This window comes from Chamaea fasciata, unplaced genomic scaffold (assembly GCF_029207755.1).
Source record: "Chamaea fasciata isolate MVZ Bird 193981 ecotype frontalis unplaced genomic scaffold, bChaFas1.0.hap1 SCAF_5, whole genome shotgun sequence".
Taxonomy (NCBI): domain Eukaryota; kingdom Metazoa; phylum Chordata; class Aves; order Passeriformes; family Sylviidae; genus Chamaea; species Chamaea fasciata.
This window is the reverse complement of record NW_027094090.1, coordinates 61,620,242-61,691,816: the sequence shown is the minus strand read 5'-3', so window position 1 is coordinate 61,691,816 and position 71,575 is coordinate 61,620,242. Positions and strand designations below refer to the sequence as shown.

At 41.5% G+C, this 71,575-nt stretch overlaps 3 protein-coding genes and 1 long non-coding RNA gene across 12 annotated transcripts in view; 2 read left to right on the top strand and 2 right to left on the bottom strand.

Annotated features, from left to right (window-relative positions):
- CRY1 (cryptochrome circadian regulator 1) overlaps positions 1-34,364 on the bottom strand; it is a 39,720-nt gene extending 5,356 nt beyond the window's left edge. Inside the window, exons 1-9 of one of the 2 annotated variants that reach the window (XM_066183981.1) lie at positions 33,875-34,364; positions 11,189-11,297; positions 7,746-7,888; positions 6,184-6,368; positions 4,751-4,839; positions 4,045-4,185; positions 3,638-3,949; positions 1,006-1,157; positions 696-898 (exon numbers count right to left, since the gene is read on the bottom strand). In XM_066183981.1, coding sequence (XP_066040078.1) covers positions 696-898; positions 1,006-1,157; positions 3,638-3,949; positions 4,045-4,185; positions 4,751-4,839; positions 6,184-6,368; positions 7,746-7,888; positions 11,189-11,297; positions 33,875-34,032 — 1,492 coding nt within the window. In that variant the 5' untranslated portion in view covers positions 34,033-34,364. The remainder of the gene's footprint in view (positions 1-695; positions 899-1,005; positions 1,158-3,637; positions 3,950-4,044; positions 4,186-4,750; positions 4,840-6,183; positions 6,369-7,745; positions 7,889-11,188; positions 11,298-33,874) is intronic. The other variant, XM_066183980.1, reaches the window with a different exon arrangement.
- A 3,594-nt stretch (positions 34,365-37,958) lies between these two features.
- On the top strand, positions 37,959-45,727 carry MTERF2 (mitochondrial transcription termination factor 2). Of its 2 annotated transcripts, none has more exons than XM_066183983.1 (2): positions 37,959-38,015; positions 41,956-45,727. In XM_066183983.1, exon 2 carries the CDS (start codon positions 41,967-41,969, stop codon positions 43,161-43,163), a length of 1,197 nt encoding a protein of 398 aa, XP_066040080.1. In that variant the 5' UTR covers positions 37,959-38,015; positions 41,956-41,966; the 3' UTR covers positions 43,164-45,727. The 2 variants fall into 2 exon arrangements, with proteins under 2 accessions (XP_066040080.1, XP_066040079.1); XM_066183982.1 differs by lacking the exon at positions 37,959-38,015 and adding an exon at positions 38,114-38,455.
- A 1,063-nt stretch (positions 45,728-46,790) lies between these two features.
- On the bottom strand, positions 46,791-59,749 carry TMEM263 (transmembrane protein 263). Of its 7 annotated transcripts, XM_066183991.1 has the most exons (5): positions 59,655-59,749; positions 56,255-56,316; positions 54,341-54,553; positions 52,174-52,243; positions 46,791-48,358 (listed from the first exon to the last, which is right to left on the bottom strand). In XM_066183991.1, exons 4-5 carry the CDS (start codon positions 52,235-52,237, stop codon positions 48,072-48,074), a joined length of 351 nt encoding a protein of 116 aa, XP_066040088.1. In that variant the 5' UTR covers positions 52,238-52,243; positions 54,341-54,553; positions 56,255-56,316; positions 59,655-59,749; the 3' UTR covers positions 46,791-48,071. The 7 variants fall into 7 exon arrangements, with proteins under 7 accessions (XP_066040088.1, XP_066040083.1, XP_066040081.1 ...); XM_066183986.1 differs by lacking the exon at positions 54,341-54,553; XM_066183984.1 differs by lacking the exons at positions 54,341-54,553; positions 59,655-59,749 and adding an exon at positions 59,318-59,393.
- Positions 59,750-59,885: 136 nt separating this feature from the next.
- Positions 59,886-63,568, top strand: LOC136290278 (uncharacterized). Its single transcript, XR_010721073.1, has 3 exons — positions 59,886-60,034; positions 62,795-62,855; positions 63,360-63,568. It is a non-coding gene; the product is annotated as an uncharacterized lncRNA (long non-coding RNA).
- The last annotated feature ends 8,007 nt before the right edge of the window (positions 63,569-71,575 follow it).

The following is a 71,575-nucleotide window of genomic DNA, read 5'->3' as shown; positions in this document are numbered from 1 at the left end:
CTGTTTTCCTTGTGATAGCCAATTCTCCACCCTCACCTTGAGTGGCTTACTTTTATGACAGCAGAACACCTCTCCGTCGTGCCTGCTTCTGTTTCTTGCTAAATAATTTTAGTTCACATTTACTTAACTTAAATTTTTCTACATCATATTCCGGTTAACTTTTCCAATTGTCCTTAGTAACACATGTCTAATATGTTGAGTTTAAGTGCAACAAATGCTGATTCAATACCCAGTATCTGAACATACTGGCTGCTCACATCTTCCTGAGCAGTACAATGCACCTGGTTTACCTCTCAGAGCAAAGGGGAAGAATCTACCAGGGACTGGGTTGGTGCCTACTTCTGCAACAGCACTTGCATATGCAAATGCAGTATCACTGAAGTTACGAATCATACTAAATTTCTAATCACTGGTACTAAAACTTAACTGTACGAAAGTTTATCAGAATGCACAAAAGGCCCAGCTTAACAAAAGCATTTCCAAAGACCCATAGAAAAAAAAAATCCAGGCAATATTTGGAGAGGCATTCCCCTCAAACTCTTCCCTTTCTCAGTTATGTATTTACTTGGATACAAACCCCGGCCACCACCCTGAGCTTAGACCTGACTCACATTGCTATGAGACTAAATATTTTATTGCTAGAAGGTGAGAGAAGTTTAAAAGAAATAAATAAAGCAAATAATCTATAACCATACCCAGTCCTCTGTATCGTGAAAGCTGCTGGTAGATCTGTTTCATCCTCTCAATATTCAGACGGCTTGCCTCTGCATGGTTTACCATTGGTTTGGGATAATTAACACCTATAATACATTTTGCAGCCTTCTGGATGCTCTCTGGGGCATTCCAAGGATCATAGATGTATTTTGCAGGGAAACCTCTAAGTACTGGTAAATAACGTCTTTAAAAAAATAACAACAAGGTAAAAAGGTCATGTTAAGTATAAAGCTGCTTGATAGTTTAAGCAACTCATGAATCAATCATTGCCATTTCTGGATTGTGAGTTACCTGATATAATCCCCATTTGGGTCAGTTCTTCTGCCAAAACCCACCGGGCAGTAGCAGTGAAAAAACTGCTGAAAGAAGGAACTACAGGATAGCCACATCCAGCTTCCAGCGTTCACGCTCCAATCTGCATCAAGTAACAGCTCTTCAAAGACCTTAAGAAATCAGTGCAACAAGTTAGTCTGGGCATGGCACACGTTCAAGACACCTACCTTCGCAAGATTAGTTCCTGAGTTTCTGATTTAAGCTCTTTCTTACCTGGCAGCATTCACAGAATGCTCAGTATGGAACTGCAAATGCCTTAATGCCAAACTCAAGAACAAAAGAAAATCAAAACCAGGCTTTTATCCTGTAAACAAACTTGTAAACATCTCAGGAGGCTACACACTTTTAGATAAACACATCCTTGAAAAATAAATCCCCAAAGGACGGCTGAAGCCTCGTGGCTTCCAAGTGGCATCTGCTGTTTTCAGAAGAATTGCTTCATCACATCACAGTTGAGTAAGCTTTGCAAACTTCCAGGGAGCATACAAAGTACATTTTGAACTCAAATTGCTGGTCTGAATACCTCAACTTGCACAGCACTTTTCACTATGTGAGGAATCCCAAGAGTAGAATTCACGAGTTTCAGGGCAGCACAGACATGCAGAAGTTGTGCTCTTGAAGGCTAATAGTTAATCTAGCAAGTCACAGTTTTGAGAACACACTCGGATTCCTGGAGGCATTATGAACAACCAAGAACACTGAAGGATGGTGTGATAGATAACGAATTCTGGTCTGAAAACCAAAAAAACCCAAAACCAAAACAAAACAACCAAACAAAAACCACCAACAAACAAAAACCCAAACAAAAAACAAACAAACAAAAACTTCCAAACACTTTAATTCTAATTTGCTACCCCTATTATATTTAAAAAAAAAACTCTAAAACAACAAAACATGAGAAAGTTGGAGCCCAGTAGCTGTGAAACATTCAAGCTTCTAGCACCGATTATTTTTTCATCTTCAACACAGACAGTACTAACTTGTACAAAAGGAAGTTTATCTGCTCAGTCAGATCACTAGCAATGCAGGCTGACAAAAAACAGAGCAAAGCCTCATTCTGTGAAGGACAACGCTAAAGGACTTTTTATAAAAAGAGTGCACCTAGAAGTAGTTTTAAGAACAGATACTTATTTAATACATATTTTTGCAAGTTCTGGGTTTTTTTTTTCAAACTTACATAATTTCTAGATGTTCAAGAGCAACCAGGTTTCTTCGTGCTAACGCACTAAAAACTCAACATCATAGTACTGCCACCCAACTTTAACTAATATTACTCCTATTCAAGGTCTAAATAAGGTAATACCACTAAACAGTGATCTCTCTCCTTATTCTCAATAAAGCATTCATTCCACAGCATACACTGTGTGTTACAAAAGTATCTTTTACTAAATATCTGCAACTACTTGCAAAAAAATTTGCTTTGAAGAAATAGGATTTATGTTAAAATGCTTTCAAAAAACGTTTCAAATAGATAGTGACCCATAATGCAACAAGATCTTTAGACATGAAGTGTGTTAGCACACAGTTGTTCCACTAGATGCTGCCATGTAGTAAGACTTTGGAAATAACACCACGTAGAAGGCCAGATTAACTTCTGCTAGCTATGGAAACTTGAGTTGAACATCGTCCCACTGCACAAGTCTGGGGCTTTCATATACCTGTATTATTGCAAAAGTAAGAACAAACTGCCATGTATCTGTAATGTACAGAGTAATTTATCTGTAAAATACTGAGTTACCTATGTATGCACATATTCAATGTCTGTATTTGTGAACTGCAGAAGTAACCAAATTTTTTTTTAATTGAAAGGTGTTTATTTACAACTGATTTGTTAAGAAAGGAAATTTCCTATGATTATATACATACAGAAATATAAGGTTAAAACCCTGATGGCAATTAACTTTTTTTAGATTTCAAAAATAAAATTGTCTGATTCTCAATTTTTCATAGATTGTTATTGCTCAGTAAAAGTTATGCTACGCTTCTAAAAATGTAAAATTGATTCAAAGGCTTAATTAGTGAGAATAAATGATTCCATTTTTTTCTTCAAAAACCTGACATCTTAGATGTGAACTTCAGCACCTCATACTTGCATAAAATTAACTGCATTGAGCCTTCAGCCAGATCACGTTGCCTTTAGTCGCAATTCTAACACTGGGCAAAGTGACAGAAATCGCTGAAAGGACATTCTCAGCTTTTCGTTTCCTCTCTTTAATTCTCATAGTACTTCCCCTTTGCAGGGAAGCAGATGAAAGATATGAACAGGAATTGTTCACACACAGAATGATTGGAAAAAATAAAAATCTAAATTACAATTGTTCTCCATGTTTATTTGTCAAGATTTAGGAAGAATTCTCAAATTTAAAAGAATTTCAGACCTATTCTGACTGCAAGAAACACTCTTAACATTCCAATAAACGGGGACATTCAAGAGGTAAAACTTCAGCATGCCTGGTTTATCAGAACCAATTTAGTTTTGCCCACAACTTAAGGTTTAAAATTCAACTTACACCACACAGTAACAATTCTAGAATGACTATCTGAAACTTTAACAGGCACTTTTATGAAATTCAAGAATAAGAAACAGTACCTTCATTCCTTCTTCCCAGCTAATCCAAAGGTCACCTCGAGTCAAAAAGCATGCTACAGCATGCCGGGCTAAATGGTGAATCCAACCTTCCTGACGAAGTTGTGTCATAATTGCATCAATCCAAGGAAAACCTGTCCTGCCTTCTGCCCATTTGGCCAAAGCCTCAGGATTCTTATCCCATGGAATTTGAACACAGATAGGATTCCCCTCCATTTTATCAAACCGTGGATTGTTAGTCGCCGCTGTGTAGAAAAATTCACGCCATAACAGCTGGCCATAGAGGGAGAGGGGAGGGGAGCTGTTCTTTTTTACCTGAAGATCATCATTAAAGAAAAACATTTTATTAGGAGAAGTAGGGGAAAGCCATGGCATCAAACAATATGTATCTGACAACACAGAAGTCCTACCTTTTTGTACAGATCCGTTAACTTGAAATAAAAGAGCCGACAGGACAAACAGCCAAAGCGGAGGTAGGGACTAAGCCCCGTAGGGCTTGCCAGAAGGGAATTTGCATTCATTCGTGGTCTTTCAAAGTTTGCTACCCAAGCCTTAAAAAAAACAAAACAAAACCCACACAGCAAAATCAGACTAGAGGCTACATAGCAACTTAGAAAGGGACAATCACAAACTGTGTGTAAACGAATCCAAGCAGTGGACAGATGGTCAGGTCACCTATGATACACAGGCGCTCCTTTTGAATCAGCAGAACCTCTAGAAGATAATTCAACTCAATGCAGAAGGCATGGACTGTCTTCCAGAACTATCTGTGCCTTTCTTTTAATTACACTGGAAACCTAGACAACTGCAATACATTAGTTGTCAGAGGAATTTCCCTTCAAAGTTATAAAATGTATGCTTCAAATAAAATTATTTCAAAAATAAATTTAATATTTTTTAGTACAGAAGAGCAAAACAGACTGTCTCTAAAATTCATATTAAAGATAATCTATTATCATCTTAAAAAAAAAACCTACTGACTTATATCATTGAGGCCTTGCATTCAAGTTTGTAGGTTTGATTTTTTTTTAACACAATTTGCCCAAATTCCTTTAGGTTTCACAGCAAAGACTATGTTTCCCAGATATGTCAGACTTGCAGTGATCTGAAACATACCTTTCGTTCTAAATGTCTTTCTAATCGTGTGAGAGCTTCAGTTTCTCCCCCTGGCCATACTGCAGAAGGCAGACCATCTGTGTCAAAACCTGAAAGACAAATTGGAACATGGAAATTGCTTGTTTGCTTATACTGTGAGGCAACAAAATCACAGCATATTGATACTTGACAAATGCATCTCTACTACTGAGAAAAACCCTAAGTTGGACACGTGAAAAGGTGTGTTTTAAAACAGTATGCAACCAAGTCTTCTCAAAGTATATCCAGTACCTCTAACTTGCAGCAAAACTCAAGTTTTTCCTTTTACATTTATATTAATATACATTACAAATTTTAGATGCTGAATGCTCTTACTTCAGTCCCAATTCTTCTGGGGGTTTTTTTGCATGAGGTGACCCCTCTATCATTTTCCAAATCGGCAATATGCAGGCTATCCTGAAACCATAACTTTTTTTTTTCTAAAATTGCTACTAGCAAGGAACAATTGCTTTTGTAATTTACAGAATGCCTAAAAACTTTTCCACCAAGTGTGAGTGCCATCTTCAGAACATTCCTAGATATCACTGACCTTGACTTAAATTACAGAGATAGTTAATTCGATGATAAATGCGTACATGAGCCACAAAAAAAGATAAAAAGAAGGTAATCAGATTTTTTTTCACACCCTCCCACCTGCCCCAAAATTCCTCACCAGATGCATGGGAGAACATGTCTGCCTATAGTTTAACCACTGCATAGTGAGATCATTTCTTCTTATAAAGGCTTTAAAACACAAGGTCTCTTTTGTGAGAGCTCAAATGGACTAGACAGGACAGTCACATGTTAACCAAAATCCACCCAGACCCTTTAGTTAGCAATTTGGAGGTCATAGCACATCTGCTTATATTTTGGGATGTGTGGGGGAACAGGAAAGAGATGAGGAGATTTACAGGACAATAGCTGATACTATTCCTTAAAATCACATTTACAGAAACGTAAGACTTCTTTCCCCCCAGAACCTTCTAAAGTAATTAACTGTCTTATTACTGGTTTTTTTTGGTATATCAAGAAAAGAGGGGTTTTTTTTAAACTAGTTTGTTAAACGACAGATTTATCACCTGAAGCACAAAGATACAAAGTGTATTTAATACAAAATGAAGCATCAAAGACTATTAATTAGTACCTTAATGATTATTTGGTACCCTGGGAAATCGGCTATGCTGTATTACAAAATGCCAAACAGTACTTAGTATAGTTTGACCTGAGCTCTCATTTACCAGAAAACAACCAAAATTTACAGAGTTGATTATCTTTTTTGGTTCCTTTCGTATGCCATAATTGCATCAGGTTAACAATTAACCATTAGCGGGACCTCACTTGTTTTAAGTATTGTACTGTTAGTGGTAGATTACATCTTATTTGTTTCAAAATGTCAAAGCAATCTCAGAACATACCCAGCTCTTCAAGTGATGGCACGCCATATTTCTCATCGTGGTCATCAGAAACTGGAGTAGTACATTTTTTCATTACTTCTGGGGTAATAGTCTCCACAGGCATCTCCAGGGGTTCCATTCTACTGATTAGGGTCTGAAATCGCTTATACGTAAGAGGAGGCTGTCCTCCATTTAATTCTATTATTCTATATTAAAAAAAAAAAAAAAAAAAAAAAAAAAAGAAGAGAAGCATGCCAGACAATATTATTTAACAGTTTTTCTTATCAAATATACACACCTACACATATACACAAATATCTTCTTACCTCCCTCCATCTTACATAGAATCCCAAATATACATGGTAATCCAAACAGTTAGAACTTAAATATACCATCCTTCTTTCCCCACTAGGGAGACATAAAAATTAACTGTTTATAACTAAGTCAATTTTTTTCATTCCTGGGCTACAGAAATTCCCTCATGAACAAGGATATAATGAAGGCAGACAGTTCAAGGCAAAGAAGAGAACAGATCAGTAAAGCAGACAGAGATCCCAGCTCCATACAGAAGTATCCAAGTCACGTCCAAGGCCATGGTATTTACATTCAAAGAAATTCACTTTCACCTTCTGGCACTGAGAACAGTAGTCGATATTAAAACTGTCTCAATGTTGGGAGAAATTAACATGTAACTTATACACACTGACTGCTGTAAAAGCACAGTTTCATTTTTGAATTGCCATTTCAAATATATGTGATGTCTTGGAGAAAAAAGAAAACTTCAAAGAAAAGTTTAAAAAGTGATAGATGGAACCAAATGCTTATTTAGCGAGGTGTTTGAGTGGGAGGGGAAAAAATGAATTTTCAATTTGAGGTTAAAAAAAGTCAGCTATTGGTTTCAAAAAGTAAATACTTCCAATTTCACTGCCCTCCCATGTGTCTAACATTATCTTATACATCAGCTTATAACAGAATAAAATGGGCAGCTACCACAATGAATCACTTTAATGTAAGAGAAGACAAGTTATACTTGTAACTAGTTTGTGGATTATGCTTCTGTAATAGGGAATTAACACTAATCCACTAAATAGATCTGTGGAAAAATATAAACAAGACATTAACTAAGGCAACACAGGGATAGCAAAAAATCCCTAATTTCTTATTGAATAGATAATTGGTAGGAAACAGTTTTTCTCACAGCTTGTGTACAGAAAGTGAAATAAAGACAAACCAAACAACTAAACAAAACCAGATGTGATTTGGGAAAAGTTACAGGCATGTTTGAGTAACTAAATTATAAATGGCAGCTAATCAACATGAACATTAGTTTCAAAAGAACTCCAAATCAAAACTGCATTTCAGAAACGGTTACATATCATTTTTTGGAGTTTAAAAGTTCTACTCAGTATGTAATAAAATTTGGATGGATGGATAAAAGTGAAACATAAAACAAATGTGTAGTTTTCAAAACTATGAACTGTTTCGTGTGGAAGGCAGCCCACAATACATAAATAAATACTACATAAAATTCTAAGGGGCTTTTTTTCCTCCTTTTTTAAAATCCAAGGTAAATGGTAACTTACTTGTCTAGGTCATACAACGTATGCGAAATCCGAACAATGACCTCCACTCCAGCTTCACTAGCCAGCTTCTTGATAGCTGCATCTCTTTCCTTCCCAAATGGTTCAGAATCATATTCAATAGAAAGTTTTGCAATGTTCCATTCCTACAACACAAACCAAAAGTGTGGTCCTTTAGCAACTCCAACTGCATGACTGAGGCTCAGGGAAAGGAGAACTGGAAGGACAGGGGCAGAATGGACCTCCAGCTATTACCTGTGGATAGTTATCAGAGATACAGAAAGATCCAAAATACATTAGGCACCCAGAATTACAAAAATAAAGTCCAACTTTTTGGCATCTAAGTAGCTATCAGGCATAAAAAAGCCTGTCCTATTACTGTAAGCGCTCACTGTAATGGAACAATTTCCATGTAAATTTTGAAACCACATCTCTAACTTTAGGATCCACATAACTTAAGAGACTCAACAGAAGGGGAATATGACAAAGGCTGTCTTCTGAACATGGATCAGCAGCAGTACCTTGCTCAGCAGAAAAGCTTTTTAAATATGCCTGTCAGCTTTAGCAGCAGAACCGAAGTTTCAAGGGAGGGGGGTGGAAATACTGCCCCACCCTATCACCAAACACTTTCTTTACCTTTTCCAAATCCCTTCTCCTCACTCAGACAATCTCTAAATGTAAAGATTTGAAATTAACTTTTAAAAAAAGAAAAAAGGCTGTCCTCTACAAAGAGAATGCCTTATGCCTTGAAGTCTAATATTCTTTATGTCACAGATTCTGTTACCAAGGCCAACAGTCACAGGTGAGGAAAAGGAAAGGAACAAAGGGATCAATAATGGCTAAGGCTTCTGCAACAGCAGGAAATTGGAAAGGTGAAATAGGCACAAGATGATCCTAGAAAGTCATCATGCCAAACTCAAATACCTTTCTAATCCCTCAGAATCTTAATGACTTGATTTAATATACCGTAGTATTTCAGAGAATTAGATTTACACCAGAGACAAGGGCACTCAATGCTAAACACCTGGGGTGCTATTTCACTTCTGAACTACACCTCTCTCCTAGATGAAGCCCAGCCCTAAGCACAGATGATTCCAAGGAGTGCTTGCTCTTTGAAACAAGGCTGGGATCCCACCATCCTTAAGCCTGCCAAGACTAACCCGGCAGGCCTTGAATCCTCAAGAAACCTCCTACACCATCATGTAACATTTACTTCCCATTTCATAATGCTTCATAACATAAAACCACTGTCTGACGAATTGCAGCAGAAAATTTTCTAAACCCTTCTTTCCTCTGGCTTTTTGCAAAGAAGACCATAAAAAAAAATGTGTCCAAGACACAGAGTCACGTCCCTAAGAGAGTCAAGAAACTCTGAGACAACTGCTGTGCAATGTGAATACACCCAGAACACATCAGCATGAGCCAGGCAATTAGAAGAATCATGGACACAGATCATTTTGTACATACTCATACTGCTGAACCATTTCAGCAACACTGATGCATTAAAAAAATTAATGATTGTTTCAATTCTATTTTCCTTCACGAGCCAAGCCCAAAGAGCTAAAGATAGAAAGCAGACCAGGACAAATTGAAGAGGATGAGGCAAAAACAAGCCAAAACTTAAATGAATTGAAAGAGCTTAAAGGTGTTTGAGGTCTTTTGTAAGGATAAAGATAGATCAGCGTTCTGCCTTTTGAAGGAATTGTTCAGACTGAGAAAAGGAAAGCCCTACCAAGAAACAGCTGTGATATGTTCATTCCCAGGAAATCCACAGCTGCTGGCACCTGTGATAGGGCTCCTGACACCCTGATAGGGCCCTGCAGAACTGCCACTATCTCCTACCTTAGGAGTTAATGACTTGACTGAAGTTATTTTTCCAGACTTAACTGAACTTATCTTTTCCACGTGTTCGTTCTTCAGGGTCAGGATCACTGCTCACCTTCGAGACATTCAATAGGGATGATCTGAAAAGCTTTGTTCAGTTATAAGCCCTTCACTGTACTGCAAGTGTCTGATGTGCAACTACTGCTCTGGCAAAAGAAGTTGTGAGATATAATTACAAGACATAGATGCATGTTCCAGGCAGGCTTCAGCCAAAAGTGAAAAAATCCTCAAGAGCTTTCAGTAACTTGTTTGAGCATAGAAGATGTCCTGAAAAGCTCCTCAGTGAACCAATACATGATAAAGACACTAACTTGAGGGACCAGAAGATATAGACAGATGTGAATGTTCTTTTTTTGATTGCTGTACACTATTAGAAGTTATTTTAATTTTCTTCACAGCACTGAAATTAATATTCTAAAAATGTGGCAATCCAATGCTGCCAGGCATAGAAAGATCAGCCTAACAGCAAAATCTGAAAAAGGAGCTGTCAAAGTAGCCACTAAAGTATTTAAGAAGACTTGTCACAAATTCAGAAGGCAAGGAAGACCTTTGCTCCTGTTTAAATGCAATCAAACTAAGTTTGGCAGACATATACAACAAGCTTGAATATCTGAGGGGCTGCAAACAGCAGCTAATGGCACAGTACTCCTCCAGGAAATTCTTCACTGAGGGGAAACCAAGGAAAGACCAGTAGAAGTATCATCCAGTTAGCATTTCACAAAAGCACGATAATGAAGATGGAAATGTGAGTTTGGGTTGAGTTTTCAGATTAGTGTTGAAGACCTGGGAATAAAAATAATGAACATGACCTCTTTGGAAAAATGGGTATCTCCTTTTGCCACACCCCCCCCCCAGTCTTGCTTGTTTCAGTCACCTCAATTCAATCATTCTGAAAAACTCCTCAAATCAATTTGCCAAGTGCTCTTTTTTACTGTACTATTATAGTATTACTACCTTAAACACACTATTATCCATCGACAACATCTTACTATCAGTAACAATCACTTACAGCATTCATTTTTTCAGTAAGACCATTTCCCAAAAAAGCCTAAAATTTCTTTGACCAGAAATTGCTTTTTAGTTACACTGTGCTTTTAACAATCTTACTACTAGAAAAAAGCTTGTTAAATCCCCTTTCATGGCCAAAAAGCAACCAGTGGATGTTTAGCCTAAATAAAACATTGCTTTTACAGGTCAGGCTTTGAACATGGATTCATGTGCACAAATTTTATTTCAGTTCTACAAAGGAAACCTGTAAAGGAAAATGTTGTAATATACAGTACCTACACTTAGCAAACCATTTGAAATCAATTCTGTTTCTGGAAAGAAAGAAACAAAAGCCAGTAAAGTGGCAAAGCAACTCAGCTCAGTCAGTGGTATGTATATTAGAGAAGAAAAATTCAAAACTAACACAAATAACCTTAATGAGAAACTGCAAGGATAGATGAGTATTGGCATGAATAACTTACACTGAATGAAACAGTACAAGAAATATTCCTAGCTGCAATTAGTTTGTTGGTCATATTTGTGGATAGAAACAACAACTACAAGGCGGCATTTACCTTAAAAAGCCTGGGGAAAACATCTGCTGGCTGTCCACGAATAACAAACAAACGTGAATTCAGTTTCCGTAGATTGGCATCGAGATCCTCAAGACATTGAAGCAGGAATCTGGAAGAATTTAAAACGACATTTATTTTCTGAGGCAAACCAGACAATTTTACAATAGAAACAGGTAACTAAGAAGAATAATCAACAACAATTATCAGATCTTGAGCTCTTGGCGCATATTTTAGTGATGCATGCATGTTCACATCCTAATTACGCTTGGCTTACAGTGGTATGACACCATGTAATATCTTCCACAATACATAATTCATAAAAACAAACCACACTGTCATTTCAGTTTTCCCCTCAATGTTATTCAGCTCTGGAATGGACTAAAACATACTCTAGTCTTAACTAAAACTACAAGTGTCTTGTCATTCTAAAGACAGAAAACCCCTACACTACAGAAAAAAACCCAACAAACAAAGAGATGATCAGCTGTTGGCACACTGCTACTAAACTCAATCCAAGCCCTTCTTTCAACACTGAACTGTTACTAAAAACAGCATGCCAGAGGAGCACACAGTCATGACTATCCCTCTGGCTTTCATTTATAGAAACAGCCCTCTATATAACATATGCATCTTGGCTGTAACCTCACCTGCATTATTTAATGAGAAAATTAGCACATCAGGCAAAAAAAATGGGGGAGAATGGGGCGCTGCAAATCCACAAGTGTTCAAAGGAAACTGGTAGTTGCACAAAGAATGTTGAGACAGGTTCACATCCACTAAGATTTAATAGTAGATATAATAACTAAAATAACTCCAATGGTGAAAGTGGTTTGGGGAAGAAATAAAAACAAAAAAGAAAGAGGAAAAAAAAGAACTCTACCTTGCAGCCAGCTGGAAAGAGAAGTGCTAGGGATCCCCAGATGAGTGCCCTTCCCCTGGATTCTCTCCAGTCTAACAAGTGGCTTCTCCATAATATTTTTCTTGTGGTCAACAGGTTGAGGGAGGTGATCCTCTCCCTTTACTCTGTCCTGGTGAAGCCAGTTCTGGGCTCCCTAGCCCAAGAAAGACCAGAAACTACTGGGGAGGGTCTGGTGGAGGGCTACAAAGATGATGAGGGGACTGGAGCATCCATCTTATGAGCAAGGGCTAAGAGAGTTGGGCCTGTGTCGTTTGGAGAAGAGATGACTGAGAGGGCATTTTATCAATTCATACAGATATCTTAAATGCAGTGTCAAGAGGATGGGGCCAGAATCTTTTCAGTGATGCTTAGCAACAAGACAAGGGGCAACAGGCACAAACTGAAACATGAAAGTGCATCTGAATATAAGGAAAAGCTTTTTTGAGGGTAACAGAAGAGTGAAACAGGCTGCCCAGAGAGGTTACAGTCTCCTTTCCTGGGTATATTCAAAACCCATCTGGACATGATCTTGTGCAACCTGCTCCAGGTGAACCTGCTTTAGCAGGGACAGTTGGACTAGGTGATCTCCAGAGGTCCCTTCCTACCCCAACCATTCTCTAATTCTGTACTAACAATATACATTTCACCAGAAGCTGCTCAAGCCCTCTCAGCCATTCCTTCTTACAGCGCTGTTGGCACTCAGCAGAGCACATGCTGATCGGGGCAACTGCTGAGTCAGTGCCTGCTGGTCATTAACTTCTGTGCTCACACATTATTGCATCCCCTGCCATAAACCACAAGCTACACCCAGAGGGGGGAAAAAAGAGGCAATTCCCACAGTGCAGTCCACACCTCCTGAGAAACCCTGCTGCAGTGACAGTGTGCAGGTGCAAGGGCACAGAGATAACACAACCAGAGCAGCTGCCCGAGAGCAAGGCAGGGGAAGCAGTGCAGGACAGCTGGGGACTGCGCCTGCTGAGAAGGTGCACAGCCACCACAGAAGGACAGCAGCACCTCTGCAGGTGCCCATGGGGTTATTAACACAAAGGCACTAGGCAACCAGGTTCACTCAAATCAGGAGTTCCAATGCCCCTAGATGTTTTTAAGATGAATCCTATAAACTAACCAGATACAATGAAACTGCTACACCTTCCAGGAGGGATGAAGCATGATTGCTGTAAACCTGCCAATATCCATTTTCTAAGTATTTAGCAACATGTAAATGATGCCCGCCTAACACACATTGCTCCCAACTTTACATGGGGAAAAAACTTATTAAAAAAAAAAAAAAACAAAAAAACAAAAAACCATCTAAAAGGCTGGGAGGAACCTCCCCTAACTGCTATTAAATACCTAAAATGTGTGGCTCACTTGACCTGAAAGAGTAAGAACAGGCCTCTTGGCAGCCAGCATAAAAGAATACAATGGCTTCTTGGCTGGAAAACGATGTCTTGATGTTTAATGACTGGAACAAACCAAAAATGCCTAATTTTCTCACTTTGCTCAGCTCTGTTTTGAAAAAAGAAGAAACTTCTCTATACTGATTTAGTTAGAAACCATGCAGGAGTCATTTTAAGAATCAGATGACAGTTGCATATGCTTCTACCAGAGAGAACTTGAGCCCCATTTTCCAGGACAAAGTCAATTCCATTTGGACTCTGAAAATTACAGCTTCTTTTATTTTGGGTTTGTTTTTTTTTTTTTTTTAAACCTGGAATGACAGACATTATTCATTAGTCTCATCCATGTGAATCTCACTTTCATGGAGCATGTGCATCCACAGATACTTCACAAATCACTAGGAAGACAAACTGAAATACTGTCCTGGATACCTTTGGAATAGTCTAGGGGGTCAGGAGGTTTTTTTGTGAGTTTGGTTTTAGTTGCATTTTTTGGGGGGAGGGGGATTTGTTTGTTTGGGACTTTTGTTTTGGTTTGGTTTTTTGTGTGGTTTGGTTGTATGGAATTTTATGTTATTGTTACACTGGCTTGTTTGTTGTCTAAACTCATCTCACAGAGCAGAGGGGAAGGTTATGGAAAGAAACTGGTGACAAAATATTCCTAACTATTCCTGTATTTCAGGAAACTTGATTTTCTCCTATTGGCATTTCAGTTCCCTCCATTACCTCAGTCTCTTTTCTTCCTACCTGACTGACCACAGTATGTAATTTCTAGTCTGGACTTGGCACAAAATCCTATTCAAGAAGATAACATGCACTGACCCAGTCTCCAATTCACATCCAAGATCCGTAACTTGCCCTTAATACTGTTTAATCTCTATTTGTTAGTTCCCCAAATCCCCTCTATTATCTCTCTTCTCTCTCACCACACTTCAGCATTTCCATTTTCATAAAACTCCTTCAGGTGCTTAACAAAAATAACAGTGTAGACTCAAACTGTTGAATATATGTAGGAAGAGAGCAGGAGGATGGCCAGGGGAGACACACACTCCCCCTTACTTCAACAAAAACCAGAACAAATTAAAACCAGCCCAACCAGCTTGTGTTGCAAGACTCACAGAAAGCACATCATTCAAAAATAACAGACCAAAGCAAGCCCTAGTGATCCTACAATATCTGGAGTAACAGCAAGGTAAAAGAATACTGCCTCTGACTTTCAGAACATACACTCAGCCCACAGTTACTCAAAACAAGTATGCCATTTATTAATTGCATTTGAATCTTTCAGCTGAACCAAATGTGTTTTAACAAAATGTGATGCAAATAATTATTCACCTCTTTTGTTTTCATTAACTCTGTTTATGCTATACCACATCTAAAGGCATTTTTTCATTAAAGTGTTAATAGAAGTCATTTAACATAAAAGCCTTTACACAGATTTATAGAATCACAAAATAGTTTGGGTTGGAAGGGACTTTTGAAGGGTCGTCTAGTCCAATCTCCCCTGCAAAGAACCTTGTTCAATTAAATATGAACCTTCTCAAACAACTGCATTTAAAAACATACCTTACCAAGAAACATAATAATCAAAAAGACTACTTGTCATAAAATTTTAACCTCCTCTTTTTCTCATTAGCACCCCTAAAACTTGCAGAAGCAGCACAGCATCTTCTGAATGGTAAATTAGTCTATGAATTGGAAACTTCCATCTCATAAAAAGTATTTCTTTTCAGTATATGAGCTCGAGAGGCACAGTTTCTTCATAGCAGCTATGAAGCAAGAGCTACTAGGCTTGAACTCTACTATACTTTATACCAGACTCTGGCAATGAGAAGATATTGAAATCTCTCCCTACAATAACAGGTCACGTTTCTGAGCCTGCAGTCTAAACTAACTTTTTTACCTCAACCTTAAAGTCAATGGGGAAGCACCTTTTTTTTTTTTTTTTTAACTTTGAATGAATTATACGAGCCATAGGACTTCATGAGAAGACACAAAAAGGATGCCCAGATAATTTTTATCAGATCAGAGCATCAGCCCAGTTTTCTCTATGAGGTCAAAAACATCCAACACCATTCCTTGGGCAAACCAGAAGGAAATGTTCATTAATAATTTCACAGTAGCAAACGATGTGAGGTACATGCACGACTGACATGATAGAGGAAGGCAGAAAAGACTTACAGACTTACTTATTCTAACATGGGGAAGATGCTGATGCAAAGCAACCTATCTGCAAGCAACATTCCTAGAGAGCATTACACACATTTTGCCAGAGATATCTAATTATGATATTCAGAACTTTCATGAAAGCTGCTGAAGACTTCATTCTTCAAAGACAAGCACATAAAATCTCAGCAGTTGACTCCAAGAAACTCCACAAACTTTCCCTGCTGTCAATCATACAAGGTATGCTTGGGGTCTATAATAAAAATTAATTGCCAGAAACTGGCAATAATTGCATAACACAGTTCATAATTTTAGCCACCATGCAACAGAAGGAAACTGATACCATCAAAGTAGCTATTCAAAAACTTCAATAAGTAATTGTTAACACAGTTAACCATTAACAGAATGACCTAAAGCGAGCACTATATCAGGCAATGTTCCTGGCTCTGCACTATTAACATGATTAAAGACCATACAGAGAAGAAGTCAGGAGGAGCCTGTTAAAAAGGGAACACTTTTATTCAGGGAGGAGACCTGCAAGGATACCTAGAGACACACTATTTAAGGCTACCCTTAAGTCTTGTTTGGGGTTATTTTTAGGAGTAACAAGCACCCAGAAAGCACAATTACATATAAGCAGCCTTGCCAGTACGAAATGAGAGCAGTTGCTGGGAACTGAGGGGACTTAAAATGCAATGACTTCTCTTGCAGGTGCCATTGTCATCTGAAAACGCTAGCGCGCTAAACCATTAAGAATAATTTTTCTGAACTAATCCAGATTCTGAATTTAACCATTAGCAGGAGTATTAGACTGCACAGACACAAAAAATATAGGAATTTAGCTAGGCTTCCTCATTCTGAGGGGAAGTTGAAGAATTTGAGTGAAAAAGAACAGTGCTAAAATTTGTTCTGTTCGTAAGTTTAATACTTTTTACCCACGACTGGTTGACTTCCAGCAATCCATCCAAACTTACATTTAGCCTCTCTTTTTAAATACCTTTTATCTATCCACTAGTCCTCACACCAAGCGACTGATTCCCATCAATAGAAAAGCTATGTCAAACAAGAGACTCATGTTGTTACGGGTATTTGATTGCCACCCAGACTTTATCTATCAGAATTATCTCAGGCAGCCTAATATCTGCTAGCTCTATTACCCTGTTGAATTGTTTTTTCCAACAATGCTATCAGATAATCCCCCTTCATCTTTCAAAGTTTAGTAGAGCTGGATTCAATACAAAGAAAGAATATTACACACTGTATAATACCATTCACATTTTATTAGAGGGAGTAAAATTTACAGCATTAGACCCAAATGGAGTAATCACACAAATCATGCACCATTTATTTCTCTTTAGAGAGAGAGAGAGAGAAAGGGAGAGAGAGCACTTTTCTTTCACACATACTTTGCCGTATGTTTGATTAGGTTATAAGGAGATTTCAGTATAAGGCAAATATATGCCTCGTACTAATTTCAACAGGAATCACGATGTGAATACCAAATCAAAAACCAAAACAGAGTATGAGGCACTGAGAAGTATCTCCAGTTTGATGTCCCTTTATACAGATATTTAGTATTTTACCAGTATATTTTCCTGTTTGATTGTCACCAACTAATGTATCCTAGTGCAAACAGCATATTCTTATGAAACTGTAAGAAGATTAAGCTCAGACAGGATTTAAGTGTTATGTACACTCCACAGCATCCTTTGGCAGCCAGCCACAGTAGTATTTTCCTGTTACCAAATCAAGGTCACAGAGGCATCCCTTATTCTACCACACTATGTCAACAAGTCCCACATCCAACTTCCACATGCTAAAATGGTGTACAATAATACATTTCATAAAGGCATTATCCTTTGAGCTTATACACAAGAGCAGGAAAAAGTTCATGTTCTTCAACTCTAGATACTTAAGTGAAGTAGCTGTGGGAGTTACTGATCTCCTGCAGGGTTGCTCTACAGTCAGCGAAGAAAAAACAGCTCCTTTAGAGAGCAATTCAGGACTACAGCATCTTTCATAACTTAGTATAGCTGATTCACTTGCAAAAACAAAACCAAACACTGACCATGAAGTGCATCACTTGGCTTTTTTCCCTCTAATATTTCCTACTGTTATAATCTTTAAGTCAAAGCAGAGCTATGATGGAGGATGAATGCAAAATACATCCAAGCTCACGTACAGCTGTAAAAGAGGTTCAAGGAAAAAAAAAAAAAGGAATTCTTTGGAAACAGATGAAAGAAAGGGCTTTGAACAATAATTAAGAAAAAACCATGTTTAAAATTTAATCTCACCAAGCTAAGTCCTTTTGGGCGCATCTTCTTTGGCACGAAGGAATAAAGACCATTTCAGATATGGAGTGGGAATAAAACATAAACCACAGCAAGCAATACTGCTTTATCAGGAACAACAAACTCATTTGAATCAAACCTAGCTCACATTGGGCACAAAGCTAGTATTTCCTTACATTCCACCCCTCATTAATTTCTTTCCAACTGAACTAATTTTTCAAGGATAGCATTCCCCAAAGGAAGGAAACACAATTTTTTTGTCCTGTTCAAAGGACATTCATAATCTCCCAAAGATGAAGCTAGCAGGGTAATAGGCAGGATTACAACCCTGGACTTTTGGAGAGCTACCTCTGGCTGCTTCAAAGACCAACTTGGGGGAATCCCATGAGTTAAGACTCCAGAAGGTAGAGGGGTCCAAGGGAGCTGGTTAATACTCAAGCATCATTTCTCCCAAGCTAAGGACCAAGGCATCCCTACTAGTAAGAAATCGATTTAAAGCATCACAAGACCTATATGGATAAGCAAGGAGCTTCTGACAAAACTGAAACACAAGAAGAACGTTTATGGAATATGGAAAATGGGACAGGCCACTTAGGAGGAATAAAGGCATGTTGTCAGAGTACACAGGGATTTGACAAAGAAGGCTAAGTCCATTTCAAATGGAATCTAGCAAGAGATGTCAAGTGTGACAAGAAGGGCCTCTTCTACACATTTCCTACCTTTTGCTACAAGTAGCAAAAGGAAGACTAGGGAAACATGGGCTTAGTGCTGGATCACATGGGTGCCCTGGTGACAAAGCATACAGAGAAGGCATAGGTTCTGAATGGTTTCTTTGCTCAGTATTTATTGCTAAAGCCAGACTTCAGGAACCTCTGAGCATGGAGGCAAGAGTGAAAGTCTGGAAAAGGGAAGATCAGATTAGATATCCTTCAGTCAAGCTTGACATTCAGAAATCCATAGATACTGATGAGATGCACCCATAAGTGTTGAGGGAGCTGACAGATGTTACTGCTAAACCATCTCCCACTCTCCATCATTCTTGAAAAGTCACAGAGAACAGAAGTGTATGGAAGTACCAGTGCAGGTTAAATGCTGTCCTGCTGAAAAGTCGCTCTGCATAGAAGGACCTGTGATTCCTGGTGGACAACAGATTAAACCAGGAGCCAGCAGTGTGCCCTCCTGGCCAAGAAAGCCAATGGCACCCTGGGATGCATTAGGAAGAGCACTGCCAGCAGGTCAGGGGAGATGATCTCTGCTGGTGAGGCCACATGCAGAGTGACATGTTCAGTGTTGTGGCTGGGCATGCTGGGTTGTCCACTTCCAGAAAGACCAGGAGCTAGTGGAGAAGGTCTAGGGGAGGGCTACAAAGTAGATGAGGGGACTGGAGTATCTCTCTAATGAGCAAAGGCTGAGAGAGCTGGGCCTGTGGAATCTGGATAAGAGATGATGGAGAGGGGATCTAATCAATACATACAAAGATCTTAACGGGGGTGTCAAGAGGATGGGGCCAGACTCCTTTCAGCCATGTCCAGTGACAGAATAAGGGATGATGGGCACCAACTAGAACACAGGACACTCCATCTTAATATGAAGAAAATCTTTGCTGCAGGAGTGACAGGTCACTGGAACAGCCCCCAGAGTGGTTGTAGTCCCCTTCCCAGGAGATACTCAAAACCCACCTGGACACATCCTGTGCAACCTCTTCTGGGTAAATCTGCCTTAGCAAGGGAGCTTGGACTTAATGATCTCCAAAGTCCCTTCCAACCCCAACCATTGTGTGATTCTGTGAAATAGCATTATGAAGCTGGTTCCCATTTTGTGAGCCATACATCACAGCAAATGTTGCATTCAGCTTCTATGAAGTCTGGATCTTAACTTCACATTCAAAGGGCACCCATTACTCACCTAAATTATTCCCATATAACTTGAAACTAACATCTCAAATTACTTCATGTTACAAAGGTCAGCCTGCTAGTGATGGAAGACTAACAGGCTCACAGCTTCCTAAATCTCTTTCTCTTAGTGCCTTCTGTTCTTTACTGTACATATTCTGTGTTGAATTTTTTCTAATCCTCTCATTCCAATCTGATATATCAAAGTCTTCATTATTTCACTTTAATTCTTCATGCCTGTTCTCTCCAGAGAGAAACTAGTTGGATCTAAAAAGGAAAACCAAGAGCAAACAAATTGTACTGGAGACAACTGGGGATATATTACCTAGAAACAAATTACAAAATTAGTTACTTGAGAGTACAGATATGGTCATACATAAATTTAAACCACCTTATTCTCATGTATCCAAGTTCTCTTATTTAAATTAGCAGCTCTTAAAGCTTGATGTAATTAAACGAGAGCTAGCCTGCTTTATAAAATATTTCAGCAATCTAAGCTGTTAATTTCAGCAATCTAAGTTGTCCATGAGAAAGTAATAGCTAAAGTTCATTTCAAAACAACAAACATGGTAAGGGCACTCCAAAAAGATAGTCTTGCAATCTGATTCTGAAGGACAGATTTTATACTGCCCTTCATTTACTTTAATAAAACCTTCTTCCTCTCCTGAAATTAAAGTGACCTCTTTAAGGTTACAATTAGTGCTAGTAAAATTTTGCAGTTTTATGTTTCCTAGAAATAAAACACTAGCTTAAATAAATATTTTTCTCAACTACACTGGATAAATTGCAAGTCCTTAAGGTACAATTCCATCATCTCTGGCTTCCCATATCTCAAAAAATCTATTAAACTAATAGAAGAAAATTAAGGATAGAGCTGAAATACTTTAGCAAGCATGGAAATTGATACAAAGTTTGGAAAATGGAAAAAAATATCCTGAAGTTATTCTTGGAAATCTTAATTAAAATTGACTGAAGCTCATCCTATGGTGGCCCAGCTTTCAGCATTGTCTTAATTTCCCATTGCTACTATTATGAGTCAAAATGCCAACATTTTCTGAACTCGTCTTTCAAAGCTGAAATTAGTCATTTATAGCTGAATACAAGGTAAACTTGATGAAGATGTATTCAGGGTTTTGAGTAATAATCATATTGAAAAAAAAATTACCCCCCCCCCCCAAACAAATAACTGAAACACAGATTTGTTTATCAAACTGCATAAATCCTGCAAACATCCACTTTTCCTCAACTATATCAGTATGTGGGCAGACTGATGGAGGCAACTCTTCACCTCATGCTGCAGAGGCTGACGCAAGAGATGCAAAGAGCTCAATCACATAAGTCCTGGAAAACAGAACTGAAGTATAGCTCAAGACACAATAGATGAAATAATCCAAATAATCTCTAGATAAATGTGCCATCTTCATCTGCCACAACTCCAGCACCTCTCTGCAATACTGAAGGTCAGGACCAACAGGTTACATCACTTCAAGTAACTAAACTGATCTTAAAAAGTTACAAAGTACAGTTAAGTAGAAGAGTCTGATAACTAAGGAGTGATACTCAGTCATCTCTGCCCAAGTCATAGTAATTTAGATAAAAAAATTATTTTATGAAGAATGAAACTTTCACTGTAACAACTGTACTTTTACATTTTCCCCATCTACTCATTCCTTTAAGAAGACAGAAGTGGATTTACAAAATTGACTTCCTAAACACCAGTGACAGCTTTTTTTATTGCTCTGTCGAAAGAATAAAGGTAGACAATTGGAGAACATCCTTTTATACAGAATCACTGTACTTTTTTCCAGTCTGCTTGTGTGAGGATTAGAATTAATAGCAAAAGAGAAGACTCAGCCAACAACACTGCCAATTAAAAAAAAAAAAAGGGAAAGAAAAAAAAAAGGGGGGCAGGCACCAAGCCCACCTTCTTGAATGTGGATAAATTTTGTTGGAGACAACTAGTTAGTATAAGAACAGTGGAATATTAAGAGAAACTGTGAGCATTCCAGAGGAGTGATACTCATAGAATTATAGAATATTCTGAGTTGGAAGGGACCACAAGGACCAATGAGTCCAGCTCTGGGCCCTGCACAGGACAACCCCAAGAATCACACCATGTGCCTGACAGCACTGTCCAAAGACTTCTTGAACTCTGTCAGGCTTGGTGCTGTGACCACTTCCCTGGGGAGCCTGTTCCAGTGCTCAAGAAAGATTTTATCTTTTCTGAGAAAAAGGTGGTTCTCTGTTTAAGTCTAAAGTTATTTCTATAGACAAAATTTATGGGGGAAGATTTGTAGGCTCCAAAATCTGGAAACATAATTACCAATGACAGGCATTATCGTTATGCAAAACCTTCAAGAAAAAAAAAAAAAAAAAGGAAAAAAAAGTTCCCCATTAGAGGTCACCCTGAACAGAAAAAAATCTTATTTGCCTTAATCCTCCTATATTCAACATCAGGGGGCAAGACCACGGGGGCGGGGGACAGAGGGGAAGGAGGAGCCCACACAGCCCGCAGCTTCCATTGTTACGTATCTCCTAACCTGATCATTTCCTTATAGCACTTTCAAGAAGAACATTTCAATATGAATCAACAAAAATAGTTTCGCAAAGTAGGTCGTTGCTGCAGCAACCAGGCGGCTGTTTGGACTACTCCCTGCCACAATGACCTACTTTTCCAGTTATATGTAACCGTTGTAGTAAGATCCGAATTTTCCTTCCCTATGGAGCCGCTCTGAGAGGATTCCTGTACCACAGCTGAACTTTATGCCTAACAGGGACAGAGAAAGGCTTCATTTGAGCAGGTACAAGCAGCGGGTCGGTTCTGCTCCTCCTCTGTGTTACAGTCAAAAGTGTCGATGGCTAAAGGTTACATGAAACCCAATACGCGCTCGGAGCTCAAAAGTGCCCGGGCAGCGCTCGGAGCCGAGGAGCTGATAAAGAATGGAAGGGAAGGTGTGAAAAGGAACAGGCGCTGGTGAACAGCGTGTCCCCCGCCAGACTCGACAGCTGGCACCAAACTCCGGCACAAACAGCCTGTTCTGTACCACCATCCAAGCACAAGCCTTTATTACAGGTCTAAACAACACTACATCTGCATAAAAGAAAACCCCCGGTGAATTGCAGGTAAAGCTCACGTGTTTTTAAACCCTATTTAACTCTGCCTGCGCTGGAGAGGGGAGACAGAAAGGTACCAAACAAATCCAGGAAGAAATGTTGACAGTTACATAATTTCCTGTTTACTGTTGCTGTTAAAAGCACTGTTTTTCCTTATAACAAAGAAAAAAATCACCTCTTAAACTAATTAAGGAAATAATTATCTCTGTAGAAATAAGACTACAACACTTCAAACATCAATCACACTGACTTGTACTTAATATTTTTTGATCAATGTATTCAATCCCAAGTTCAAAAGCCTCCATTCAAGGTGAAATTAAAGAGACAAGCACAAGAGACAAACATTTCCAAGCAAAAGAAAACCCATTCCAAGAAAAGGCAAGCTAGGCATTACCATATTGTACACCATAATTAAACCCCAGACAACAGAAAGCTTCTGACAGATAATACAGCTCATATGATGAAAGCAGAAAAATGAAGAACACACAAAAAAGCTCTCCAAAGCTTACTTTATACTTTAAAGTATACTATAAATACTTAGGTCTTCTAAAAATTTCTAAGTCCAGCAGGAAGAATACTGCAACTGCTGACAATATAGTGCTGCCAGTGGAAAAGTTTCTGGAATTTCCCCACACACCTTCATTTGGGAACAGGCCACTTACAATCACATAACTGTTCCTGAAAATCTCATACCCTTCAAACAAAAATAGTAAAAAAAAAAACCAAAAAAAAAAAAAAAAAAACAAACAAAAAAAAAAAAACCAACCACCCAAAAAGCCTAACAATTATTTTCACTTTACCACTGCACTTGACAAGCCATAGAGCAACAGCTGGAAAGGTAGGATCCTGGAATAAAGACAGACTAATAGAAGAAAAAAAAGTGCAGAACTATGAAAATAGAAAAGGCTGCTGCTGAAAGAGTAATACACGACTACTAGTAACACTTTCCAGTTTCAAAGTGTGATTTCCAATGCCAAAAATTCAAGCTCCATTGGGCTGTCTCATATGGAAGCAGTAAAGAATTGGAGTAAAAATTTCTTCAAGTGCTGCAAATGCAGCATTTGAAGAATTTTGCTTTGACAAACACAATGTTTCAGTGTTGGCACTGAAAAAGAGAGGTTGGTGGAATTATATTAAAAAGAATGCAAAGAGCCAAATTCTAAATTGTAAAAATAGAAACATCCAGATTATCCCCCACAAACTCAACATTTTCTTCATGGTTTAGAAGAAAAACACACTACTGCTGAAATAAAGTACTCCTCAACAGTAAATTTATTGGCAAGTAGCTTACAGAAAGGAAATTTCAGCCAAGTAAAAAACCCTACTCACTGAAAAGCACCATGACTATATGATTATTATTTTACACAGGTCTCCTCAGGTTACGAAAACCTTGAAATAAAAGGGGAAAATACAAAGCAATTAAAGCAGAAGTGTCAATATCACAGCAACTTACAACTTTTTCCTTTGGCATAAAATGAATACTAGATGTTTCTAGGTCATACAAGTGAAAGAGTATGCTAGAGAAAAAAAATAAGAAATTGAAGTCTCTTGCAGAGATTTTAAGGAAGCATTCATAGGATTTGGAAGATACTGTGCAAGAGCAGTAAACAGCAAATAGTTACACTATCTAAAAAGAAACAGGGAGAAAGCAAAGCAAACTTGACCTTACCAGGCCTGTCATCTCCTGAAAAGTAATGAAGGAAAGGCACAGGAATTATCCCTAGGCAACACAAATAAAACAAATAATTCAGATGCCATCCTTGGCTTGATCACCCTCATTAAGACTTGGGATGGTTTCGACTTTTTGAGTTCACCAATAGCAAGACTTACAAAGAATAAAAATGAAATGCAACCCCCTCCCCAAAGACCCTTCTGAAACCTGTATGGCAAAAATCACTGTCTAGAGTATTTTCTTTTAAATGCATGTCTCAGTTTTGCAGATGTAGTCATGCTTCTCCCATGAGACAGGAAAAAAAATATTAGGTAATCTCTGCTAAAAGCCACGATGTTTTCTTCAACTTTAAGACTTTCTTAAGACTTCTAGAAAAAAAAATGAGCTTGTTTAGTCTCTAGAATACAAAATATGAAGGAGAAAGAATGAAAAAAAGATCACTTGATGTCACAGGATTTACAGACAGAAAATTTCAATGCAGAGGAAATTCTACAGAGAACACAGCACAGACAACATTTAGTCCATTCTTCAATGAATCCAATATATTAGAAATAAAACCAGTAGCTATTTTCAGTGCCAGTTGCTCTATAAAATGCAGTATCACAGTTCTCCGTACACTTGCCCAGGACTTCAGAACTGCACAGATTGTGAAATTGAGGTGAGTTGGCCATGGTGTTCTGTATCTTCAATACACAGCAAAACTGCAACCATTCAGATCATGATCATGTTTTATGAACTATACAAGGCATGAAGCAACAAGCAGCCTACATGAACAGGTTACCTATTTATTTATTTCTCTATCTGATGCAAATAACCCTATTTTTGTTTTTTTTCAAAAGCTTTCTCTCTCAATTGCAGCACATTTTACCCCTCACCGACAAGGTCAGTAGAACTCTGGCACTGAGAAACAAACAAACAAACAAACACCACCAACAACAAAAAATTTGCAAGCACTGAACTCCATAGGTTCCTTACTGTGAAAAATAAAGCATTTCCTAGGTCACGGATTTCATACTTTGGATAGATAACAGATAGAAAAACCCACGTTTTCCTTACAGGAATTGTTCCTAAGTAACTTTTACTGTATATATTTAATCTCCATCACTGAAGAATTAATAACATATATTCATACTTCACAACTTCCCCATCTGAGTGTAAACAGAATTTTTTCAACATTTCTAGTTTTAATTCTGAAGGGATAAGGCTTTGTGTTTTGAAAGGGTACAAACCCTCAATGCAAGAATTTTACAGCCTTTACTTTATGTCTGTGAAAGAGCCACAAACATACAGATGTTAAAGAAGAAATGCATGAGAATGAACAGGAAGGGAAATGCTTTTCTATAAATTAAGAAACATTGAGATAAAGTAAATTTCTAAAACAGGTCCAGAAAATTTCTCTAGTTTAGTTGTAGGAGGAAGCAATACATAACACAAAAGCAAAGGTGGACATCACGTGCCGGCCAATACAGAAATTAGATATGCAGGATGCATCCTAACCAATGTTCAATGGAAGAAATCCCTTCCATCTCTGATAAAACTGAACAGCTTTTATCTTACTGCAAGAAAGTTGTTGCACTAGCAGTTTTCAAAGAGATTTGAAGCAACAGTTTGACACCTGAATTTAGTAATTTGCTTCCAAAATGCTGAGTATTATGAAATTCTTATTTCCTACCCAGATTTACCAACATTGAATTTCAGATCTTTAAAATACTAATGCAATTTAAAAATAAATAGTTAAAAAAAAAACAAAGTACAAAAATCACAAAAAAAGAGCATATTTTAGGAAGCTCTGTTCACGGCAGCTCATCTACTGTCTAAAAGCTCATGTGTTAGTTTTTATTATCTCCATTGGTAACTGGAATGCCCTCTGATTTTTAACTGTTCCAACAGTATAGACATCCATGCAGACTTTTGCCACAGCCATCTCCACTTGCACACTTGAAACAGAACACTGAAATATTGACCTGTCCTTTGCAGTCTATCCTTCACCTCCACTGAAGCTTTATTCCCTTAGAAAAAAAATCATTTACACTCACTAAACTCCAAAGCAGTGAAAGCAAATGCTTTATGGTGACCTGAAAAACAAATAGAGGCTTCAGGGTTAGAAGAACACTGCAATTAGAGCTCACCTCTTGACCTAGATTGCAAAGAACATGAAAGCCAAAAGTACACAGAAGCACAAACTAACCTTGCTCCATGTTACATTAAGAGTTCTGAGAAACCTAAGTGAAATGTATTGCACCAAAATACGATGAAGTTCTTAACTCAGTAATCCAGTCCTTTCCTAGGGGTAACTAAAGGTATGGCTGTTAAACCTACTGAAATGTGATAAGCAAATTACTAAGCCTACGGAACACAAAGCCACCATACTCTTACACTACCTAAACAACTCACTCATGCTCAAGCTGACTTCTGCCTTTTTAGGTCACTATGGGAAAGTCACAAAATTCCCCAAAAGCAAAGGGTTTCTTGCAGTATGCAAGTTCATGACATCACAGACTTTAGTGTGACTTCTACACTGAAAAAATGGCCGACTTTGCTGGCAGCCTGACCTTCCTCCTATCACAGGTTATATAACTAACCTGAAAACCTGCCAGGCACTGACACACAGTATGGAAAAGAACCACTTCTGAAAATAAAGGCTTCCATGCTGTAGGTCAACTGCTACAAACTGAAAAGTTCAGGCAGTGCACAATGATAAACAGGCTTTTCTGCAATATTTGCATAATATATTTAAAGAGTAGCTTCTGTTGGTCGGGATAAAGACATTTTCCCAAACTGGAGGAGAATATATTTTATTGTATTAAAATGGCCAAAGGAGAACGATAATACATGAAATAACTGGCTTAGAAGAACTGATGCAGAATTCATTGGCACTGCCACATACTGATCAGTTAAGGGGAAAAAAAAAAATCTGTATTCTTGATTGCCTAAAAAAAGCTGCTTTCACATTCATCACAGATGGTGTTTGTTGGGGGTTATCGCCCTCCCTGTTTGTGACCAGAGCAGGAAATACTATGAGGTGTGGACAGATTACCTTGTCCTACTCAAATAAAGAATATGACCTGTTGGTGGTTTTGTGAAATGAAACAAAAATATATTACTGCTCCCAAGAGAAGGAAGACTAAAAAAAATCCTACAGACTTGTTTGAAACCACATTTCTCCGTTAATACTCAAAGTCCACATGCTATTACATATCAAGAAGACTTGACCCAGCTCTTCTCTGGACATCCTCAAACCTGGAGATTAGTGATGTAAAACCAGGTGTCTAAAACCTCTAAATTTCTTAACCTAAGGAATTAAGACTCCTTCAAGATCAACCTTAAGAGTCAAAACCCAGATTGTAGTAGAGATGCTCACTATAATTCTTCTGGCCTACAGTAACTGCTGTTTGGGAAAACCAACTTACTGAGCACAGTTCAATTTGCAGTACCGCCTGCTGCCTCCACACCAACCCGAGCAGTCTTCCTGTCCAACTGAATAACAGCTACACTACAGAATCTGGTGATACAAGCTCATTCACCAAAATACGGAAACAAGCACAGTGCAATTTCTCAGCTAGCACTTTCACATTCTGACAGTCTGACAAAAAAGAAAGCACTTATTTTCCTGGCACAGTAAAAAGGCAAATACTTATTTTCAGCAATATTGTTTCAAAGGGTGCCAACAAAGGGTAAGCCACAGAAGAAACCAATAATCCCCTTCCAAAAAAACACCTGGTGGTTACTGCAGACATGAGCAATTCAGGCTAAGAGTGATATGACCATTGTAATCTGACTCAAATCCATATTGTCACTGAAAGAAATGGTACCTGCCCTTCCCACTCTTTGCCTCTTCACTACTACTACTACTACGGTGACCTTTTTGCTGGCACAATCTACCACAGGGCTAATCCCACCAAAACTGGTAATTAATCTCTTTTGGACAGATTGATGAGCTAAACTGGCTCACCACAGGGTTGTGTGCTATCATAAAAGGGTGGAACCAACCCTTTCATCAACAGTGCAGGATTAAATCCATGAGGACATACGTCAGTGTGCTTCAATGACGTAGTTTGTAAATCACAGGGCTAGATCATATAATATAACACAAATTATAGAGGGAGTTGCTAAATTGCAGGCACTTTTGGGGTAAAAAATGGTTTTTGTGGAAGAGAACAGGTGAGCAGCCTAGGCGTGTGGCACTGGGGGGTTTGTCCAATCTAACTGGAGGTACCACAGAGCTCCCATATGAAAATGCAACTTCTGGAAACAAGCTACAGACTTTTCCCAGATGAATCACCCGCAGTTTAATGGGCTGGGTGAACAGAAGCTCTCCCAATGGCTCTAGAGCTGAAGCCACTCCTTAGAGGGTAGGATGGGTGCACGGCCAGGTTTTGGTATGGGGGGCTACAAGGGTGGCCTCTGGGAGAGGCTGCTGGAAGCGTCCACCACGTCTTTCCAGGCCAGTGCCAGAGGGCTCCAACAAGGACCTGCCGCTGGCCAAGGCAGTGCCTCTGGGATAATCTGACAGGGGGAAAACGTCATTGCGGGGGAGCCACTGAAACCAGAGGAGAATGAGACACAGAAAGAAACAACTCTGTGGGCTCCTACGTTAGGGAAGAAGGAGGGGGAGGATGTGCTACAGGCACCAGAACAGAGATTCCCCTGCAGCCTGTGCTGAAGACCACTGAGAGGAAGGCTGCCCACCTACCGCCCATGAAGGACCATGGCTGAGAAAACATGAGTGTGAAGAGTCTTTTCCCTGAGAAAAAAGGAGCAGAGACAACATTTGATGAACTGACCAAAATCCCATCCCTCTGTGTTCTTTGGGGACAGGAGGCAGAGAAAATGGGATTGAAGCTGAGCCCAGAAAGAGAGGAAGGCACTTTAAGAATTTAGGTTATTTTTTGTTACCCTGTTCTGATTTGGCTGGCAATAAATTAATTAATTTTCCCCATGATAGTAATGGCTGAGTGATCACTTCTTGCCCTTATCCTGACCCACAAGATTTTTGTTGTATTTTCTACTCCCTGTCTAACTGAGGGGAGTGATAGAGTACCTTTGGTGGGCTTCATGTCAAATATTTCATAAATCAAATAGATTTTCATTCTACGTGCGCCAAAATAAAGACTTAAAGGGATGTTTTCATCAGGGAAGTCAAACATTTCTGTGCATTCCTCTGATAAGCATGTCACCAAAATTAACAAAGTATAATATGCAGATTTTGTCTGCCCGAATTACAGATATGAAACTCAAATCACTCATAGATTAATTCTATTAACAAACTTTTTACACCAATCCCACATCGAACAAACACACCTCTATTGGACAAACCATACCTATGTACGCTGAAACTGTAAGTATATTATCAAAACCAGATGCACAGAATAGCAAAATTTAATAGATACTATAGAAAGATGCCTAAATATTAATTTTTAAAAACAATTCCCATGAATTGCAGTGATTGTCCTGGAAATTAAATCCTTTTTTTTCCCCTCAGGTTTTAATTTTTCTTTTGCTTGAAATTTGAGCGTGGGAAAAAGAAGATCGCCTCTTTTCTTTCTCCAAAATCAACACCACTATGTGCCATAAAAGCAGCAGCTAACTTTGAAGGATCTTGAACAAATCACTATTCTCACAAAATCTAAGAGGTTTACAAAACAAATTCTATTACTCTTATTTTAAACGTGAAATCTGTTCTCTTCAGGAATGGTAAAAAAAAAAAAAAAGAAAAACAAGGATTGGCAACATTAGATTATTCATCTTTATGAAATTAGCTGCTGCACACCAGTGTTTTAGCTATCACATCAAAGACAGACATACACACTCAAAAAGACAAACTAAAAGTAAATTATTACCCACGGTAAATCCTTATGCAGCAACTAACAGAATGTCTGCATTTCTTTTTTGATACTGTGACCAATTGCCACTTTGTACTAAAACCGGGACTAAATGAAACTCTCCCTCAGGTGATGTTGTTAAGCGTGAGGTTCCATCCTCCTTAATATGGAAAAGTCCGTGAGCACATACAAACACATTTTTTCAGAAGTAGGTAATGGTTACTTGTTGGAGTACGCAAGTTACATTCTTTGCCTGCTTTGTTGACACAATTAGATGCAAGCTAATTCTGGTGCCTAACGTTTAAGGGCAACTGACAAAATTTTAAGAGAGCTTTAGTGTGATTTTAGCATTTGGCATCTCCCTCCACCACTTCTCCATCACCTTTTACTGCACCAAGTAACTTCTCTCTCTCAAGTGTTGATCTGTGAACAACACTGTGAACTCATCCCATAGAAAAAGAATGTCTCAATGAAAGCACATCTTCATTTATCTGACGGCTTGAAAAAAGGAACAATAAGAAGAAACAGAACAGAACCAGAAAAAAATGAAGTGAGCTGAGGGAGGTCCTGGCATTTGTTACGTAGCACTCACAAATTTAGAACAGGTGGGCTGAATGCCAGGAGAAAGGAGGTCAGTAAGACCATGTGACTGCTTTGTAATTAGACTTGCTCAATAGTGCAATTACACAAAAATATTAGTTCCTGATTGTTACATGACTGTTTAAAGAGAAAAGTTAATTAGAAAGCACCTATGTATTAAAGGTTGCTATTTACCAGATTTCACACACGTTTGTTAATATAAACCCTAATTGGTGACCCTGCAGAGCGACAATATTCTAATAAGAAACTAAACCTCCTGGTTTCTTGTGTTCTTTCACCATTTTTTCCCCACGTAGCTTGTGTTAGTCATAGTTTGACAGAGAAGGGCTTTGCCCAGGGCACTAGGACCACAAACACTTGGTGTCAGTCAACTCAAATTAAGAAAGGACCACTGTAAATTCACACCAGGAGGTTATATTTGACTCATCCTCCTAATGCTGAAGGGCTTCTGCTCCCAGTCTCAAATAAAGTGTTTTTGACTAATTCAACACCCTACTCAACAGGCATGTAAAGCAACAATTTTGCTCATAGTCACCAAGTGAGAAAGTACATAAACTGTTTTATCATTAATTATAAGTGCCAAATGAGACTAGCAAACCAAAAAACTGCATCATAGACGTTGTGTATACTTATTGGGAACGTATGTGTCTGCACTGGTTAAAAAAAATCTCATTAAAACCACTGGAACCTCAAGTGGATTCATACCAAAATAGTAACTGTCCATTTAAATAACAACTTATTGAGAAGAACCATAAAAAACATACAGCTTTAGCAGCCAGTTATTCTATAAAGTTACTGTGCTTTTAAACTTGAAAAGAACCTGATGATCTCACAAAACCCGGCTATGCAGGCAGCAAAATTTCCTACTCAAATACATGTGCAGCACATGCCTTGAGGGTATTTGAGTACCAGGAGATTGCTTGAGGTGCTTTGGACAGGAGAGCTGTAATCCAACCCAAACTCAGTCCCTCCAACTAGCAACTAAAACCAGGTATTTTTCTCCAAATGCAAAATGCAGTGGAAGGACTAGTTGCCTACTGAAGCACTGAAAACACTGTTAAGAGTAAACTAACCAACAATATATCACACGCAGATGTACTCAAGGACTCTATTAGCTAACGATCATATTACACAGTCATTGAAGAACCAGGGCAATAGCACTGAAGACATGAACTTCCTCCTGCTAGAATCAAAGTTCACATTTGTCTATCATTCCTAGCTCAGAGAATACAACCAAAAACTGTTCAGCATTTCAACTGCAGGGCACATTAGAGACCTGTGAAGTATTCTTACGACATGCGATTTCCTTAACACTTCAAACTTGTGCCAATTGTCCACATTCTTTTGAAACTTAAGTATCTATTCATGTTTCATCCACAAAATTAACACCTCTGAGCGTCTTCATGAAGGTAAAATGTAATGCAAAGAAACAAAACTTATCCCTTCAAAGCAAAAACGATTTAAAGGCTCTTCGAAATGTACATCATGAGTCTCAGAAAAGGGAAGCGTCTAACAATTATTTGTAAGTTATTTTTGTCAGTGAAAATGAGATAACCATCAAGTTAAAGTTCACCAAAAGCATCTTTAGTATTTCTCTCTTGAAAACAAGAAGAATGTAAGGAAAACCTCTCAAACTCTCAAAAAAAGCCCCCAAAACCACCAAAACCAGAAACCTAAAATCTCCAAAAGTAAGTTACCTGTTGGTAAAGTATTTAATAAGCTAGGATACAAATTATTAAATCTGAAAGGAATAATCCTTCAAGTGAACTCAACTGAAACCTGAAATATCTAAACTTTGTCATTCTCCTATGACCTAGTGTTAAGCAAGTTTCATTGTGCTTGTTCCGTAATTAGCCAACTTCTCAGCATTGTAGCCTGGGCAGGCTCAGTTCACGAGCATTTCAAGTTCCTGACATTGGAGGGACACATGATACACAAACTCTACTGCATTATCAACCACTTCATAAGGGTAACAATTTTCAGATTCCTAGTGATGTTTTAACTAATCTCACATGACAAGCATGCACCGAAGTCCTATTAACCTCTGCCTTATTATGGCACGCATTTAGCATGCAAGCGTCAGTCAGAGCTCCACAGTAAAGTTCATTTCTGTATCGGGCAGGGAGGAGAATCACAGCTGTCTTGACGGTGCAGGAACAAATCTGCATGGTCCGGAAAGGGACACTGCACACCAAGCCAGCCAGAGCCCAAGAAGCATTCAGACAACGCTCTCAGGCACACAGCGGGTTTCTCGGGGCTGTCCTATGCAGGGCCAGGAGCTGGACTCCGCGATCCTCCTGGGTCAGTTCCAACTCAGGATATTTTGTGATACCCTTCCGTGTAGGAACGGTACTCTGAGAAAGTACTTCTGAACTAAGCGAGCAGGTTCACAGTTTCTCCAGGACGGAGTCGCCCTGAGGTTCCCGGCCGCCCTGAGTTCCTGAGGCGGTGCAAATCCCCCCGGGCTGCTCCCCACAGGGTTTTCCGCCCGGCAGCAACTCCGCTTTGTGCTCCAGCGCTCGGGCACGGAACCGCCGCCCACGGGAGCGAGCCCAAGCGGCCCCGGGGAGCCACAGCCCCCCGCCCCGCACTCTGCCACGGGCTGCCCGGGTCCTTCTCCCCGTCCCTCCCACGTGCGCGGCGGGAGCCGCAGCCGGGCCGGCGCTGGGCTGGATATGTAACACCGCCGGGCCCGCGGGGAGGGCGGGCGGCCGAGGGAAGCCGGCGCTGGCGGCGGCCCAATCGGGCGCGGAGGGGAGGGGATGGCGGGGAGGCAGCGTGACCGAATACATAACGCGGGGATTAGGGCCCCCGCAGCGCCCCGCACTCACCGCCACCTGTTGATGCCCACGTTGGAGGAGCCGGCGAACCAGGGGTCCAGGATGTAGACGCAGCGCACCGTGTCGGCGCCCTGGATGCATTCCCGCAGCGCCGGGTTGTCGTGGAGCCGCAGCCCCTTGCGGAACCAGTGTACGGCGTTCACCCCCATGCCGGGTGCGGGCGCTCAGCGGGAACCGCCGCCGCCCGCGGGGCCGCTCATGGCCCGGCGCCGCCGGGCGAGCACGGACGGGCGGCGGGGCGGCCCGCGGGGCCTCTCTGCGGACGGCTCTAGGACCCGGCGGACACGGCGGGAGCGGCCGCCCGGCGGGGACGCATCACCCCGCGGAGCCCCCGCGCCGGGGAGAGCAGAGACGAAAGGTGGGAGCGCTGGGTGCGGCGGTGTCTGCGGGGAGGTGACGGCGTCCTGCCCGCGGAAAGCGCCGTCCGTGCCCGCTGCCGCCTCCTCGCCGCTCGCCCTGTGACTGCGCCGGGCGCGGGGCTGCGCCGGCCGCTCCGCCCCGCCCCCCGCCGCTCATTGGCCGGCGCCGCTCCCACGTGACCGCGGGCCCTCACGTTTCTGAGGTGTGTTCGCTGCCGGCGGCGCGCGGGGGAGCCCCGGGCGGGTGGCCGCGCGGCCGCGGCGGGCGGGAGGCGGCCGGGAGACCCGCGGCCTCGGCGGGGATCCCACCTGCCGGGGCGGCGCGGGGTCGGCGGGCCGCGGCGGCGGGGGGCGGGGCCCGGCTCTCCGCCACCCCCCTGCGGCTCGGCGCGACGGGACCCGGATGAGCACGGGGCCGCGAGGCGGCTCTCGGTGGCGCCGGTTCCGCCGGGAGGCGCGCGCGCGCGCGCGCCCCCGAGGCTGTTATGTATCGCGCCGCGCGCGCGCCCGCGCCGCTGCCGTCAGCCGCCCGCCCCCCGGGCTGCGCCGCCCGGCCCGCCGCAGCCGGCCCCGGCCCGCGGGAAACAGGCGGGGCGCTTATATAAGCGTGTGCGTAGGGAGCACCCGCTGCAGTCGCCGAGCGCTTGGGGTCCCTTCCAGCCCTGACGATTCTGTGACGCGGGCCGACGGCTCGCTGCTGCCCGGTGCCGTCGGGACGTGCTGGTCAAAGGGAACCCCCGGGCAAGAGAGAGCGGCTCGGCCGTGCGGTGCTGCCGCACCCAAACAGGCCTTCAAGCAGCAGAACGAGTTAAAATGGTCCCTCTTACACCGTTAGTAAAGTCATTACTGAACGGTGAATTTCTCACGCCAGTTAATTACAGAGCTCAAACCACCGTCCCTGCGCTGCCAACACAGCGGGTTTCCCTGGACCTGCTCCTTGGTTACACCGGGCACGGCCAACAGCCGACCGAAGCATCGCACTGACAGGGCTCAGTGTAACCCTCCGGAGCCTTAACAGGGCAGCTCTAGAAGCAGACCTGAAAATAAACCTCCACCTGTGGATTGCAGCTCAAATCTACAGCTTCCAGAGTGTTCACGGACAAGTGAGTAGCAACAGCAAGAGTGGTCTTATTAGAAATAACGTCTCAAGTAAAAGGCAGAGGACCACTCAAACCAGCAGTATGGACCTTTCTTAACTTCGAGAATGCCAGACAGTACTTTAGGAACTGTCATTTTTCTTTCTCCTAAAATACTTTTTTTGCTAAGATCCACAGAAAGTAAAACTCAACAAGAAGAGACACATGCATCATATGTTTCCCCTCATGCTTTTCTTTCCTCACTCTGAATGATGTAATAAACACAGTAACAGAATCACAGGATCATTTAGGTTGGAAAAGACCTCTGAGGCCAACTTTTGACTGACCACCACCATCTCAACTAGGCCATGGCACTAAGTGCCATGTCCAGTTGTATCTTGGACACCTCCGGGGATGGTGACTCCATCATCTCCCTGGGCAGCTCATTCCAGTGTTTAACAGCCCTGTCCATGAAAAAAATTCCTCCTGATGTCCAACCTGAATCTCCCCTGGTGCAGCTTGAAGCTCTGTCCTCTCATCCTGTTTGCACTTGCCTGGGAGAAGAGGCCCCACCTGTCATTTACAATCAAGGTTATGCAAAGGCCCCAGCCATGATTAGAAGCCCTTTCGGCTTGGTCTTATGGGAAATTTCTTTTTAAAAGGTCTATGTGCAGACTGAACAGTTTTTGAGCACTGACTTTAACAATAGCACAAATGATGATGAGTTTTTCAGTTATCACTTTGCTGTACGTAGAAAATCATATTCCACAGGTCATCATTCTGATCCAAGAAGAACATGTGGGATCCCGTCATATACCCCTGCCTCAACTCAGAGCTGGAGTAGTGGGGTCATTGTAAAGTCAAACATTGTTTTCTCAATTAATACAAAGTATGTTCTTAGTTGCCTGGTGGTTTTTTAATTATCTTTATCATCATTATTATTATATGCAAAATATTCAGTAAATAATTTTCAAATTAATAAGAAAAAGGAAGTTCAATAGTTAATGACCGCTGTCCATCAAACCCATTTAAATTCTATGATTTTTGAGCACACTGAGGAAGTAGATTCCTTATTTTCAAGGAAAGTCACTTCACAACACAGTTTTTATTTCAAGCATTTAAATTGCTTTTTCATGCTCATTATGTGTCCTGCTAGCTCCCCACAAGGCTGCCACACTGAAGAGAGCCCTGAATAAAGTCCAGCATCAACCAGTCTGCCTTCTTGGGAATGCTGAGGTGGAAACAGCCCTTCCTCACTAGAGCTCATGGTTTCATAAACAAATTGCAGCCATGAAAACCATCAGTCTCTAAGCTGTTTGTTGCTACAAGCTAACTAACAATTGCAGTATATCATTAGCATATGGTTATGTCAAAACACTATCTGGCTCTATCTGGCCATGCCTTCTACGTGAGACAGTTTGTTCTTGACTCAGAAGTGAGAGAAAGAACATATTAATGTATAATTAATATTGTATTAGGATATATTAATATATAATAGATGCAGACTGTATTAATTAAAATGTCAGATCTCAAGGGAGGACACACTCCAACTTAGTTGAAATAGAAAATAGAATGACAGTTAATCAAGGAACTCATGCAAGTAAACCTCCCTATGGTGTTCTCTTGTGAATAACTTTTTTTTAAACAATATTGCTAATTTAGCCCAGACAGTGATTGCAAAAATGAAGAGTGGGGAGAAGACAGAAGGGAAAAGAGATAACATGAAGGCATGAAGTGAAAAAAACATAAAGAAGCAAGTATACAGTACATTTTGTTTTTACAAATTAGAAGCTATTTTTTTAGATGCATGTTTTTAACGTAATTGCATGCATTACATTCACAGACTTTTAAACTCTTTTTGGAACAGCTGTTATTTAGGAGACCAAGCCTGAACCCTGTTCCTAGAGCAAAGTTTCTTTCTACGGCATTTCTTTTTCACAAGCTCTTTTTCACAGATCCAATACAGACTACTGAACATGCTCATTTTGTCGCTGACAAAAGAAGGGTGCACAGACACAACAGTAGTGATTTTCACTCTCTGAAAGATGTGATTGTGCAGACTTGTAGTTAAAAAATCCAAACCCCTCTAGTAAAATATTTCTAGTCTAGAAATCATTTATGTGACTGCTGATTTGTTACTCTAGATGAGAAATATAAGTAGCTATGGCTAAAAAAATAAGATAGAGGAAGATGGTTTTCACCATCACAGTTCAATGAATTTCTGAAAAGCCTCCAGTAAAACAATATAAGCCCGATGACTACATGTGAATTTAGTTATGTAATATGGAAGCGGTCATATGAAGAAAATACACTGGTGTAATACAAGCCTCCCATCATGATGTCTGTGTCACCGAATCAAAAGGATCATCTGCTTCCCGTCAGAGCACAGGCACGCAAATAGCCTGACTTCTAAATGTTCCGTTCTTTGCTACTATATTACTTAGAAGTTATTATCAATTTTTTTTCCTATTTACCCCACTACTTCTCTCTGCAAGCTGTTTCAATCCAACGGCCTTCCACTGTTCCCAGTGCCTGCCAAGCCTGCTGGGCAAGCGGCGGAGCTCGGGCGGTTCCGCCCCGGGCCGGCCGCGTCCTGCTGCCCGCGCCCCCGCCCTCCCCTCCGGCACATGGTACGTGCCGGCGCCCCCCGCGCGGCGGCAGTGCTGCGGCCCGGCGGCGGCGGCGGCGGCGAGGCCGGTGAGCGCGGGCGGGGCGCTGGGGCAGCGGGCTGGGGGCCGCGGGGGCTCGGCCGCTCTCCGGCGGGCCCGGCCCCGGGCCACGGGGGGGCGGAGGGGCCGGCTGGCGTTCCGCTTGTCGTGCTCCGAGCGCCGGCGCCGCGCTGAGGATGGGGCGGGCGGCGTGCGGGGGGAGAAGCCGCACGGTTCCGAGGGATGCGCGGCGGGGGAGCGACCCGCGGGCGCGGGGCCCCCGCGGCGGCAGGCGGTGACCGCGGCGGGATCGGCCCGAGGCCGCCGCTCCCGTGCTGGCTGCAGGAGAACGTCCGCCTCCTGCCTCTCCGCCCCCAAGGCGAGTCCAAAGGGTGGGAAAGCGACGGCGCAGGCGGCCGGGCTGTGGGAGCGGACTGTGATGGAGAGCCTTGTTCTGTCTACGCTGAAAGCACCACCACTCCATGGCCGGTGGGTCAAGTAGTGCGGTGCGTCCTTAAGCACTTTTCAAATGTCTTTCCTTTCCTGGATATAAGAAAAAGCTTTTTCCTGACGAGGACAGTTGAGCAGTAGAACAGGTAACCCACAGAGGCCAGCTGGGCTCCATCCGTGGAGGTGTTAAAGACCTGACTGGACAAAGGAGCTTGGATTCTGCAGACCCTGCTTTGAGCTCTTGAGGTCCCTTCAAACCTGGATTATCCTAGGATCCTCTATAATTTTTTTTCTAGAAAGCTTTATGCTGATCTGGCATATATTTTATAACAATTTACCTCATTTCCACCACTAACGCAAAGCGGGAATTAATTTTTTGTGAGTGCAGAAATGTGAACGTTTACTGTGCATTAATCTACAAAACCTCTCACCACCCCAGATTCCTTCACAAACCATGCAAACCCTGTCTACGCTGCTATCTTCTAAGTAGATACCTACTCTTTTTGGTTCGCTCAAAGTTCAATCTAAGCATTCAGTAGTTTCATTTAATTCTTTACAGCCTACTAAATTTCCCATAAGGAGAATGGTAGTGGTCAGCAGTCACACTGTTGCCCTCTTTACTGAAAGATTTTGTGAACAATCCAGCAGGAGTAAAAGTTTGGGTTTGCTAATTTTCAAGAAGTGATATCTGAGCCTCAAAACACACATTCAGAAATTCACATGAGGGATAAATCAACCAGTTGATCATTGTATCTATTTCTTATAGAAGATTTACGTAGAAGTCTCATGAAATAATGAAACTTACAGCACCCCTGTACTCTGTATATTCAGGTCTCTGCAAGTGTGCTAGCAAGCAGGATCACAGGTAACTTCGACATTAGCTCACTTCCTTATCGCCCTTCTGACACTTGGTGGTGAGAGGGTGCTGCTGGCAGTGAGAGCAAGCAGCTTAGCTGAGCTGGCTGGGTTTTTTCTTAATCTCTCCATTGCTTTACAGTCCCCACAGCAATATAAGTATGTGAAAAGTTACAGTGAGGTCCTGCACATTAGAACATGCATTAGATCCAACAAGAGCTTTAAGAGAACTAACTGAATTCTTGAAAGCAGTTACATACCCTGGAAATGTGATATGGACTTGGAAAAACAGGAAATCAGAACTCAGATCTTTGTTTCTATGACATTCAAATTCATTTGCGTTATTTTGCATGTTGTAGTTTGCATGGGGCTTTTTTACAAGGGCTCCTGAGTGCCCCAGTCAAATGAGTTTTGGCAAATAAAGTTTTCCTTTTATAGTATTCTTTGTTTCTGATGATCCTCACCAACAGCAGAGAAAAACTGACCATGATGCCAGACATTTTTACAAAATGTAAAGCTTCTTTTAAGTGAATGTAACAACCATTCCCATGTCAGATTTTAGAAGAGCACAATTTACTATATCAGAATTTTTTTAAAGTTCTCTAATAGTAAAAATTACAGTGTTTTAAGGGACTGCATGACTCATAAGGCAGTTTTGTTTAACAGCAGGAGTATGAATTAAAGTAAAAGTCATGGTTATTTTTCCACTTCGGAAATATTATTTGACATCCCAAACAATTTTAACAACACTTTGCTGGCCACTTCTAGCTAAGCTGAAGAATTAATGAAGGAAACCCTGATCCTTCAGAGATTTGTTTATTCTGACAGGACCCACTAAACTCAATAGAACTACTCAGTGCTCAGACACAGGCAGTTGTTTCACTCCTGTGGAGAAGAGGTTTAGTTCGCAGTCGCATTTTCAGGACAGGGAAAGGTCAGCACACAAAACATCTGTGACTTACCTACACTTCAGTGCTTCTGAGGTTACTGGGAAAAATCACTTGTTCTGTTGTGGGGCTTGGGACAGCACTTCTGAAGTCACAAGGTGTATGAAGACAAAACCATCAGCCTTGGGGTTCTGACACAAGCAGTGCAATTGGTTTTGCCTTAGAGGTGTGAAAGAATACTAAAGAATAAGTTATCAATAAACAGCTTCTGTTAATAACCTAAGAGTGCACATAGGAAATTACATCTTATTCTGTTAGTTTGCGATGTAGTAACATCACAACAGTCCATCTCAGAAGCAGAAAGAAAGCAATCTAAAAGCAAAGGTACACTTTCTTGAGATAAAGGATTTACCTCTAGAAAATATTTAACCTTACACCTGGCAACTAGAAAGAAGACCTACCACTGAAGTACTCTAAACAAACTACATATTTTCTTAGAAGATGGGCTGTAAGGAAGATACTAGGGCTCTTGTGCAGCTGTGCAATAGGTTTCTTGGTCTGTTAGGTAGGAGATTAGACTGCATGATGATAACAGTATTTTCCCTCCTAAGGGGGAAAAAAAAAAAACAAACCCAAAAAAACCCACCAATAAAAAACCCCCAGCCAAATGTAATTTAACAATGCTCAGTTAGGTACTTTTTGAAGCGTGCTGTACTTAGGGAGAGGTGAAAGCAACTGTCCAAATGTTCTCACTACCAGTTTGAGCAGTTTCAAGCATGTTAGCAGCAGCTATTTGCAGGAGTATTGCAGAGATCAGCAGTTCTCCCTTTCACAGTCAGTACTTCCACAGGGTGGTTATGAGAACAGCCCCCAGGAAGTTAAAGATACACTTGATTATATCTTTCTTTGACTGCTGCGGCTCCTTTGCCCCTGCAGAGCAGGTAACAGTGCATGTGCTGTTGGTGATAACTGGGCAGCCAGTTTGAGCAAAGGTGAGGTGTGGGATTGGCCCTGTGGACTCCAGCATAGCCACACACCTGTTCCACAAGGACTCTGCCTACAGATGAGACCTGGAGGCAAAAATAAAGCATTGGTACAAGGAGCAGTGTAGCAAAGCAGGTGCTGGAATAGGTAGGTGAAAGCCTGGAAATGTTACTGTGTGCTTGCTTCCTCCCCCAAAATACCAGGGTGCTTATTCAAACTCAATTAACACAGTCAGCTGGTGAAAAACACTTACATAAAGGTTCATGTGACTTTTTTTCTCCCTTAATTACATAAGGAATGATTTCAAAATGAAGCTATGCTACAAACTGCTGCTGAAGCAGCACTGCGTGGTGGGTCTCTGACACATGAAAGTACAACTCGCACTCCAAATAATGCTTGAGAAGTTAAAGCAAATACATTCATAAGAACTAAGAAAGAGATTTAAGCTGCCATTTTTGTTAATTCAGTGGGATTGCTGTCAAATGAAATTGCATGAATCATTTTCTTCATGCAGTGTGAACGATCTGTAATGCAGTAACAATGTTAGCTGCAAGAACTGGCTGACAGTTTGAAGCTTGTATGACTGCAGGCATTGATAGGGACAGAGCATTACAGCAGGCCTGTTGCATCCATGTTACTCTTGCAGTGATGTATCCATCAGAACGTTAACCTTTCAAAAATTGTCTTTCCCCCTGCTTTCATGTGAAAGCTGGATTTTGTACTAATAACAAAAACCACTCTGCAGAGTAATTTCTTATGCCAGTTCTGTCTATTCCTTAAATGTGTTTTCTTACAGTTGTTGTGTCTCCACAGGATTGACTTCCATGATGTTGAGAGGAGTTGCTCACGGTGCAAAAGACACGTTCACTCTTCTGTTGACAAGATCTCAGAGCTGTAACCCAGGACTGAAGTTTTCATCAGTATGGCCTGACATAGCAAACAGAAGCTTCCTAATACATTCCAGTTACACAACTGATACCAAGTCAAGAGAGGAAAATAAAAACACCCTGGAGAATCTCTACAGTTTGTCAGTTGACATCACGAAGATACGCAGACTGAAGGAATGGGTCCTTCTCCAGGAGGTGGCCTACGTTAAAGAAATTGCTGGTATCCTACAGGAAATGGGAGCAGATGAGACCACTGTAGCCAACATTATAGAACGCTGCCCTGAGGCAATTCTTCACACCCCAGCAGAGATAAACTCTCAAAGAGCTTTATGGCAATTAGTATGCCAGAATGAAAAACAGCTGATTAAATTAATAGAGCAATTTCCAGAGTCTTTTTTTACTACTGAGTATCAGCAGAACCAGAAGGCAAACATACTATTTTTTCAAGAGCTGGGACTTAAGAATAATATAATCACCAGGTTCTTGACAAGTGCACCCAATATTTTCTATAACCCTGTTGAGAAAAACAAAAATGTGATAGAGACATTACAAAGAAATTATTTAAATTTAGGGGGTTCTGAAGCAAATATGAAGATCTGGATACTGAAGCTATTGAGCCAAAATCCATTTATTTTATTAAATACTTCCACTGCAATCAAAGACAACTTGGAATTTCTCCAAAAGAATGATTTCACTGACCAGGAAGTTCTACAGCTGCTGTCCAAACTTAAAGGCTTCATTTTTCAACTTAATTCTACCACTATGCAGAAGAGTATGCTTTTCTCCAAAAACATCTTCAAATGCAGTGATCAAGAACTAAAACAACTAGTGCTGAAATGCCCAGCCCTTCTCTACTATTCTGTTCCAGTCTTGGAAGAAAGACTTGAAGGACTACTGAGGGAAGGAATTTCTATAGCACAGATTAGAGAGACACCAATGGTGCTGGAGTTGACAACACAAATTGTTCAGTACCGAATTAAAAAACTCTCTGCATTAGGATATGATATAAAGAGTGGAAATCTAGAAAGCTTGAATGGTACTAAAAAAGATTTTGAAGTCACTTATGGTAAAATACAGTCAAAGAAGGAGAGACCAATTTTTAATCCTGTTGCTCCTCTACACATTGAAGATTAATTTGAATGCTATACTTCAAGTTATGGAAAAGCAAATTAAAAGGGAAGTTGGTTCTTTGAGAAGAGATGGAACAAAAGCAATCTTAATCAAGACTGTAGTCTTACACTGTACTTTGTCCAGGAGAGGGTCTTAGTCATTACTTCATTATACAATTGTAGTATTCTAATGCTTTCAAATTATATCATAGAGGTTATAGTTATGATAAAGGTTGCCTTTTTCTAAGAGTACCTCAGATGTGATATTTTCTTACCTGATTGGGCATTAACTGCCTTAGATTTTCAGCACTATGAGTGCACAGTCCAGCCTGTGGTAATGATTAGCACAGTTTTTATCTGAGGAAGACAAAAGGACGATTATTATTTTTCCAGCAGTGTTCATCAATCTGCTGGTTCACTGTCTTCAGGAAACACTCTTGGAGTTCTTTTCCTTATTGCTGAAGAAGCTCAAACTCCTGGATCCTGACCTAAAACAGACTTGATTTCTTGGCCAGGAAAGCCCTGTCCTGAGCACAGGGGTGGGACATGATGGTTTTTTATTCATTGACTGCTATGGTGAGGCCCTAGCATGTTTGTGTACAAACCTCAATGCAAAGAAATTACAAGATGACAACCTTTACATTTCTGAGACTTCAAAATTTACTTATTTTTTAAAAGGTTTGGGACAGGAGGAAATACATTTATTGTATAGTTCTTAATCTCTTCTAGCAAAGTTTGGGGACAGGAGAGATTAGGGAGACTCAAGTCTCAAGTGATGGTAGGAGGAAAGAGAAAGTCATGCTTTTCTATTAGATGCAACTAAACTCTAGTCTGTAAGCCACTGGTGATTAAACATGACTACCAGATTTGCAAACAGCTGCAACCGTTTCTAAATATATGGGTGGCACTACTTCTCAGATAACACCATATGACAATTGGTGACAAGTGCTGGCTTTCAAAATAGTAACTATCAGCGTTTAAGTTCTATGGGGATTTGATTTGTTCTCATTTATGGGCTGTGAATGATAATATAAAATAGCAGCATCACTGACAATCATCTCAATAGAATTAGGATCATCAGTGATTTTACTTCTACTACTAATAGCTACTTTCCTAAGTAGCTATTCCACACATATTCCCTCTTAACAACAGAATAAAAACCAGCTACATACCACTCTCACACCAGGCATTCTTCAAGGTCATTTTTAATACACATTTTGGCAGCAAGTCCAGGCCTCCGTTTCTTAAAATGTGGTTTGTAATTGCTGAAGAAAGCTGGTATTGAATTACTGGTCCAGAGGGTGGGCTGCAAGATGATGATTTTATATAGTCTGCCACATAATCTGCCGTGCACTGGGGAAGGGCTGACAACACCTGGCAGGAGCAGTGCCAAGATCTCAACAGCTGAAGGTCTTACAGTGGGCACTCTGCAGGCAGGTGCAGACGTGACTGACAGGTGTTTCTGGGGGTAAATGCCACTCCTACAGGAGCGTGCGTGACAGTGTCAGGAATTCAAGGGGATGTATCACCAGCATGAAAAAACTCAGGCTGTGGTACCAGGCTGTGTCTATGCTGAATCTTTCAAAACACATTATCGTTTTCTAAGAGGAAACTAGGAAGACAGCTGTATTAAAAATTCACAGGAACTTGCCTTTGTCACTTTCTGACTGTCCTTCCCTGCTCAGCTATTAAGCAGACCACAATATTATCTGAATTCAAAAGCCTCCTTCCCCTCAGACACAAAGGGGCATTTCAGCTCTCCAAAGCTCTTCCTAACACAACCTGAGACCTGAATGGTAGCTTAGGAGGAAAACCAAGACATAAAACAGCGTTTTCCCTGAATATTTAGTTCTAGCATTTCTACAGGTGTCTGTTCTTACAAAGCCCTCGAAACAGCTTATTCCCATCACTTAAATAATTTCTAGTGGCAACAGAACAGGAAAAGGATGTATTTCCTGAACTAAGTCACAGCCTGAGTTATCACAAACTCATGTTGCATTCTGAGTGTTTCAATTTCTCTTCCCCTTTCAAAATAAAAGCATGAGCAGAAATGGTCGTCTTCTCCACTACCAGATGAAAATTCAGTCAATCCTTCATTCCTAACGCTATCTGGGGATCTGTTTCTCTCTTCTTCATAGGATTAATTTACAATAAAACCTCAGGAAAGCTCCCAGTCACCAAAACACTGTATTGCTGAAATCCTCATCTTTTGTTAGTGACTGTGGACCAGCCTGTGAGTAAGCCTTCCACTACCTAGAGAGCAGTCGGGCATATAAGCTGCCTTCATAAACATTTCCCCTTTTGAAACAGGGACTGGGAAAAGGAAAGTGAAATAAAGCTACCACAAAAACAATCCCAAGACAGAAGAACCCCACGCCCCCAGAAAATTTCAGTTCCATATTCCATTCATCTCACTATGATCTTAGAACTGGTTATTCCCAAGCATCATTGACCAGGGGAAAAGAAAATCAGTGCAAAGGATTTTGTGCTGTGTCTGTGCACAGCTTACACACTGAAATTACAGCTTTTGTTAAGAGCTGGTTGATGCTAAGTAGATATAAATAAAAGACACTGTGGAGCATGGTACTGTGGGAAGATTTATACCTAAGTATGCCTTTCTCCACAAAACTAAGGAAGCTTTCAAATGTCTGAAACAGCAACAATTTAATGTTTCACAGGTGCCAGGACAGAATTTGAACAAGTTTTTAAGATGAAGCAAGTTTCATAAGTGAATGGAAAACACACAGGATGTAGGACAAAGCTCTTTGAAAACTAAAACCATATGCCATGTAGAAGTGTTTCAGTTACAAGACTCAAAATAATAGCTACAGGATATGTTAAGAACAAAACACAATGAAGTGTTGGCAACTCTTTACATACCTAACATTGCATCTCTCAGACCACGCCTGTTTTGCTGCAAGTTTCATAGTTTAAAGAATAAAATAAACGAAAGGGCACGACCAGTTCAGCATTCCCATTTTCAGAAAACCTGTTGGGAAGGGTTTGGTTGAGCGTCACAAATTACCACTGTGCTCCAAACAGGTGACTCTTAAAAGAGTTCTGTGGCAGCACTTGGGGGATATGGCTATAATGGAAATCGCAGGGGAGCAGACCATACTAAATCATATGCTGCAGCTAGATCGCCTCTGATATCCAGGCTAGCTCATTTCTAGAACTAACTGATACCTCCAAACCATACCATATTCTATGCAGTTTGCTTTTGACGAAAAAAAAAACCAACCCAAAAAGCATTTAAAGTCTTCCATTTGTTGCATCAACTTACCTCATTACACCCTTGCAGCAGATCAGAACCAAGCAGCTGGTGCATCTAACAAGGAGCAGATGCCATTTCCTGGGTTTTTGCTCTCCCCACCACCCCAAGTTTCCAAGCTTACAAGTATGACACTTCCAACATATACAATTCTGATATAAAATAAAGTTGTTACAGAGTGCAATTGAAGTACAAATGGCTCAGAAAGATTGGGTGACTACAGTACCATAATTGAGACATGGTGTAACTTTCAACACCCATGAACAGAGGACTAAGTTTGACAAGTGATACGGTTTTTAGAAAATACTGCAAACAGCACAAATAGATGCCTTCCATGGGCTTCCAAAGAGGTTACTTATTTGCAAAATCAGTACACAAATAAAAGATCAGAAATGGTTTATATTTTAAGGCAACCTCATGCTGTGCCATTACAAGTGCATTTTGCCTCACACGCTGCAGAGCATGTACAGATGTTCCCATTTGAGGTGTCTGGAATCTGTCAGTATACAAACTACTTGAATCATGTTTGGGTTTTTTTTAAGGCCTCATCTACCATTTTTGGTTTGTTTTAAATAAAAGTATTGCATTTTACTGAAAAATCAAAGTAAAAATACAAGAAATGTAGTGAAAATTTCCTTGGGCTTGCTTAAACAGCACAAAAAGCTAAACTGGTGCATCACGGAGTTGAGAGAACAGCTTTTCTAGTTCTTCAGTGGTTTCCAGCTACACAAGAATTCCTAGCAATTAGATAGCTGTGCTAAATGACCACTAACATCAGCCCAGTTTCCACAGACTGTGATTTTTTCTGGTGTCTATAAGAAGTTTATTAGAAGCAAGTTCTCACCTGCAGGAGATAGATGCGTATTATTAAATACACCTGAGATGAAGCAATCATATTTTCAGTAAAAATTGACGAAGTTTCAGATATCAGGATTTAAAAAGAGCCTAAAGCTCATTCTGTAAACTGCACTGAAACAACAGGAGAGTTCTTTACACAGCTTCACCTGGTAAAAAGCAATTTTCTTCTAATAAGGCATTAAGTTAGTTTACCCTTTATGATCCTTTCTACCATGTTGTTAAGCTTTTTCACTTCTATCTCCATTCTCATTTCCAATTTCTGCACACCTCCATTCTCTTCGCTCCAGTCTTCACTGGTCAAATGCAGTCAGGGATAGTTTACAGGCTGCCTGCAAATACAGGTTCATAACCAAGACTGGGTACGTCCAAGAGTGCTTTTACACAGCTGAAGGATCCTTAGCAGGAGGATGTGGAAACCACTGAGAACAGTAATTGGCATCTCGTCGTATCGATGGTGTTACAGAGACTATCGAATTTCTACAGTCACATTTTAGTCCAAAACTGCAGAAGGTGTACAGTAAGTGACTATTCAAATATGTATTATTCCTTCAGATACACTCACTTCTATGGTTATCAAGTGTAACATTTCACCAGATACAAAGCTTCAATCTAGGCTCTAATAAGTCCTCATACGCTGTGCTAGCCAAGCTTCTTCTGTCCTTTTCAGATGAAATCGAGTTTCTTGCACAACTCGTTAGAAGATAAAGTGTCTAAGACACATGGCTTCTCATGGTCCCAGTCTTAGCAGATTTTAATGCCACTGATGCAATATTCTGGAGAATCGAGTATGTCCCAGTTTTGGTTTTAGTCAGACTTGTCCTTTTTCTTTCCTGTTAAAGGCACTTTACTTGCAACAGCAGATCCTACAGCTGTAACACCTCCAGCTACAGCAGAAACACTTCCTTTGACTAGACCCACTCCCACGGAAGGCACAGATGTGACCGCTGTTTTGGTAATTTCCAAGCTCTTCCCTCCAATCCAAGCAACACCCCCAATTGTGGCACCAACAGCTCCCTTTGTGACACTGAAGAGGCCACCAGTCACACGAGAGAGCATGCCAGCCTGCTGCTGCGGGTGGTCTTTGAGTGACCCTAAGGGAAGAAACAACAAGCAAATCAATCTCAGCACCAGGATTTAAGCATGTTCAAAAAAGTGTTACTCAAAAGTGCTTCCTTTTCTAGCCTAACAACCATTCCACACAGTCTGTACTTACCTTGCAGGCTGCTTTTTTTGGATGCTCATACAACACATAGTTGCAAATAACAAACAATAGGGAAATCAAGCAAAGAGCAAGTGGAACCACAGTGGGCAGAGCTAGGGAATAAACAGTCATGACATAAAGAGGTGAGGGAGTCAGGAGCAGAAATAACGTGCTTGGAGGAGGACAACTACTTTAGGCGGCAGCAGGACAGAAAAAACAGCTTTAGATGCATGGGAGACCTCTGTCCAGCCCTGCCAACACACTGACTTTTCACTGCAACATGCCTTAGGAGAACCAGCAGAACAGGTCTGTCCCCAGTGCCCTCGCTGCCCACAACTTGCATCCAGAGCACAGATTCCAAGAGTCATGTCCCAGCACTCATCTACTACAAGATGAAAACTAGGATGAGCAACTGTAGATGAAAACTAGGGTGAGCAACTTTCCATGCACTGCCAATGTGTTTGTGATAATGCCAAGATTGACCCAGGACTCAGAATTCATTCAAAAACTGTAAAGGTCAGAGTTCCTATGTGCATGCCTGGAATAATTCAAGCAAAAGATGCTACCTAAATGAGAGAACTTCCTACAAAGTTGACAAAAGAAGAAAACAAGGATACAGAATAGTGAAGTCCAAAGGAGTTGAAAATACTGGAAGTCCTTCCAGCTTACAGCAGTCTCCTATTTAAGAAATTGATATAGATAATAGAAAGGGTAATGGAAACTGCAAACATAAATGACAGCCTTTTACTAAAAGACATGTAATACCCTTGCTGGTTCATTCTAGGCCAGCAGCTTTCAACATGGACACGTCCAGCAAAAATGCATTTCCAACACAAACACACAGATATCAGAATTTTTATTTACATACAGAAAGCCTTTAAAGCCTCACGCTCAGAAGGAAGTATGCAGTGTCTGCTATAAAATCCAACCTCCAGGGATTATTCACTAGAGAATTCTTGTGAGGAGACTAATAGAACTTGTAACAAATTTGGTCAGAAACTGTTTCATTTCCACTTAACCAGTTCCCTATCATCAGGGTGAAATAGGAGTAAAGTTTCATCCTACTGAATTTTAAGAGCTGATTTCACTGAATCAGAACTGATGTAAGCAAGAAATGATCCATCATAACTAACTTTAAAAATAAGAAAAGAAACAAACAAATGTAATTTTTACATTTACATGTAATCTTGCTGTGTTTTTCTTTACCTTACTTCAAGTAGCCAGTCCTTTGACATCTACGCTATTTCACAGGTGTAAATACAGAATGTGATGGTGTATGAATAACTGCTGGTAATGGCTGGCACATTCCATTTCCATCCTGTCTGCATTGTCCACGAGGTCTAGCAAACACCCAGGGCTGCAAAGTTTTATTGCCAGCTGATTTCTGTTCTAGGACACACATTCCTGCTCTCCTTTTTTCTAAAGAGTATGTTTCTGAAGAGCCTAAACCTAAGGAGATTGGCTCAGCCACTCAGGCATGGTGCTGATAACACCAAGGTTGTGGGCTGATCCCCACATGGGCCCTCCACTTAAGAGCTGGGCTCAATGATCCTTGTGGGTGCGTTGCAGCTCAGAATATTCTGTGACTTATGGAGCACTGAGAAAATGACACAAGTTCCCTGTCCAGGAGTTGGCTCGACCCAGCTATCTTGCAGCCAGCTTCTGCTGAAAGGAATCCAAGAATGAACAAGAGTTTGAATGAACTTAGGTTGCAAAGGTTGGCACCACTTGCAAGGCAGAAAATACAGCATTAGAATAACACTACTCATAAAAAGAAGGAGCACAAAAGCTTTGCCCCCACATTCTTTAAAGCCTTTGGGCACCAAGCTTGTTGCGTGTGATTTGAACAAACTACAACTATTTCTATCTTTAGGAAAATTTGTAAACTGGTTTTGGAATTGAGCCTTTCCTCTAAGGAGTATTTTGGCAGCCTGTTCAGAGAGATGATCTTGCCAGCATTGACTGGTGTCCTTCCATCCACATTTGGCCATCTTTCTATGACAGTGTAAGTATCATGCTTAAGGCCTCACACAACATTCAAAATTGCTTTTCAAGGAGTCTTCCAATATTTTAAATAAACTTGTAAGGCTTGAAAAGTGCACATGAGCCAGAACCAAAAGGAAAAAGCCTCTTCAAGGGTGGAGTTTATATTAAGATGAGCTGTGCTTCATTCTACTCCCTCTAACTACACCAACTTTCTCCATCTCTTTAGACTTCATTTTCAAACTAGTTATTGTCATACTGAAAGAAAACAATGTGCAGAAGAAAAGAAGTCTTAGCTGCTCACAGATTTTAAATAGAACTTTGGAATAACCAGTGATGATCAAAGTCTGCTGGGATGCTCTGAACCTGGAAAACCTGGTGAATATTCTAGGAAGATAAAGAATGTCCACTTGTTTCACTGCCTTACTCAGTAAAGAATCAGTTCTAGTTCTCAGACCACTGTTCACTTTCTATACATGATGTTTAACATATAAAACACCATTAAATCTTTAAGGCAAAAAAACCTCTAACAACTAAGCAAGCAAAACCCAGCCTTAAAAATCAGACTTGAAGATAGCACATTAGGGTGTAGCTTCCAATCAGGCGTTTGCTATTAGAAATGCTTCTGGGATCTTAACACTAAAACAGCAAGAGCTTTTTGTCCTCACCATGCTACTACAACAAGTATAATAGAGCTGAAGAATTACTGTGCCAGGAAAATCTATTTTTCCCTTTCCTCTTATCTTCTCCTTGTGTTTCTTGCCTAATAGTTGTTAAGAACAGAGTGAGCTACTCCAATCCTTTCTGCTACAGTTAGTGGATAATACTGCTGTTCAAATGAAGTAAATTGTTCAGTTATACAACATATAAAAGCTGAGGTAAAAAAAACTCAGACCAACAAACAGAACTTTAAAGGGCCATTATAAACTGAAGAGCAATGAATTGAGAGGAAATCATGACTCACTGACCTCCACATCCAACACATTTGGTTTTAAAGCAAGAGAAGACAGAACACAGACAACCTATATGCCAAGAATGGCTTTTCATCTAGTATGTTTCCAGTCACATTATGCAAACAAGAGTCTGCTCAATCCTGCCAGTCCACAGCTTGGAAGAAATTCTGCTCATTTGCAACTGCATTTCCTCTGCAGATCTAATAACCAACTTAATGTTCAGGAGACCATGATGTCACTGCATTAACAAAGTCAAGTGCGTGCTTGTTTTTATGAAACCATGAGATTGTGAACAGTTGGGACCACTGCTATTTGTATGATGGAAAACAGTCTCCAAAAGCAGTAATGAAGTTTTATATATTTTTTTAACACATCTTGCGTAAAAGTCACATGCACTATTAACACAGCAACGTGTCCAAAAATGAAGCAGGGATCTTTCCATCTCACATAATGAACAGCAGAAATACATGCCCATTAGACCAGTTCATATCTCTGGAAACTAATCTGCAAATTAAGTCCTTTAGTAACTGCCCATCTTCTCTATAATTTATAGGTACAGTTGTTTACTCAGTTATATTCAGTGGCTTTTTTGTAATCATGATAATGCAGAAGTGAACAATAACTCAGGCCCATCTCATCCCAGGGCTGGTTTGTTTACTGTTATGTAAAAGAAAGTTAGAGTCTTCTAGTAAAGCTTGTAGATGCGTTTTTTAAAGACAGAATTGAACTTCTGATGAATTCACTTCATATCATGAAAACTTATACATACCTTCTGGTGGCTCATCATGAACGTATGATGGGACTTCCTGTTGATTTCTGTCCATTTGATTCATTATTGCCTAAAAAAAAGAAATTCATGTGTGCTATACATCTTTTCTGGCAAAGCACAAATGTAATCCATTAATCCAAAATTCAAGTAAGTAGATTAAGTTCCACAAAGAGAACTTCTTTTTCATTATTAGACAAGCTAGCAGGCCCCGTCAAATTGTTCCTATTTTTATTACTAGACTGTGCTCTTGCATTCTTCAACCAGACTCAAAAAAGGAGCTCTCCATCACATCAGCAGGCTTGGTGAGAGCTGCCACACTACACCAAGTGCATCTCAAACCTAAAAAAGCAATCAGGAGGACAAGTAGGAAAACAAAACAGCTACTGCCATGCAGCAGCTTATGTTTAAGTACTGAAAAAGAAAAGCCTAGTGATCATAGAGGTGGTTGCCAGTAGAGAAACAACAGCAGCATGCCTGTGAGATCTGCTGGTACCTGGAAAGCTATTTAAAAATGCAAAGTCCTTGCAGCATAATTTGAACAAATGCCATGAAAACAAGATGGAAGAACAACAACAGAAACACACGACTTATCTTGTCACAGAACTGCATAAATGGTGTGGTGATAGCAGCAGAACTAGACTGTTTTAACCCTACACAAACTTTCCAAGGGAAACATATCAGGGGAGATTTCTTTACCTCAAAAGCTGTTTCCTAGGGCAGTTCTAGAACAGCAGTCCCTGACAGGGGAAGCACAGGAGAAAGCTCAATCAGCAGCTCTACTTACAGAATTTTTCATCTAGAGGGGAAGAAAATTATAACCAGTCCAGGTTTTCTTCCTGCTTTCCTCCCCCACCAAAGCATGCCTTGATATTAAGTCCTGTCTCCTCCCCCGAGTCCTGCTAATCTTGCTTTCCCTCCTCAGCAAGCACCAAGGTCAGAAAAAGGAAAAATGAGTCGCATTACACCAGTCAGCATCCTTCTCTCTTTTTGCCAGTGACCTCTTAGTTCCCTTCCCTCTGCACAAGTCTTTAAATCATTTAATTTCTTCCGGGGGTCAACAAGCACCAGAAAAATAACTCCTGCTTCCCTTGCCATGCCCAGATCTCTCTGTATGTGCTCTGGGTGAGAAAGCAGTGGCTGGGATCTGAAGAAGGAATGCAGAGGCAGAAGCAGGTGGGAAGACTCATCTGGAAAACAAGAGCTAAAACCCTCACAGTATGATTATGAAGTTAAAACATCATGATTAAAACTGGCACCCACATACTAAATCACGGATCTTTGGATGAGAAGCAAGCCTAAACTGAATAATAGAGTCCTCCCAATCAGCACTAAGGGTATCAGTTCAGGGCTCAGAAAACACAGGTACCTTTACACAAGAAGCTGAACAGGAAAGCAAAAATACCTACTACCAGGATGGCCAATTTGATGGAAGTGCTGAACAAGTGCCACTCAAAAACCAGAAATCCAAACATACTAGCTAAGAAATAGGAAAGTATCATATGATATTCCAAGATAACAGAAAGCACAATGATCATCAAAGTCCAACTCCTGGCCCTGCACAGGACAGCCCCAAGAATTACACCATGTACCTGAGAGCATTGTCAAAATGCCTCTTTAGCTCTGTCAGGCTTGGTGCTGTGACCACTTCCCTGGGGAGCCTGTTCCAGTGCCCAACCACACTCTGGGGGAGCCTTTTCCTACTGTCCACCCTAAACTTTCTCTGACACAGCCTTTACGGCATTCCCTTGGGTCCTGTCACTGGCCACCAGAGAGAAGAGATCAGTGCCTGCCGCTCTGTTTCCACTTGAAAAGCATAGCAGGGGAATTTCACAGCAGAGTTTCTAGTCTAGTTAAAAAGCATATTAGAAAAAAAAATAGCAGCTCATATAGAATCACAGCACTATATACAAAAAGTGGTTCAGATTAGGCAGTCCTTCCCATTACCTTTCCTAGAACCTCAAGGTCACATAATTGTTGATCCCAACGTTTTCCTTAGAAGTTAAATACGAGTATTACACAATATATATAATTCACGTGCACTGGTTTAACACAATTGCAACAGAAATACTTAATTCCCTTGCAACTAGACAGACCCCAGTGGTTTTTATTCAGGCACTGGCAGCCTGCTGCTACCAGGCCCCAGAAGTCAATGGAGAACTATACACACCTGAGAACAGCAGCCAAGGCAAGTAAGTCTCTGTTGGTAGGACTGAATTTGTTCTACACAGAAGGGAGCCTTCAGGGGTTTGCAGATCAGAAAGCTGAAAACTACTGTTTGATGGGTGGTTCTACAGGTGCTGAAAGCACTCCAGGGATGCTACATGCGTGGCTGGACTGGATGACCTTGAAAATCTCTTCCAACCTTGGTGATTCTATGATGCTGCAAGAGATGTGCCCAACCAGCCTGTATTAGGTTTAACTCATGGTTCTATGATATCAGTGCAAGTGAAAGCAGACTCACGGCACTGTCAGAAAAGGCTAACAGCCTGACCCGAAACACAATTTGGCACACAAAGCATAATTCAGGTCCTTCTGTTTTTCTGCAGAAGCTCTCCAGGGGATTCCAGAATCAAGATCCAACAAAGGACTTCTACAGAAAATTTTCAAATATCTACATTACAGTTTGTGGTATGCATCTTTTTATCCAATTTAACATGTCAGAGGAGACTTGAAAGACTCTGAAAAGCAATGCAAAAATCCTGTGTACTAAACAGGGTGCAGCATATCTGGTGAACAGGATATGCACAGGAGCATGTTTTAAACCTGGCTCCCTTCCAGAGATTTAAGATGAGTATTTCTATTGACTGGAGGTCAAAGGCCTCGAATAACTGCTTGGTAGCAGATTATGGCATGCACTCTTCAGAGTAAGAGAGAAGGAATATGACTTTTTTCTTGAAAAAAAGATAGCAAAAGAAACCACTTACTACATTTTACATAATACCACGGAGGTAAAAGCACTCAATGCCTCCTTTGTCTGTTAAGATCTAGGCTTGTTTGTCCTGCTTTGCACCAGAGTCCCCCAGTCACCAGACTGCAGTGTATCCTAAGGGAGGATCCTGTTCAAGCTTTCCCCTGAAGATGTGCCCCCACGAAGAAGAGAAAGCAAAGTTCATGAGACCCAACAGAGATTACAACTCAGCTGAAACTGAAGGCAGTGACCCGGAGATGCAAGTTTAAGACTTTTGTGCAGTGAAGTCATTCAGATGTGCTACAGGTTAAGGAACTTTGGAAACTGCAGATTCAAAGTCCCCACTATGCACTGAATCATTAGTCACAATGATTACCAGTACTGCAGGCATACACAACAAGGCAAATATTTATCAGAAAGCTGAACTTTGTGACTCTTCTCATACGTTTTCAGAATCTTCTTCAAAGTACACTAAGACTGGCCAAAGAAAAAGAGAAGAAGAAAGCAAGCAAAGATATCTTTCTTTTGCGTTTTCGGCCTGTGATGCCAAATTCACTTGTGCCACTGCAGGAAAGCCTCCAGCTTCATTTAACATCTTCATTAAATGATGACATAGAATGAGGCAGGATCTCCATGAGCCCCAGCAAAACTCCTAGGGATATTAATAAAGCAGAAATCTATCTGGCAAACTCCAGTTTCCTTCTTCTGTTTTTCTCATGTCAAGAAGTCGAAGCAAACCCAGATCTTAAAAGAAATTTCAAACAGGGATAAATATAAACTACTTCTTGGGTTTTTTTCCCTTATGCTTATGAAGATGCTATTCATTCAAGAGATAAGGGACAACTTCTCATCTTTCTTAACAATACATTAAAATAAATTGTTGCCTTTGTACAAAAAAAACTTAAAAAAGGATGGAAGTCACTCAGCTGCTTTGAAAGAAAACACACTTCCATATTGTCAGAATATGAAATACATAGAAAGTTTAAATGTTTTACACTGTTGTAAAAAAAAAAAGGAAATCGTTTAGAAGAGTGTTTTTAATTCAAGAGCTATTTGTAACATTAACAGTGTAGTAAGACCTTGACTGAATGAAAATGCCAAGAAGCTCTAGAAGTAATGGCACAGCTACCACGTACATTCACATCAAAGCTGATTGAAATAAAACTTACTCACCAAATATATTCCTTTGTGAAGATTTCTAGTTAGTTGTTTCCACAAAAATATTCTGCATACACCTATGAGAAAGGCAGAAGATTAATGACATCTTAGGGAACACTGACTGTCACATACTTGCCAGGGCTGTACAGTGGGAATCAGGAATGCAAATCCCCACAGCATGCAAGAAGCACAGTTGGTATGGCCTTAAGATGACAAACTTTAATAGATTTATGTCACCAAAACACCAGTTTCTTCTGGGCCACGAAGATAATTTTACTTGCTCCAGGTGCTGCCATGAGGATTGCTATGAAGCACAATAATCCACGTTAAGACACAAATGCTCCTTAATGAGCCTGAAGTTCTTGGACAGTAATTTGCGTAAAGTTTTAGCCTTCCACTGAGAAGTGGGTTCTAACCATCACAGACGTGTGCAACTTCCCAAGTTTCAGCAGATGTTCTTGGTGTCTTTCTGACTTTACAGATAAAAAGCCCTTCTGTCTCAGCACAGTAAACCTGGCCCCAGCAGCAGCCAGTGAAAACTGCCTTGTTTCAATGCCTCTACTCAGATATTTGTGGGCAGCAATGAAATGACCCAAGGACAGGGCCAATTTCAGCTAGCAGCTTAATGCTGATCCAGGCAGCTGCAGCAGCCAGTGCTGGAACTTTCACCTGACAGAGCTGCAAACAAACCCATCGCCCTGTCTCATTGCACCACAAAAGAAGTTATCTTCCTTCTGGCTACCAGCTATGCAGGTGGAAAGCCTGGCTACAGAGCTGATGGAAAACAAACAGCTCTTGCCACATGCACAGCTCTTCTTCCCCTCTTTCAGCAGCTGCAGCAGATTTCTGAATGAACCTGATGTATTTCACAAACACGGAAAAAAATATTTTTAGGTATGATAGTTTAGGAAGTAATTTTTTGGAAGAGCAACAGCTCTCTACTCTCCAAATTAAACCAGGAAATAAGCGTGAAGCCAAAAAAGGTAATCCCACCTATGGCTGCTTTCCAGGGTATTGCTCCAAGCTGCACAAGCAACCGCTCACTATCCGCTTTGCTGCCTTACTCCTTAGATTAGGGCTTGTAAGGTGTCACAGGCAATTGTGCTCAGTGCTCTTAGTTCTCTCAGACACAACTCTCAGAACACAGCCAACATGGGAACATGTGTTTCAGTTTGCTGCTGCAAAGGAGAGAGCTGACTGAGCTTCTGCAAGAAGAATCAGTGCTAACAGCACTAAAGTACAAAAACAAATCCAGGCATGTACAAAGCATGTAGCTAAAACCAAGAGCATAGCTAGTGTTTCAACAAGCCTTCAGTATAAAACCCAAGTTTCAAAATTCGGATTTATATACAAAGCAAGACTGGCTTGGAGGCAAGCATGCTGTGAAAAAAAGACTGCATTTTCAAGTAAAGACCACAAGAAGTTGATCAGAAGTTTCCAGGTGTGAACCACGATTTACTTCCAAGCCTACAGCAGGATGGGCTACAACTTCCACCAGAAGTTGCCATAAGCAATGTATGTAAAGGATCACAGTATGTGGGGTACTGAACACAGCTGGGAAGGTTAATGTAATATATCTGTATTAAAAACCAAACACACACCACAATTAAAAGCAAAAAACAGGTACAATACCTCCTGAAAAAAAACCTTAAGTCTGCCCAGGACACTACTGTATCACATCTACCATGGATGGAGAATCCACCATTTCTCCATCAATGCCAACTAAAATACAGATCGGGGTCCAGAAGAGGCTCTATGGAACACCTGATGTTGGCAATCAAATTTTCTCTGATGCAATGATTTACAAGATATAAAATCAAAGGTGGCATGAACCAGAATTCCCCTTTTCTAGTTCTCCAAAACTGGTTCCTAAGAAGTACACGGTAAATTCCAGTAAGGTCCACAGCATAGCTTCAGAAAGACCATGAAAACTCCATTTTACCAGTTTTGTCATCCTCTGCCTCCTCTTAGCTCAGTTTTCAAAAGAGGCTTCCCCATTTCTTTTTAACACTTGCCCAACACCTGAGCTCCAGAGCAGCCGCAGACCTTTTCCAGAAGACCCTCAAAGACAAAACCTGACTGTGGCTAACAGCCAGCAATACAGCAGCTCCTGAACTTCCCTTGCCACCTCTGCTAATAAAATAGTCTTTCCCTAGCACCCAACCACGTTTGTTGGCTCCTACCTGACATTTAGAGATGGTCACTTGCTGGACAAGGACCACTCTTCAGTTTGCACTCTTGCAGCGCTGTCCATTGCTACACTGAGAAGGCAACACTAACTTTTCTGACTATTTAACCACAGTTTAACAGAAAGTTTTACGCGATATGCTGGATAATATTTACTGAGCAGTCTTAAAACTGATGGGCATACAAACCAGTACTTACACGCTAAATTAAGCTAACTTGTACGTACCCCTCCAGTTATACAGGGGCATCCTGACTGAAACAACACGAGTGGACACACTGAAACAAGCTACATGCACTTGGTATTTACCTGCCTTCTGGAGGATCATCCTGATTCGGAGTTCTCATTTTCACCCCAATTAAAAGAGCAGAAGGAAGCATTTAATCGCATCCACAGAGCCCGTCTCTGAGGTGACACAGTCCTCTACAATGACCAGAACCAGGAATACAGCTAAAATAACTTGCCTTGATTTCCAAGCCACACGCCATAAACGCCTAGATGAATGTGGAAAGCTAAGCTGGCCCCAAACAGTTCACAAAAAACCTCTCCATCAAGCTGGACTCGAGAGACGCAGATGAAACAAAGAGAATGTCACTACAGCAAACATCCGAACATTGCAAAGTTTAAAAAGAAGAAAACCCGAAACAAAGCTTCTCCTGGGTCGGAGAAATTCACGAGGGAGAACAAACAAGCCCATCCAGGAGCCAGGCCGAGGCGAGCACGGCTCTCTCCCAGGTTGGGGGCCGCTCCTCCAGGGGCGCCCAGCGGCGGTACGGCAGGGCAGGGCACAGCGGCTCCCCTGCCCCGGGTCCCGCGGCCCGGGAGCCGCCCCTCCCTTACTCTCGGGCGGCCGAAGCCCCGCAGTCCCCGCCGCGTCCTCCCGTGGCACCTACCCCGCCGGCATCCCGGCGCGGGGCGGCGGCACTGACGTGGCAGCCAAGGCCGCGGCGGAGCCGCTCCGCCCGGCCCGGCCCGGCCCTCCCGCCCCGCCGAGCCGCGGCAGGAAGCACAAAGGCGGCCGGGCTGTGCCCGCGCCGGGGGCAGGTGGCGGCGGCTCCGCATCCCTGACCCGCCTCTCCCGCCGGCGGCTCCGCCGGGTGCCCTCCCGCCTCCTCCCCGCCGAGTTCCCCTTCCTCCGCGGGGAGGCAGGGAGGGCGCTCAGAGGCTGCCCGGCCGGCGGCGGGGCCGGGGGGCAGCGGCCTCTCATCCCTCCCTCGATCCCCCGCTCACCGCACAGCGCTCACGGCTCACTCGGCCCGCCCGGGCTCCGCTCAGACTTTACTCCTCCGCCCGTCCCCGCTGCCGACGTGGCGCCCGCCGCCGCCCGCCCTGCCGGCGCCCGCAGACCCCGCCCCAGCGCCCGGCGCGGCCCCTCGGCGGCCGGGGGGCGCCGCCGCTCCCGCCCCCTGCCCGCCCCGGGGGCGCCGGGACCGCCGGCCCCCGCCCCCCGAGCGGCCCGAGCCTCCTGCGCCGCCGCCCCTGCCCGCTCCCTCAGAGCAGCCGCGCCCCCCGAGGGCCTGCGCGGGCCGGCCGGAGCCCCGGGCGGCCCCATGGCCCCGGGGGAGCCTTCTTCCCCCGGGGCCGGGCACCGAGGTGGAGGAAGATGCCGGGTAGGGGCAGGGCTGAGGAGAGGAGGGAAGGGGTGCCGGCGGTGCTGTAGATGGTTCGGGGTGCCGGAGATTGGCTTGTGGCGCTCATTTGGGCTGGGAACGTCTCGGCCCAGAGGTCCTGGTGATGAGATGACCCTGCCCGTGCTGTTGGCACAGCGGGGAGGCTGCAGGAGCTCCCTGCAGCACAGAGCAGCACAGTCCGACGGGGAGCTGCGCCCAGTCCGGGGCCAGCGGCGTCTTGTGGAGCCACGACACTAATCCTAAGGATCTAGATTTATGTTAAGCAATATTTACATTGCATCCTTTATCCCAGCTGCTATTTAAGTGAGCTGAGCTTCTCACGTGGCGCCCGTAGAGAATAAATTTGTGGGAACCATGGTTTAAGGGCATGGCTTTATAGGTAACTGCGCCGGTGAGGATAGCTGGGTAAAGAGAGGTTTTCTGATGCTCACCCCCTTCTTTGGGACCTTTCCATGTACGTCTCTAAGGATCCCTGGGGGTGAACAGTGACTTTCAACTTTGTTGGACAAGGAAATGCCAGATGGCCAAGGGAAGCGGGAAAGTCACAGGTACTTTGAGTTTAGAAACAGAACTGCTCTCATCAGCACAGGAATATTAAATACCCACCCTATTGAATGCTTCACGGGCTCAGAAAAGTTATATAGGCTAAATACCACCTCTGCTTCCTCCTTCATTTGTGCATCAATGTGACCCATCAGAGCAATGCTGCGTGGGCTCAGAGGGCTTTGCTGATAACAGGGATTTGGCATTTCTGACCTGCTTAAGGAATAACATCCATATTCTCTGTTTTGGATCTGACTGGGTGAAAGCATCCATGTGGGAGAATCCAAGTGAAAAACCAAGGGCGGTGTCTGGTAGGAAGCATACCGTGGGTTCTGTCAGGATATGGGAGACACACAGCATGCATGGATTAGTCATGCTCTTTGGAAGTTATACTACACAGACACACAGGAGTTCTACTCTGGGATCTTGAGTTCCATCTGGGAGGCTGCGACTCTCTGAGCTCAGTGTTTGCAGAGAGTGTTTACTATTTAGTGTTTACCTGCCTGGTTCTAATAGACGATACCTGTGACTGTTGACATCTTTTTGGTCTTTGAGATAAGGATATTTTCTTACAGCTGCTATTCATCCCTTGCCCTAAGGCCCAGCTGTGCATGGTGCTTTCTGTACATGTGGTGCTTTGCTTCAAATGCAAGGCCTGAAGCTTCTCGTGGCAGCAGAAAGAGATGCTGCTTGAGTATTTTTTCTGTAATAGAGGTAATCACCCGTAAACTTTACAGCACGAGGCATTGAAGAGTGTTTTGCCTCCTAGTAACTGAAAACGAAAGGCATCACAGAGATTAACATCCTTTCAAACATTGGAAGACTTGGGATAGCACAGGTCTTGGGTCAGTCAAATCTTTTGCTGAGCCAACAGAAAGAGGCAACTTCCTTGTAAAGCCACAGCTACAGGGAGAGGAGCCTCACTGACAGGTGTAATAACTGAAATAACTTCAGGCTGACATCTCTGCAGACAACAAAACAAATGAGCAGCATGCCTGTTACCTTGCTAAACCAACGCTGAAGCTGAGGGAAATGTTTTGGTTGCAGAGGTGTTGTCATCGTGACAATTTTTGGTCTCATTTGATTTTTTATTCATTGAACATTTCATTTATAAACAGGCTCAAAAATGGTCTACTGTTGGTATATTCCAAAAACACTGAAGTATTATTGAATCTTTCTGGGAAATAAATAACACACTTTCACTGGAAATAGTATGTAATTATCTTCTTAACAAATTTAAAATAGAAAAAATACAACATTCTGTCTTCCCCTGTAGAGGAGTGGTTCCTTCATTTAGATTATAGGTTTTTACATTTTGTCTGTGAATGCACTATGATTACAGATGCAGAAAATAATTGAAGTAAGGTCAAAATATATACATTTTGTATTCTTTTGTGAGGATTGTGGTTGCTTCTGCTGCCATAGCTGTGGGGAACTACAGCCAGAGTTAGAGTTTTACTGTGTTGGATTTGATGTAGACCTAGGAAAGAGCCCTAAATGAAGTCTTTCTCTCTCAGTGCAGAACTTAATTTAAAATATGACGAGTGTCTCCTGAATTCCTCAGCCTTGCAGTTCCATTTTCCTGTTGTAGGTCTCTGTTTTGAAAAGGCAGAGCTGTGGGGTTTGTGTCGGGTACGTGTCTGGTGCAGTCTATAGACATGTGACTCACAGCAAACTCCAGCTGAACTGCTTGCTCAACAGCAGGCCTGAATGGGGAAGGCACCAGGGAAGCTTGTGAGATGCGCTGTTATATTTCATCCTTTTCTGAAGATTCTGAAGGGGGCAGCCAAGGCCAGAGGTGGACCTTATGGGATGCCATTTCCTAGCTTGTATGCCATGGATGTAAACCCCTCCCCACTGCAGATCCATGCCTGTGGTGTAATGGAGAGGGGGTAGGCAAGGACTGTACTTTTGAAAATTCCAAATATAAATCTACCATGAGGCTTAAAAATGTGTTCCCTGAGTAGATAACCTAGGTAAGTAGTGTGCTGGAAGGAAGGAAGGGAGGGAGTGAGCTAGGTTAATATCCAGCATTTTTTGGTAGTGAGGCTGCTGGCTGATTTACTGCTGACAAAACCAGGCAGGGATGGAAGAGCAGCATACCCCACTCAAGCATATATAATGTCTTCATTGCATATGAAGAGATGTGCTTGTTTAAGCGTGATGCCTCACCTGCAGATGCATCTTGTCTCATAGGAAAGGAAACTGTCTGCTGGTTCTGGGTGACCGGGACATGCAAGGGAAGAAACACGGAGAAGTGAGTTGGTTGCACAATATTTTTGGCTGAGGGGTCAGACAGTAATAGAGATCAAACTTTCTACTGAAGTACCACAACACTTCCAGCTACTAACAAAACAGCCAGAATGTCCTCCTTCCTTTTTGTTACAGTTATACTAATATAAACTGTGAATAAAAAAACCCCAGATTTAAAGTCTTGGGCCGTTAAGTGCTTGGAGGTATCTTTTTTGTTACCTGTGCACACACAAGTTCAAGACATTATCACATTATAATTACATACTTTAAAAAAATTATCAAGAAACATGGGTTTTTAGATTGTAGTCAGCTCATTACTGAGCCATTAAGAAGCTGGTTCCAGCAGCAGAACTATTAACGAGCTGGTTTCAAGTCGTGTGTGTGCATTGTGGTTACTTGGCACTCTGCCTCAGTTTAATTAAGATTTTAAATTTACATAGTGCTATTCAGCCATGTGTTGCACTAGTGTTGACAGAAGTGAATAGATTTAATTGTCCTCATTTTATAGGTCAGGCCGCAGTGTCATTTTGGGGTCAAGGGACAAGACTGAAGCCACCCGTCCCCTGAAGCAGTCTGGATCTGTTGCTCAACCTGCAGGGTGGCATTTCTTCCATACGACTGAGAAAATGATTGGGTGGACGTTGACAAACCCTGAACAATTACAATAATATTATTTAGTAGAACTACAGTACCTGGTTCAATGTATTTGTTGGGATTTGCAGAGATCACAGAAAAGCTCCGTATCTGTAGAAGCGCAGTGGCCAATTAAAAAATTTACCTTTGACAGGAAAAGGATCAAAGTAATTGAAGTGGTTTCTCAGAGCCCTAAAGAAAAAAAGAAAGATAATCACTTAATAAGAAACACTATTGTTCTTTCTATCACACTGTCTTCATATTATCAGCAATTATTTGATGTTCTAATCTTGCAAGCCTTATGAATATGAGCAGTCATGAGTAACATGAGCAAAGTTTGCTGAAACAAATGAGCCTGGAAAGGTCAGATCCCTGCCTTGAATAAATAGGTACAAATGACAGTATTGGTGTTTAATCTCCTAGGTGTGGTGTGCTGCGTAGAAGGGCAGCAACTCTTGTGACATTCTGGGTTTTTACTCAATTTTAAATAAAATGTCCTTCTTGCTGTTTCCCAGCTGCCTGCTCTTCTTTCTGGTGTGTTTTCGTAAGCTTTTTTGCTCTTTTTTATGCAGGTGGAAGGTTGAGTGAGTTACGAGTTGGGTGTGTGCTCACCCACTTTCATAGCGTAACCTCCAAAGAAAATTGTTGGCATGGGAACCTTCCCCAAGAGGCTGACATTTAAAATAACATGCTGTGCTTAGCATGAAGTCACTCCTCAGGTTTATCTCTACCGTGCTTCCATTTTTGTTATGAAATAAAACATTATCAGATTTGCAGATCTACACAGCAAGAAGTCCTTCCATGTTTTTGAGGTTACAAACAAAGCAAAGATAAAACACAGACGTGTGAAGGCTCTGAGCACCTCTTTCCTTGCTTTTCTTTCCCAAGATGTCTCTGCAGAGCTGAGTGGATGCCTTCCACCAGTTTAATTAGACATTCAACTCCCTGCTCTGCTTCCCAGTGCACAGATGAAACACACAAGCATTTGGAAAATCAGGAGGGACTTCCAGACTTTGTTACAGCTATTTAATTATTGGGTTATAGATGAGCAAATGCTTTCAGGTGCTCTTGGTACCTTTCAGAGGTGACAGCATAAACAGTAAACTACTCTGTGATATCTTAAGGTCCGGTAAATGGTCTGATCACTGCCATCTCCTAGTCAGGAGAGCCATCAGCTTGCCACTGGCTCTCAAGTTGGGCATATCACAGTAGTGGCATACCAGAGACTCTTTTTGCTGTTACCGTGTTTATTCCTGCAAATGAAAAGACAAATACGAAACAGAGAATTGTAAAACAGGTGTGGGAACACTCACAAGAAGTACCTTCAAGTCTATTTTGAACTACAAGTCACCTACTTCAAATACAAAGTAAGATCCTATTGATACTGCTATGGAGTGAATACTTGATGAGAGCTTTCTGATGCTGTGCCTGATCTCTGCCTGACCAGTCCATACTGAACAGTAGGCATATTGAGTGGATGAAAGGAACATTCAAAAGTAAAGGCAACCATGTGATTTCACAAACCCCAGACTCAAGCCTCTGAACTTCATCACATACAATCCCATACACAACTAGATCTAAATTCTGCACAATGGTTTTGAACCCTTCTTCTCTATGTGGAGTATAGGTTTCTTATTTCTCCTATTTTTTCAAATCAAACCCTATACTTCCTTTAATTTTTTTCCTATTTAAGAAGAGAATAAAAATAATACCAGTGATGATGATGGCAGCATAATTAATTACTTGCATTTTAAAGCACTGACTCACTCCTGTAATGCAGTTAACAATCTGTAGAAGACACAGAACACCTTTTTTGGAGGGGAAAGAATTGATGGGATTGTTGTCCTTGCTTAGGGGACTTTCCAGTACAACCCTGTTGAGCTCTGAGTGGAGCAGGGAGAGGCTGGGTGTCAGAGGTGTGTGTGTGTGCAGCCAGCCTGAACTCCAGCAGTGGGAGCTGCAGCTTTGCCAGGTCCTGCCATGGGTGATTTGGAAATTCTTGCTGTGCTAGGAGGATGAGGAGTGGGAGGGAGAAAACATGGCTGTGGGCTTGGGGTTACAAGGACTTACAGAATTTTTTATCTGCCGTGCAATGCACTCAGTGGCTGCAGCTCTGCAATCCTTTTCCCTTCGTTAGTCATATCCCTTTGCTGACCCCTCATTAACCACTTCCCATCATTAGCTACACTGTTGGCTCTGACCCTGTTTTAGAGTTCAGGCACTAAATAATGACAAACTTCTCAGCTAGCTTGGATCCAGGTCATCTCTAACAACATGAAGTGCCTAGAGTGAAAGAGAAGACATCTTTCTAAGAACTGTGGAATGGGGAAAGCCTCACAAGAATGGATCATCCCTGGAAAAAATATAGTGTATCATATCCAGTGTGCATTATGGGGAGTATGATGGAGGTCGTGCCCTTTCTTCATGCAAAGACCCAAGACAATAAATCAAACATGTAGAAAGGAATGTTCTCACTGCTTGTTGATTATGAAATAACAATATGATAATTCTGATTATAAACTAAAACCACACTCTCTAAATTCATTCTAGCATTTCTAGGCAAAACCACCCAAATCAGTCCCATTTCTATACAGATTAAATCACACCCCCTGGTCACACAGCTTTCTCTTTGGAAAGGTTCTCGTGTCAAGTGTTCCATCCATGCTGACATCTTACAGAGTCTGGAGTAATGCTATGGAGGGAGAGAATGAGTTTGCTGTAAATCTTAACTCCTCAGGGGGCAGAAGGCATGCAAGGGCAAGCTAAACCCATTTGATATTTGGTATTTTTCAGGTCCTGTGAGTTTGGAGGTCTGTGTCAAATTTGGAAAGGTTGTGCCTTACACTGCTGCAATAAAGGTTGCACACCCAGAGAGATGAAATACCTTGGACTAAACCTGACTTTGCTGGCAGAACCCTTTCCATGCAGCGCTGCATGTGAAACAATGGTCTAATAAACTTACATGAGGATTAGCACATCTAAACATGATATTCAGCAAAACTGCAAGCAGAGATGCCTTTTATTCCTAAATCACTGCACCCTGATGATGTAAAATATTAGACAAACCTAATGCTGGAGCATAGAGACACCCATTAAAGGAGAGCTTATATAATCTCAATTTAATTCTTCTACTGACATGAATTTAGACGTGGAATAACGTGAATGGCTCATGCCAGTATGGAAAATGAAATCTGACCCTCCACATCCATCTTTAAGGTGGATGAAGGGTTCATATTCTTTAGTGCCAGCAGATGGCATCCATACACTTCGGGATGCCTGCTCCACACTTCCCACTGCAGCAACGCAGCATTTTCCTTTCATTGGAGAAGCCCGAGTCCCTCACATGAGAATATCTCCCAAACTGGTAAAGAACTTTGTTTTCATAAGGGTCGGAGTATTTGTTGTACGTTGTCCAACCTGATAAATTAGTGGACTGTGAGAATTAGATTTATTATCTCGGAGATTAAAATTGAAGTTAGATCTCACAGAAATTAACTACTACATACAGTCTGTCACTTGCAAGACACTTTGATGGAAGTTGAGAGGTTTTCATGCAGCTGCTCTTTCTTGCTCTTTCATGTGAACTTTTCTAAGCTATTTCATTATTCTGACTTCTTTGGATTAAGCAGAGTGTAGATATTATCTAGAAATCCAAAGATTTTACAAGCTAAATAATTGCATCATTTATCAAGCATTGCTGTGGACAGTTTGCTTTGACGAAATCAGCACAAAAAGGTGCTTTGGAAGTGGTTTTTCAAGACTGAATGTGAGACCTGAAAATATACTATTGTGTTCCTAGTTTTTCAAGATTCACAGGAAATAGCAGGAAATAGCTGAGGTTTGAATGGCCAGCTGATTTCTACTTGCAAAGCAACGAATCTCAACAAGAGGAATTATATATTAAAACAATTTTGACATGACCAGGACTGCTGATAACATACTTGAAAGCAAAATGATTGATGGATATCACAGAAACCAGACAGATTCCAAAGGACAAACTGAGCATTTGAAACACTTGTTAATGTAATATGAGAATACATTATTTCTGCCCTCTGTATTTCTTCAAAAGAACACAGTAATGAGGGAGACATAAATTATTCCTAATCTTTTTGAGAGTGAAGATTTCACTAACTTTAGTGAGTTCCAGGTTAGACTGTACATGAGCACAACTCACAAAGTCAAATGCCAGACGGGAAAAAGAGAAAAGCTGCCTCAGGCTTGCCAAAGATGTGTCTTGGTAAACCCAGTGTTACTGTAAAAGCCCCAAGTGGAAAACGTGTGATGGAACTGAAAGTGAACAGTGCAATACTTGTGTGTAGAGCTAGATGGCTGCAGTGGCACACTATAATGTCCAGATTTGCTAATTCATTGCGGATGTACTTTTGTTTTGTATTTTTGCTTCATGTAAAACAATCTTTTCTGTCTTCATTTTCTTGACATTTTTATTATGTACAAACTCCATCTACTTTTGTCCTCTGTTTCTTCTAAATAAAGTTAATCAGCTTTAAGATTTCCATTGAGTGGCTTTGAGTAATGACCATTTTAAGCTATGACTATTTAATTTTAAAGTAAAATGTTCAGCCTATATTTTTTCTACATAGCTCTTTCTTTACAAAGAACAGATAGAAGTTTTAAAAAATTAAGGTAACTACACATATTTGGAGAAATATCTTTTTTAAAAGGAGTTTTCTGGCAGGCAACCTGCTTTTATCATCATTTATAACCTTGCAGAATATTATCTCTCAGGAACTCTATTATTACCTTAGGCGGTAAATTGGCACAAAAGAAACTTAACAAAAAGATGAGCAAAGTGTTGGCGGGTGTGGGAGGGGGAATACATCTTAGTAGCTTACACAGGCATTTCAGAAATTTTTTGGGGGGAAGGGGGTGTTCTGTGTTAGTTTAAAAGATTAAAGTTTGCCATCTGCACTAGAGGAGAGTTCTTGCTAAAGTCTGTATACCAAAGCTGGCTTTGAATGGAAGAACAGTTGTAATTAGATTACTGTAAATACAATAAGAAACTCACTCCTGGTGGTCTGGGGAGGAGTGTCATAGGGCACTGGAGAATTGTGTTGGCAGGATTTGGGACAGTTTGACTGAAAGCAGAGAATACAATCTCAAAATCCTTTTAATCTTCCCCCACCGCCCCAGATCTTTGGGGATTTGTTTGTCATTAAGCAACAGCCAAAAGATTAAGGAAGTATAAAATGACATTAAAGCTCACAAGTACTTCTATAAAATTATCAGTGCTAGCGTGGTCTTCAGCAGGGTTTGCTTCTGCCAAGGCTGTCTAGAGGCAGGCAAAATGGAAAGAAAAGGGGGCAGGAGGCACAAAGGCAAACGCCGCGACCGTGGGCTGCCGTGCCCGTTGTGTGCCTGCGCCGCGAGCGCGGGGCCTCGCCGAGCTGTTGCTATGTGCCTGGGCTCAACAGGCTTAAACTTTGCGTGGCCCATGCTAAACTAATTTGAGTCAATTTGTCTACATCATTCCAACAATCGTCCTGTGCGTTTTGAATCGTACATACAACACTGCATGATAAAGGCCCACCGAGCAGATGCCGACTGCTCATTCTGCTGTGGCCTGGCTGTTGCTAGCTCTTCACCATGGTTTCTCCATATCCTAGTGACAATGTTAGTTTTTCCATGTTGAGGTTAAGTCTGTGCCTGGCTAGTTAAGACTTTTCTTTACAGAGGACAGCTCCTATAACAACTGCCAGCTCTAAGCATGACCTTTAAAAATGAAATGACGGAGTGTTAACTGGAGGGTTGGGGGTTTTTTTTGGTTTATTTTGTTTTTTTTTAATCTCCCAGGGGAGTTCAAAGGAATACAAGGAGATTTTGCTAGTGAAGTTTTAAGCCTGAACAAGAAAGAGACACCAATATCAGAAGATGTTATCATAGGAAAGCTGATCAAACCTGCTTACAATTAAATAGTTTCCGTGTAATGGGTTTTGACTCACTTGTAAGCATGTACTTTGTAAGACAGTTTTATTTTTGAAATTGAAATCAAACAAGACTAAAGAATTAAAGCAACTCTGCTCTGTGCCTAGGTAATATAACAGGACTGATCTGCAGCCAGTGCAAATCAGGATAGCTGCAGAGGGAATTAGCTGCATGATCCCATTTTCTACCAGCTAAGGATTTAGGCTTTCAGAGCATCATGTTTGGAAAACCCCAGTATTTGATGGGTAAAAGAGCAAGAAAGAGCAATAAAAATATACCACATTCTCCTGTGTGATAAATCCCTGCAAGAGGCGTTAAAGTTCTTGTGTTCTGTAGGGAGACAAAGCCTATAATTAATGTTTTTATTATTCTTTGATTGGCTTGATAGTTTCTCTGCAAACCTCTGCTGAAAGAAGGATTACCTGGTGAGTCTGGCAAATTTGGAGTCCTGGATAACTCCAGGGACAAGATGGTTGTTTTTCTCTCTCTCTCTCTCATGAACTATTGGGGATTTTTTGCGGCACCCACTAAATGTGGCAGCCATTTTCCTACAGCAAACTTTGAGAAAATGTTCAGTTTTGACTGTGTTTCCGAAAAAACAGAGCTCTGCCCAAATTGTCAAAATCTTAGTTGGGATTAAACTTCACTGGTTGGGGGGGGGGGGGGGGGAGGGTGTTGCCCCTTTTTTATCTTTTTTTTTTTTCTTAAACCTAAGATATTTAGGGTAGCCTCTCTGAGTTAACCAAAATTTTATTCTGATGAAAAAGATATATTGTCTAAGAAGTCTCTTTTTCCCTGTCACAGAAAAATGCCAGTGAAAATCTCTCCGTGAGGTCCATGTTTTGGGAAATGTTTTAATGCAGAGGCTTTTTTAAATTTTTTTTTTCAGCATTTGCTCTCCAGATGATTAAACCAGAGAGATGGGAAACATGGACAGCTCTAAAAAAGGGCTCAGTGGCTCTTTCTGAAATGCACATCCTCCAGGTGTGCGCACATCGCATTCTGATTTGAATTTTAGGGCTCAAAATAAAGTTCAGTACTTTATTCAAATTCAAATGAACTGTGCTATGCTCTGGCAGCCTCTAAGGATGTGGCAGGCCTGCAACACCTCAGAAAGTGGAGGGGGCAGCAGGAGATTGCAGACTAAATCCTGGCTGGCCCAGGACAAAGATATGCTAAAATCTCTCTTTTCAGGCAAGCTGAGTGGAGAAAAGGTGCACATCAAGATCTGAGATGTTCCTTCCTGCAGTGCTACAGCTAATAAAGATGCAGCAGAGAGAGCTGCATGTTAGAAAAGCTGGGTTTGAGTTTGAGCTTCCTGCTGACGGTGGTGCTGTAGGAGTGTTCCGGTGTTATGGTAGTTCCTGAATTCTGGGAGGGGGATGGACGCACTGGGTATGGACGCTGAGCTCCCCTACGAGATCCAAGGGAACAAGTGTCTGCCACTGTTGATAGAGTCAGTCACACCAATAAAAGTGAGCTGATTGCAGAAAGGTTTACCAAGAGACTTTGAAAGACAGTATCAGGAATACATCTGCATCTAAACAACATGGGTTTATACGATAAATGTGTGAGATGGTGAGTGCCTGAAGTTAAAAAAGGAGCTGGGCACTGCAATGACTGTTTTACACCTCAGCTCAAAGGGCCACCTCTGGCCTGAGCCTTGGCTCCCTTTGTAAAGCCCTCTGGGAATCACAGACAGAAATTTGCTTCCATTTTTTCAGTGGGATAACTGAAGTGAGAAATGTTAAACCCCACCATCTCCTGGGCATAGATGCCATGACAGGTACATCTGCTCTCATGGTAGAGCAGTATCTCCTATCCTCATAGAGCCACTTTTGTTCCCATGTGTACAACACAGTTCAGCACATAAAACCTCCATCCAGACCAGTGTTCTTCTAAAACAGATCCTTTTCTTTCTAAGTATTACTTACTAAATGATATGCTTCCCAGTAAGAGCTCCCTTTCAGACTTCTGATATTCCTGGTGTCAGTAAAAGCCTTCATGTCAGTATTAGAAAAATCATCTGAGCATCCATCTCCTCCAAGAACTACCCAAGTGCAATTTTTACCTTATTTATAATGCTTTTTCACCCAGCTTGGTTTCCCAAACGGTCAACAACAGAGAGGAAAGCAAAAGTAGGTTCAA

What these genes read in the sequence shown, in the direction of transcription:
- TMEM263 (XM_066183985.1), bottom strand. An exon ending in TTCACAAAGGAATATATTTG is followed by an intron (nt 52,244 to 56,254) that starts GTGAGTAAGTTT and finishes TCTTTTTTTTAG; the next exon opens with GCAATAATGAATCAAATGGA. An exon ending in TCATGATGAGCCACCAGAAG is followed by an intron (nt 48,359 to 52,173) that starts GTATGTATAAGT and finishes TTCTTCCCTTAG; the next exon opens with GGTCACTCAAAGACCACCCG.